The 72,089-nt window shown below is 42.7% G+C and overlaps 2 protein-coding genes across 2 annotated transcripts; both read right to left on the reverse strand.

Moving 5' to 3' along the window:
- Positions 1-8,566: 8,566 nt before the first annotated feature.
- Positions 8,567-33,074, reverse strand: trarg1a (trafficking regulator of GLUT4 (SLC2A4) 1a). Its single transcript, XM_041198329.1, has 3 exons — positions 32,652-33,074; positions 25,960-26,092; positions 8,567-8,689 (listed from the first exon to the last, which is right to left on the reverse strand). The coding sequence occupies exons 1-3, from the start codon at positions 33,072-33,074 to the stop codon at positions 8,679-8,681; spliced, it is 567 nt and encodes a 188-aa protein (XP_041054263.1). The 3' UTR covers positions 8,567-8,678.
- Positions 33,075-52,905: 19,831 nt separating this feature from the next.
- LOC121282908 (class A basic helix-loop-helix protein 9-like) lies at positions 52,906-53,715 on the reverse strand. Its single transcript, XM_041196718.1, has one exon. The coding sequence runs from the start codon at positions 53,713-53,715 to the stop codon at positions 52,906-52,908; it is 810 nt and encodes a 269-aa protein (XP_041052652.1).
- Positions 53,716-72,089: the final 18,374 nt, after the last annotated feature.

A 72,089-nucleotide genomic window follows, 5' to 3' on the forward strand; every position in this document is an offset into this window, starting at 1 on the left:
GCCCGAGGCTTGGCACCAATTGCTGGTTTCCCCAGGATGCAGGGAGCCATTGATTGCACCCATGTGACCATCAAGGCTCCTGGGGGGGTGGGGGGCAGCCCTGTGCATTCATCGATAGAAAGGGCTTCCACTCAATCAATGTTCAGCTTGTGTGTGACCACAAACAGCGAGCCATGCAGGTGTGCACATGGTTTCCAGGCAGCAGCTATGATGCGTACATCCTTAGGAACTTGTACTGGCTCTTTTCACTGGGCCCAATGCATTGGTGGGTTGGCTTCTGGGAAATAAGGATTATACTTTGCAGAGATGGCTCATGAGGCCTGTGTAGGCCCCAGGCACTAAGAGAGAGAGAGATGGTTTAATGACAGTCACTTCAGCATCAGGGCCATTGTGGAGCGGATCACTGGCTTCCTGAAAATGCGTTTCAGATGCCTTGACAGGTCAGGAGGTGCTTTGCAGTACTCCCCCTCAGGGGTCTCCCTGATGCTTGTGGTCTGCTCTGTCCCCCGACAACATAGCTACTCAAAGAGGAGACACTTTAGTGGATGATGAGAGGCCAGAACTGGAGCAGTCGTCTGAGGACGAAGGAGTGGGTGAGGCAGGGGAACAGAGCAATGCCGCACTGCATGTGCCTGGCCTCGAGTGCGCAGTTGACTGCGAGACTAAGGAAGCCTTAATACAGCAACGGTTTGCCGAGAGCCCTGCAGAACACCAACATAACATAAGTGAGAAGAAAGATAACCCCCATCTCATGTTTACAATGAGAAACTCCTGTGGCCCTCATAAACCGCACTTCTCCAATACCCCACAGGAATATACATGTTCTTCAGCCCTCCCTCAAATTTGGAAATCCTACCATCACCCACAGAAACCAGTCAGACATCTCCCAGCTATGAAAAAGAACACACGGATGAGGCACTATGACTTTACAGTTTAACGCGAACAATTAACAAACAAGAAACCTTGACAATGAGAGATCTCACCCCTGTGCCCCTCGTTGTGAGTGATTGATGTGAATAATGAAAGAAACGTTTACAGTTGCTCGGTGCAGTGTGCCCCCCTCGCTTGCGACTGCACTGGACAGAGGTGTCTGATCTGCCACATCCCTTGCGCTGGATGACTTTGCCGGGCGTCCTCTGTGTGGCTTAGGCCTCGAGGTGCCGGCCATTTCCGGAGACTCTTGCACAGATGCATTGAGTCTTCAGTCACCACTGCACTGGTCTGTGTCAATGGCTGCTGGACAGAGGAGATGCTGCACCCCCCTCACAGGTGCCAGGAGAGGAGGTTGCAGCTGCTCATCCCCTGCTATTCGATCCAGTTGGTCCTCCCTGCCAGCTGGTGAGGTTCCAGGAGCTGGATGGGGGTCCAGGCTCCCAGATTCCCTGAGCCCCTGAGCTCAGAGCCAAGGCAATGGTGTGCAGGTCAGAGCTCATCCCGACAATCGCATCTGCAACGGGCTTGGTTTGCTTCTCCAGGACAGTCACCGCTCTGGCTATGGTGGAGGCTTGGCGCTCTGAAGAGCGGGTGATCGCAGTGAACATGGCCTGGATATGCACCTCCACAGTCTGGGCCAGAGCACACAATGACTCTGGTAAACCAGCCATATCTTCATGGACCTTGTGCTGAACATCTAGCATCTGCCACCTTATGGGCGACTCCAGAGGCTCACCATCTGACTCGGATTCAGACTCTAGTTCACCACAGGGACTCCGAGGAATTCTCCCCCACGCTCTCTGGGAGCCGCACTTGCAGCTGTGAAGCGCCCTCGCCAGTGTATGTGTTACCCCCTGGCTGATGTGCTGACCCCTGCCGAAGTGCCAGTATCTTCAATAGTGCACCCTCCGAGGGTTGTTCCTCAGAGGAGGGTGGAGGTTCTTCAGTATTATCCGATGGAGGCAGTGCTGAAGAGGCTTCTCCTGTAAGGAACAGAATTAATTCAGGGGGGGTCATCGGTTATCCCATCACTAAAAGCGTCACATCTAAGTCTTAACTCAGATACGCTTTCACTCGGACAAACATGCATTAATTAACTCCACGGAAACTATGATCCCATGAACGAAGACTTGTACCCTCTAATGACACTTGCCAATGGTCAAGGATGTGCAACCCCAGCACCAAATACTGTGCATTTCGCTAATACACCTTCAAGTCACAGTGATCATTTCATCCTATCATCCAGTATGATGCCCCAGTCATCTCTCCAGAACCAGGTTGCTGCCCCACCCCCCCCCAATCTTGCCAATGCCTATAAGCCTTGACCTCTGCGTGTCAATGAGGGACAGCACTTGTACCTAAAATGTGCTAAGGATCTCAAGCCTCACAACTCCGCCGACGGTGCAGGAGTGCCCGCTGGCGTCCTTAGCTTGCTTCTCCCAAAATCATTAGACATAGAGTTGGCGTTAACACTCTCAAGTACTCAAATGTCTCGGCAACATTATCAGGTGAGTGCTTGGCCAGCTGGAGACTGTTCTTCGCAATGAATGACATTGTGCCAACCAACCATCTTCCAAAATAGAGGAAAAGATTTACACACTGGGAATGCTGGTAGGTGTCATCAGGTCTGGCATCTTCCGTGGAGAGAGGGAGGCCGAGTGAAACTTTCCAGTAAGCATGTGTACTCTTCAGAGCTTGGGAGGAATTGATTATCACTGCAAGCGGCCCCCTACGTTTTCCTCTTCACACATGATGCCAGACCTGTTGACCTCTACCAACATTCTCTGCTTTTTGTTCCGGCTTTGCAGCTTGCGCAGTTTTTGGCCTGCCTGATTCATCACTGCTTGGAATGATCCATGGCCTGGTTAAAGAGAGCTGTTGCCTGTGCAGATATGGAACTGCGGATGAGCTGGTTTTCCTGGTACACCTGCTGGATTTGCTTTGTACGCGTGGCCCACACCGGAAATATCCTGTCCCATACTGATGCCATGCTCATCCTTGCCGACCTCACAAGGCCACTGAATCTCTTCTGGCACTGACTCCGGCTCCGCCTGACTGCGTCTACACTCGGGACATGCTCGGCCTCCTCCTCCCACACAACTTGTGTCTGCCTGAGTTCCCTCCTCTTGCCCCCTCTAGGGATGGGGTGATCAGCTCGAGCCTCTACTGCAAGGAGGAGTGCTCCAAGCGCTCTCTCTGTGAACTTGGGGGCAGCTTTGCTCTTTCTGGAGCGGTTCTCCCCTTGCTCCGATGGGGCAGACATCTACGAATGGAAGGGTAACATAAATGCCCAAATCCTCAATGTCTGCAGCTGATTGACTTGCCGAAATATTCAAATATAGCTCATTGTGAGGCTGCAGACGGACATAAGCAATCGTTAACATGAACTTGCCTTCATACATTGCAAAGGAGTATGATGCTCTCTGGTCTACGCTCTCTTTCCCTTCAGGATCCCTTTAGGGCTCACCTGACACTTTCCTCTGACCCGGGTCCCTTATAAGATCTGATCTGATTTGGTTCCGGGTCATGGCAGAGAATTTCAGGGCTTAGCTCTGGCCACCGGGACCGCATTGGGCGGGATGACTGCCCGTCACCCGCCTTTGTCGCTAATTGGTGGCAATTGGCGCATCGTCATGCAAGAGCGCTTGCACAGCAAACCCGAACTTCCGGATGCGGGACCCACTGTTGGCACACGGCCGTAAAATCCAGCCCTAGATCTCCACTCTGGAGGTACTTTCCAATGGTGGGGCCTGGAGAGGGAAGTGGCCCGACAGCAGAGAAGATGGCAATGTGCTGGCTGGAAACACTGCTACTCCTCCTGGTCCACATGCAGTGCTGTAAAGGCACCTTTTCCCTGAAGCTGTCTTCGCTTTCCTGGGGCCGTTGTGTTCCCCAAAATCCAGGAAACCCAGCCAGCCAGGGTTAAATCTATAAAACAGGTTTCAGCCTGAGGCTCCCAGTCTCGTAATTATATTTAAATGAAGAGCCTGCTTCAGGGGCTGCCTGGCTTAAACCCGACAGTAAGCAGTTTGTGGTCAGGCTTGAGATAATTAAAACTTTTTTCATCTCAACTGACTCCAACCCACCTGTTTTGCAGATTAAAATTATCCCTACGGTGTCTAAACCAAGAAGTGTAAAACAGGAAACGTGAATTAGATTTAATCCTTATACAGAATGTCAAACAAAGACTGGGAAAGGTAGATGGATTAAGAGAGAGAGATTAAAAAAGACAGAGAAAAAGTAAAAGGAAAATCTGCAACACAAATTCATTTCTGAAGCAAATCTAATGAATTTCTGAATCAATGACACCCCACACTTGTAAAATTAAATTTCAGAGCCAGAGAGGTTGTTTGACCATAAATTCACTTAGCCCACTATTAAATATTCACTTATACCTAAATGTAGTAGCCCTAACCTTTTCTGATATCTTTGGTGGGGAACTAGTGGGTGAATACCTTAGCTTCACTCCATTCCATTGATTTCAGTGTCCTGTCCATCTGCAAGCACTGTTGCAGCACAGAGAAGAAGGTAGTGCGCTGGCTTTCTCTGGCAGGATTTCTCTCACAGCAACATCAGGATTTCTGCATTTAACTGCGCATGTGTGGACACCAGAGGTTGCTGTCAGATTTGCCCCATTATAACAGTGAGTTTTGATAGCTTCATTGCAGGTCCTATTGCAAAATCTGGGCCCTAATTAGTGATGTAAATGGTTCTGGAATGGTGTCATTATCAGTCAGCTAAGAATGCTTGTAATGTTTTGATAAAGGGCTGGCACCCAACAAAGTTAAATTCCTCTGTTTTTGTTGTAGATTTCCAGCATTTGCAGTGTTTTTTTTTGGTTTTTGTTAATCACTTTTTAAGCACTGATGCTGTGTCTGAAATTTTATTAGTGTATAGGTGGGACACATTATCAAAGTTTTTACACTTTTTGTTAATGTAAGTCAATTGTAATTCACAAATAGTGACCATGCATGTTACATTTTAATTCACCCATGCAAAGTTATACAAAATAAGCATATTTACATCGTTTCCCTTTTCAACTTGCAAGAAAATATTCAACAGACATATCAAAGTATCAGGTCAAAGATACCAGCGGATTCATGCTTAAGCAGAACTGTTGTGTGAATTCAGTCATTCACTGAAGATTTGGTCATACAACCTTATACAATAGAAAATTTTCATGCTTATACATTGATTGCGATAAAGCATCAATCATGGTGTAATGTAATAAAACCAACACTGAAGTTAAACTATTCCTACAGCATATGTGAAGTCTAAAGATATTCCTATAAATGAAAGAAAACATTTCAATACAATGTGGATTAACATTTTTATGAATTATGGATGGTGTTTCATAGTGGCAGTTAACAAGCCAGCAGTAGTGCATAGTTATGGGCAAATAACCTATCGGATCATAATTCCCAAAATGGTGGCCTTTAACTTAGAAGACTCAATGCACTTGATTATTTTTGTGCCTCTTGGTTTACTATGATATGTTAAACATTCACTGTATAAACGATTTGTTGGAATGGTTGAGGAACTATCATTCTCATGTACCTTTTATCAACTAGTCCCAATCCCTAAGATTTTGAATGTCTAGAAATGAACCATGATCAGTTCTATTATGTGTTTACTGAATGATGATATTCGGCTGGATGAGGAATGCAGTATATACTTTCAATAAAGGGAGCAGGAAGAACCTCACAATCGTCAAAGTCACTCCAGTTTTATCTAACACTGATTTAGGATGACACAGCAAGACCAAACACTGGAAAATCACAATCGGTGCATAAAGCTCTCATGATTTGGAGCACATCCTTCGTTTATTGAAGAACCAAAATCTATATTGCAGTGCATCATCGAGGTTGAAAATAAGAAAGATGAGGAAGTTCAAAAGATAGTACTTGGTTGCTGCCCACCTAGAGTTTTAAGATCTTTTAGATCATTGGAGAGAAGGAAAGTCTGAGGATAGTTTCTCAGCCCTGGAAAAGAATGAATCAGAAGAGAGGACAGGGCAACAGGACTTGATTTTAATGTGAGGCTAGGGAGGAGGAAGAAATTTAGGCCAATAGCATTGATATAAGGAAGGTTTCAGTGAACAGTGAGGTTGGAGGTTAGGAGTATGGGAGAGGCCTCCCATCTCTTCGTCATCAGTGAGTGATTAAGAGTCTCCCTAGATATGTTTCGAGTCAATATGAAATTCACTCTAATGTGATATTGCTACTTATTAGTTTGTTCAAATGTGTTTAGTGAATCTTTGAGAAACAGGATATTAAAAATAAAGTGACTGACTTGCCAGGAAATAATGTTTGTGAGTCATGTTTATTTAATACTTTAGTAGTGCTGCCTGCAATACATCCTGTATGCAGTTTAATATATGCAGAGAGTCGACTCAAGGGAAGCAGCCATTAAGGCTTAAAGTGTATTTTATATCTGGATTCTCAAGGAAATATATGGAGGTTAATGGATCTCTGAGTTACATCAAAAACAATAGATGGATGAAGTAGATGTTAAACATATGAAATGAGTGTCAAATACAATAAATGGCTTGTTTGGCTCTCTATAAGATACTGAATAAATTCAAAACATATACCTAGGAAACCTGCATTAGATACAAACCTCGTGAGGCATTGATGAACTCAAAGCAGTCTGATTAATCTGTTTTAAAGGGAGAAGGATGGTTGCGACCTCTGTACAGTGACTAAACCTTTGTAAATACCAAAACACTTAATGGCTTCTACAATCTTTTTTGGGATTTTGGGTCAAAATCCTGGAACTCCCTCCCTAACTGCAATGTGGGTGTACCTATGCCAATGAACTGCGGCGGTTCAAGAAGGCAGCTCAACACCACTTTCTCAAATGCAACTAGGGATGGGCAATAAATGCTGGCCAAGCCAGCGACGCCCACATCCCATGAATGAATTTTAAAAATCCTGCTGTGGAATTACAAATTACTATCTTTGTTACAGTCTCCTGTGCAGTGGTGGATATCAGTTGCACTGATGATATCAATGAGTTTCTTATAGTTTCAGTGCTGCCTGAGTCTTGTATGTTATCCACAAACGCCACAGGGACAAATTTAAAAATAACTTCTTTAGCATTTGTTTTCATGAATGTATTACAAAAGAAGTTTGGTGGCTTAAACTGCCATCTGAGAGCCTAGAGTAAATGAAACTTTCAGCCACCCATAACTCTGTGCTGAATGCCCAATGGTAATGATGGAGGTGGACGTTTATATACAGTACATATATAGTACCAATGAGTGCATTGCCAGTCTGACAAAAGAAGCATTCCCACCCTAGCTGTTGAGCCATGATGCATGCTGAGATTTTGAGATGTGCACAGTTGCAACAGTACAGCAAATACTCACTTAAATTCTTTGGGTGGGGAGGGGGATAACAATTCATGGGGGTGGAGGAATTAATCCTCCCAACTTTGGGAGTGGCTTTAACAAATTGTTAAAATTAAGTCACTTCCAAAGGTCGCTTAATTAGGTAAGTAGGTGATTCAGTAAAGAAATAAACTCAGATTTAACTCCATGTGAAATCTTTTGCGTACACAATTTACTTAACTTGACATATTTGTCTTACTAATGGTGTGTTTATGTGGATTTTATAGAAACTTTTCATTCAATCAGAATGCATTTAATTCTAATCACACCAAAAAATCTATTCTTCACCCCTATTCCAAATATTATATTTTCAGATCTGTCATTTTGGCCAGTCCCTAACTCAAAATAAATTGGGTGGAAAGACTGTAGGCCAATTTTCAGCTTCCAAAAAAAACCTTCCTTTTAAAATGACATACAGTTAGTTTTAATCAATAAGTCCCTTGATTTGCACTTTCGAGTTTAATCATCCCCCAATAACTTGCCAAGCAATGTTCTGTGGCCAAGAGATTACTTCTCAAGGTACAATCAATCATTTTGTGAAAATGAGAAAACAAATCAGAAAAAAACTAAAATATTTGGATAACACTAGTTTTTTTGGCAAATACGGCTACAAAACCAAGCATAATACAACAGCGAATTATAAGACCATTAAATCTGCACCCACAGATACCTCAATCACATAATTCAATCAAATACATCCATATTCTGCATGCAAGTGATAGCTTTTTCATAAAAAGTACAAAACCTTGCTATTTACCAAAACGAGCGTCACAATACCCAATAACCAATGATATAAATGTTGGTTCCATTCTCCATTCCAATATCTTCAATTCTTGGCTTCTTTTCTCCATTTCATTCACTGTATGATTTATACTTTGCCACTGGCAGGTTTTAGCTCTGTAGACAACACTGTCCTTTACTTCTGTACAAAAGAGGACAAAAATCACAGTGCGCACTTGCAAGTTTTTGTGCAATAACATGGAAAGGGATTTGTAATCACATTATCTAAAACGGTTAGAAGTTTCTCTGCTTTCAGGCGCATGCACTTGTGCCATTCCTAACAAGGAGGATTCTGCAGAGCTGTCCTATTTTCAGGTATCTCATTGGAGTTGGCTTTGAATAGCTTTGAAATCAGTTGTAAGATGTCAACTGAAAGGAATGTTGTTTCCAGCACTCATTACGCTGAGTTGCAAGTGATTCACATTGAACTAAATTGGAATGGCTACGTAGCCCTTCATGAAGACCCTCTTGATCTGGTGTAGATAAACTGCATTTTCCATAAAGAGACAGACTTCATCTAGTTATGTCCCACGGAAGATCTAATCCAAAACCCTCTTATTGTGTGGCATGTTTTCTACGCAGAAACTGAAAGAAACATAAAGAAGACATTAGAAATTACTCAACAAAACATGTTCTAACTCATTGATTCATATTTGTTTTGAAGCGCTTGCTGTTGGTTACATTGCGATGAATGGAGAAATGATAAAATGGCCAGAGGGCCTCAGATGAGATTAAGTTTCTAAAAGGCTGCAATTTGTTGGGACCAGGGGAGATAGGGTAAAAGTCTCACTTGGGCTGTTAAAATCATGATGCGAGGTTTCATCACACAAGACCCTCACTAGTGCCACTCGGATCTTCAGATACAGATCTTGTGGTCGGCAGCTGAATGTACAACTGTCTGGAGCAGCTGGACTTTTAGCGAGCATTCAGGCACCAATTTTGATGTGTTTCAGCAGCTTTTAATTCAGATTTCAGGGTGCACAAGACCCAGGACAAGGGAAGTCCCTTTCAAGGAATGGACATGGAAAAGAACCACAGTGTACTGAGTGACATGCTCACGTGATGAAATGGCCTCAAGCAGACCATGCTTTTAAGCAGCAATTGCTTCACATTTCTTGGTGGTAAAATTGGAACACTATCTGCATGTGAATCTGGAATGTCATGACACCGAGCCATCCTGTCACGGCCAACAATGTTAGGGTAGGCACATTAGTGGCTGCATGAAGACCCAATTAGAAATGGGCCCTCTGGCCACTGGGCCCCAAGAAAACTCAGGGCAGAATTTTACGCCGGTGGGATTTTACAGTCCCGCCGAAGTCAATGGGCTTTCGAACAGCTCACAGCGTTTTACAGCCCAACCCTGCACCACGACAGGCCCGTGAAATTCCTCCCTCAGTTTAGCTTTCTGACACAGCTCCATTGACAAAAGGTCATCATACAAACAGATGTTTCTCTTAGCCATTTAAACCCCGCCAAAAGATCAGTCCTTTTAATCACATGCTATATAACTTTTTTTTTGAGAAACTTGGTTCGTGACATGCAGTACATACAAAAAATGGTTTCCTCTGTTTGTAGTGAAATCACGGACAAGAATACTAAAAACATGCCTATGTCAAATAGCGAACACCAAGAATCTTTTGTATACATTGTTAAGTTGGGTAGGAGGTGTTATTCAGTTTTGGATCTATTTTTGTAGTATCAGCTCCATGGTTTTGATGTGCACAATGCAGCATGAGCTATTGAGATGCTGTTGCTTCAAATTTAATTAAGAAATTTTCCTGAGTGCAAAATGTACTCTGTTATATTAGAGTTAATGGGCGAAAGTGCTTTAAAAATGCACAGTAGTTCCCTCTTAAATGCTATGATAAAAATCACGATGTCTCTTTCATGAGATATATCATTCTTCATCTGCTGTACAAGCAATGTCATGGAGACTTGCCATGTTGCCTCTCTGGGATAAAACGAGCTGAGGTTATTTATTTCACAAGTCTGTTTCTGGCTAGATCCCACTGATCTGAGCCAAAAGTCAGCATCCATCCCACTCCCGCCTGCTGATCTTAGTGCTCCGATGTAAATGTAACATTTAGTGTCAATTGGATGTGCCAGCAGTGCAGGTTGAACTTTACCTGACAACACATGCTAGCTTTTAAATAAAAAACAATTCAGTCAGCCTCATTCAATTGCCATAAACAGCACAAGCTCTTACCATCACGTCTTCCTTTCTGCCCACTCCCACAACTCTGTGACTAATGAAACTGCCTGAAGATGACCTCCTACGGTACCTGCCTGCAACCTCCCCAGCATGGTGCATGTCCAACATTTTCCTGTTGACTGATCAAATCACAACCCTAAAATTGTTCACAGTTCAAAATCAGATCAATCTTGGTCCACAAAATGTTTGCAACCGCACGGCAAGCAATGGCAAGTAAAAAACAAAATTAAATGAAACAATTTGCTTCAGCGCTAAAATGATAAGCAGACCGAATGCAAATCTTCGGAAAGGTATTATAATGCAGTGGAGTCTTGCTCTGTTTTCTCTCTGTTGCTAGAGGCCAGTGAACCAACATCGTGTGCCACTCATTAGAATTCCCTTGCCCATTTCATTTGCGTGGGACGTTTGCTGCAGGTTGCTGCAAGTGTGAGGAAAAGGCTTGAAGCCCTCTACAGGGCACCAGGACCTGTGCAAACAGAGCAGAGAACAGTATATCTCCCTAACCAATCAGTTGAAGATTGAAGAATGAACAGTGTAGAGTCTGAACCAGGAAGCCTAAATTAGAATAGATTCAACTGTCAAACTGGAAACAGAGAGCAAAACATAAAGATGGAAGGAAAGTTTGGATTAAGAGATAATAATCCGTACAGGTTCTTGGGCTTTATAGTGCTCCGTGTACTAGCTGGGAAGTTGTAGTTCTGCCCCAGCAATAGTATTCTGTTCAATTTTGGGTAGCACACTTTAGGAAGGACTTAAAGGCTCTGGAGAGGATAGAGGAGACATTTACTAGAATGATTTCAAGGATGAGTGATTGCGGATTGCTCGCTGTAGTGCAGAGAAGGCTAAGAGGAGATTTAATAGAGGGGTTTAAAATCATGACGTGTTTAGGTACAGTGAATAAAGAGATACTGGGCTGAATAATATGGTCAGGTGTGGTTGGCGGGACCCGCACCAGAAGTGAGCAGCCTCCTGACTCCCACTGTCCAAGAACGCTGGATAAAACAGCAATTATGCAAATTCGAAGCACGGGTTTCCCAGTCTTGAGGCCTGATACTAAATCCAGTTAAATAATGCTGCAGATCTGTGTAAAAATGCACACAACCGCTGGGAATGTTTTTAATAGTTCTCTGAAATGTCCATAGTCAAAGTTGTTTCTTGCCACAGGTGGCATTCAATTTGAACATGAATATGTTTTCAAGATCTTAACATGGAGGAGCTGCCTAGTTATAGCATGTTTTCCACCAGAGATGGCCAAGGCAAGGGCGTGAAGGCAGAGGCAGAGAAGAATGAACAAAGCAGCCCCGAGATTCAGTGACGAATCTCCGTGCCCTCCTCTGGGGTGTGTCCACCGGATGTGAGCAACTAATGCCAGCCGGGGGGAAAGAGGATAGCTCCCTCAGCCAGATGTGTAGCCTGGAAGGAGGAGGCAGCGGAGGTCAGCAGCGTAGAGGGCTTGTGCGTCGCACTTGGACACAATGCCAGAAGAGGCTCAATGACCTCTTGAGGTCAGCCAGGGTGAGTAAATCCTCAGTAATTATGTGTATTCTTGTGCCAGGAAGATACAGGGTAGCATCATGAATCCTGGAGGCTTGTGAGGTGTTTGGAGGTCCAAGGCAGCAAGATGTAACAAAGGCATTGGTCTTAGCGCTGATGTCTGTGTGCACTTTTCATTTTGGGCCAGTGGGAGGGGAGTGTGGGGAGCCTGTACAGATGAGGGAAGTGGACAGTGTCTTGTTTTGTGCGATCATGTGTAGGCCAGATAACATCAATTAACCCAACTGTGTTAGTCATTGCAATTTTACACCTACTTTCTAAAGAAGTGTGCACACAATGTCTGGGAGACAGGCAGAACTGAAGGCGTCATCCCTGGGCTTGTGAGGAGGAGGGTCTCCTGCTCTCCTCAGCTGAATCCTCTAGGTCGATTGGCAGAGACGAGATTAGAGGAATGGGATAGGGCAAGTGGGAGGTGTCCTGATGCTTGGCACATTCAACAAATGTTAAAATTCTCATCCTGGGGCTAAAAGCCTAGTGGAGTGTTCTGATGTTGTTGCAAGTGTGTATAGTATTTGCATTGTGTCATATCTCATATTGCACATGACTCTAATGGTGCTGTGCATTGTGACCTCGCACAGCTGTTGAAAGGTTTGGAAAGCTAACTAACGATCTTTTTTCTGTTTTTCTCTTGCACAGGTGAGGCCTCTTTCGTGGGCCAAGATATCGATGCCAGCCCATCATTTCCCTCCGAGGATGAGGATGAACCCTCGGAGGAAGCACCTTCACATCCTCTCTCTGCCCCAAGCGCCGGCGCAGATACTAGCCCCTCAGCAGGGGTTAGCGTGTTAGGACAAGGGCAGGCCCAGCTGATGAGGGCATTTCACATCTGCAGACACAGCTGCCAGAGAGTGTGGAGGAGCAGGCCTCAGGCAGCCGGAGGAGAATTTAAGGTGATCAAGAGACTGAGCCCGAGTTGGATGATGAGTCTCTGGAGTCGTCTGTGAGACAGCAGATGCTGGATGTCCAGCATAAGGCGTGTGGAAATTTGGTGGATACGCCAAAAGGGTTGCACGCTCTGCCCTGGACTGTGGAGGCGTCCATCCAGGCCATGTACACTGTGATCACCCACTCTTCAGGGTGCCAGGCTTCGTCCATGGTCAGACTGGCGACTGTACTGGAGGGCCAAACCAAACACCATTGTGGATATTCGCTCCAACCTGCACATCTGGCTGGGTGCTCAGGGCTCCAGAGCCTGGGTGGCAGGGGGACTGGGAGCCTGGACACGGAGCCAGCTCCTGGAACTTCAGGGGAAAGGCAGAGAGGACCAATCAGTCCTAGTGGCTGAGGATGAGCAGCTGCCTCTGCCATCTGGAAGAACCTCTCAGAGCACTTCTGATGGGGGGGGGGAGCGGGGGCAGCCCCTCCTCTGTCCACCCGCTGGTGACACAGTCCTTGTCCAGTGCCGCGGCAACAGAAGCTCCTCCTGCCACTCAGCAGGAGCCTTCTAACATGGTGGGGCCCTCAAGGCCTCAGCTGCACAGAAGACGGCTGCCGAATTCATCCAGGGCAAGGGGAGTAGCAGATCAGGTGCCTCTCTCCAGTGTAGCAGCAAGCGAGGGAGGAGCACTGCGCCAGAGCATTAAGAAACTCCTTAAGAAAACTCCGGAATAGTCACCTAGTGGATCACATGGGTGCATTTGGTCTGGTTGTTAATGAATTGTATCATCAGGCTTATGTGAATAAACCCTGACTTCACTGTAAAACAAAAACAGAATTACCTGGAAAAACTCAGCAGGTCTGGCAGCATCGGCGGAGAAGAAAAGAGTTGACGTTTCGAGTCCTCATGACCCTTCGACAGAACTTGCGTTCGAGTCCAAGAAAGAGTTGAAATGTCAACTCTTTTCTTCTCCGCCGATGCTGCCAGACCTGCTGAGTTTTTCCAGGTAATTCTGTTTTTGTTTTGGATTTCCAGCATCTGCAGTTTTTTTGTTTTTATCTCTGACTTCACTGTCCCTCACGCAGAAATTATTTCAATATACAAGTGCCATTGAACTTATTTTGGGACATAACCATGAGCTTTAATAATTGGAGGCAGGGCAGGATGTATCGAGTATCGAATATGAAGGACTGAACATGGTGAGTGTGCTGACAGGACAGTTACTGAATCTCACATTCCACATGGAATGACATTGAGACATGCAGTGCTCGCATCTCTGAGGCTGGGGCCTCATAACCTATTGGAACCTCTACCTTATCAAGACATCCTCTGTGTCATAGCCATCCATGTGATCACATCCAGGGTCTTGTACCTGTACATTGGGGTGTTCCCTCCCCTCGTCTTTGACCTCATCTTCAGATGAATGGCTGTTATCTGGCATCCCCTCTTCCTCAAGGGCAGCCCCTCTCTGAATGGTGAGTTTATGGAGGATGCAGCATACTACGACCATGAGGGACATGTGTAATGGAGCGCACTGCAATGTCCCTCCTGATCTGTCAAGGCATCTGAACCTCAATTTCAGTAGACAAATTGTCTGCTCTATGACAGCCCTGGTGCTTCTGTGGCTGTCATTGTAGCTCCTCTCTGCTTCTGTTCTGGGGGGCCCTCATCTTTTGTCGTGAGTCATCCCTTATCACCCAGAAGCCAACCATCCAGAGCTGCTGAATAGGTCTGGCACCTGTGAGTTACGCAGAATTTACAGGTTGTGGCTGCTGCCTGGGTACCTCGCACATACTGCATTACCCTGGTCACAGACTCTGGATATTCAACGAGTCAAATCCCTTCTCATTAGTAAAGATGCAGGGCCAGACTGCGGAAGCCTTTATTGTGACATGTGCGCAGTGAATGTCTTCCTGGACCCTGGGGAAACCTGTGACAGCCACAAAGCCTCTGGCTCTTTCGAATTGACTCTGCAGTCCATTATGAAAGAACTGTAATTACCTGCCCTTCTGAGCATGGCATAGTGAAGGCCTTGATGCAGTGGTGTGCAGCAAGTTGCATATTGCCACTGAGGTCTCCACATGCAGCCTGAAAGGATCCTGTTGCAAAGAAGTTAAGTGCAACAATGACCTTTAGTGCTACAGGCATTGGGTGATCCCTGAAGCAGTTGGAAGAGATCTCCCTTACCATCATGTCACAAAGAGATGTGACCTTGGCCTGAGACTCCTTTGGTATTACGTCTCAGACATCTGAAGATAGCTCAGTCTCTGCCAATATACTCAAGGGGCTGTATAAGTCCTTCTGCGCCTCTGTTGAGGATTCATGATGGCTTCATCACGCTTGTGGTCTGGCACAGCTCTGGGACACTCATGCACCACCAGACCATCCTGGACCTCTCAATGTGCCCTTCTTCCTCTGACTCTTCTCCTCCTCATCAAAATGGACCTCCGCAGGAGGGATGAGACCTCTAAATAGCAGACGTTTGAAATGGAAACTTTGCTTCTTGCATAAAGCACAGCCAGCAGCCTGAACTGCTAAGTTGAAATTCAGGGCTCAGCTGGAGACTTTAAACCTGCCCTAACAAGCTGCCTGATCAAAAAATGAGAAACCTGCCTGGCATGAAACACGCTCTGCAAGCGTTTTATTGCCCACACCACATAATATTGCAGCCAATTGGGAGACTAATGAGCTTAATTACACAATTTAATAAAATTTGAATAATGTGGGCGGGCTCCTGATTTTTAGCCTGCCCACCTAACATATTATCCAGATTGGGTGTGATGACATCAGGAATGCAACCCAATGTCATGTCAGGAATATATAATAATTTCCATAATGTTATTGGAATTTATTGTAAAATAGAAAAATAGTGGGATGTGTGTGTGTGTGTGTGTGTGAGCGAGAGAGAGACTTATTGAATTAGGGGCAGCTAGTTTGGGTGCTTTGAAGTAAGAAGTTAGGTTTGAAATGTTAATTAGGTAAACATGGGGAAGTTTTAGAATATGAAGTGTAAAGGGAACATTTGCATTTTTAAACAAACTGTAGTGGCTTGAATTCAAAGGAGGGGGTGTAATGTAAACCTAGCCAGCAGAAGTAGCAAGAAATATTGTTTATCTATTTTTTCCAAAGATTGCTGGTGGAATTGGTACAATTATAGAATTTTTATTAGTAGGGAGGTAAAGTTCAAAAGGTATAGTGAAACAATGGGAAGTTGCATTCAAAGGCGAAAATATGTATAAAGGAGAGAAGGCTGTTTATAAAAGAGGCAGTTTAAAATCCAACAAGTGTGAAAAGCTTGCAGCCTGTATGCACCAATGGGTGCCTTCAGGGACTGAAATTAAGAAAACTCACTTTGAATTCGACTTGTTCAGAGTATCATGTTCCTTTGCCTGGGTCTTTTAAAATCTATGTGTCTTACTGTTGCCTTAATGAAAGTGTAACTGGGAGTTAGATTGATATGGGGATTTAGAAGTTATCATAGTAGTAATTTGTAGGTCTATGTATGTATTTAACATTATTTCTCTTAATAAATGTTTAATTTAGTTTTATAAAAACATTTTAAGATTTGTGGTGTTATTACTGAATTCAAAGCCTGCATCTTGAAACATACAAATTGAAAATTAGTTGTGACAGTTGTTTCACGTTTCCCTCTGGGATTTGAACAACTCAGCATTTACCATCTGCTGTGTCATAACAGCCATTGCGTCTGGTAATACGTTGGTTTGGACGTGTAATGCTCCTGTTTTCACATTTTATTCAGCCCACTGTTTCCAGTGGTTGAAAAACGGATTTAAGATGATTGACAAAAGAACCAAAGGTGAAATGAGGCTAAGTTTTGTTACACAAAGAGCAGTTAGGTTTTGGAATGTACTGCCTATAGGGTGATGGATGCAAATTCAATAATAAACTTCAAAATTGGAAAAGTTCTTGAAGGAGAAAAAAATTCCAAGGGTACAAGGAAAAAGTGGGGGTCCTGCTGTTTGGATTGCTCTTTAAAAGATATAGCACAGAGTCAATGGGCTGAATGGCCTCCTTCTGTGGTGTAATATTTAATTATTCTAAGAGAAATATATATACAATATATACATATTTAAAAATCTCCAGCAATTAAAAGTGGAAGAAATAAAACTTAACACATAAAAGTTGACCTTCAGTGCCAGAGAGGCTGTTTGGCAGTAATGAAGACTTATCATGTGGTTTAAAAAGGCACTTGGACTGAAATGGACAAGCCCCACCTTTCTGTGGCGAGTTTATTCCATATCTACGGTGCAAATACAGGAACTTCACATTGCTGAATACATTTGAATAGGGAGTCAGTCAGTGAAGTGCAGTCCTTGGGAAGCTCACAGTGGAACGATGAACCTTTACCAGTAACTTCTAGATCTTTGACTTTCGCCATGTATGCACCTTCGCCCAAAGTTACTGTGTGATCTGTGCAAGAATAATGGTGAACACCATTATTTTGACAATAAATTCTGATCTAATGTCTTTTGATTTACTGTCGAACTTGGGAAAACTGACAACTGGGAAGCAGAGACATCTTAAATCTGTATTGTGATGTCAACCATGACAATGCAATTGTTATTCCAACTTAATTGTCCCCACAGATCAAACAGTGCTCAGATAAAAAGCCTTTGTTCAAAACAACACATAAACGAGTGAGTAGCAGTTACTACAGACCAATGACAGATGCAATTAAGTCACAAACCAATCTCGGCGCTCAGAAAAAGAGCCATTGTTCAAAAGACAACAGGCAATTTAAAAACATTTTCTATGGTGTTACTCATGATAAGGTGTCAGTAAATTTTTTTGTCATCCATATGAGGGTATAGATGTTTCTAGTGTTGCTCCTTTTGCTTATCTTTCTTCTTTATCATGAACTAATACAGGTTTAAGAAATAATTTGCGCTGTGAAGTCCCGCATAATATGGTATCAATAATGTCGAGGACTACTTCCAGTTATATGGTTGCCACGTGATTTGAAGAAATTACCAGGATCCCTGAAATCCTTATTGTTTTGTGTTCATAAGTATATCTACTTTAAGAAAAGAGGGAAAACCTCTCTCTTCTAGTTGTTTCCAATGTAACTATCCTTCTTGAAGTACTGGAGTTGAAACTTCTATTTATTCTAAATATTCCGCTGGAAACATGGCATTAAAATAATCCTGCAAAGCTCCTTGCTTTGCAGGGAACATCAAGGATATCAATGAATGGTCTAGATGCCGCAAGAGGCAGCAGGGAGGAGGAGGGGGAGATCATAATGCAGCAAATTGAAGAGTGGGTTAAGAAGGACATTGCTAATACAGAGTAACGGTGAGGCAGAGATGAGGAGGGGGGTAACATTCAGATGTGGTGAAGACCAAATGAACAATCAAATGTGGGAGGTCAACAAAGAGCCAGCCAGCAAACTGACTCATACTACAGCACCGCCACTGGCGGGAGGTCTGAAAGGTAATGAAAGGCAAGTATAATGGTACTTTTAACAAGCATTGCAACATTACTCAGTAAAAGCAGACGTTACCTAATGTTGCAAGGCATAAATAAATCATGATACAGGGAGCTGCACAGGAGGCAGGGGAAGGCGAGTGAAAGAGTAATACTGGTAGGAGATTTGATATTGATGGGAATAGGCAGGCACTTCTGTGGCCGCAGATATTACTCAAGGATGTTGCCTCCCCAATGCCAGGGCCAAGGATATCCCAGAGCAGCTACAGAATATTCTGAGGTAGAAGGATGAACAGCCCGAGGGCATGGTTCATACTGGCACCAATGACATAGGCAGAAAGAGGGAAGAGGACCTGTAGGCAGAGTTTGGGGAGAGAGATTGAAGGTAGAAATTTCTGGATTACACCTGGTGCCACATGCAAGTGAATACAGAAATAGGAAGATAGAGCTGATGAATACATGGCTGGAGAGGTAGTGCAGGAGGCAGGGCTTTAGATCCTTGAGGCATTGGGACCACTTCTGTGGGAGGTGGGACCTGTACAAGCCAGAGGACTTGCACCTCACTAGGGCTGGGACCAACATATTTGCAAGGGTTTTTATCTACTGCTGTTAGGGAGGGTTTAAACTAGCTTAGCAGAGAGATGGGAACCCAAGAGTAGGCTCAAAAGGGACAGAAGGAAAGTTGGAAATGCAAGGCAGAAAATTAGTAAGCGTGTTTGAAAGATAGAGGAAATGAACGCTAGAAAATAAACAACTAGGGCGTTTGGCAATGCTAAACGGTTTATACTTCAATGCAAGAAGTGTCGGGACTAAGGCAGATGAGCTGAGAGCACAGATTGACATGTGGGAGTATGGTATAGTTATTACTGAGACATGACTGAAAGGGCAGGAATGCAGCTCAACATTCCTGGTTACTGGGTTTTCAGATGAGACAGAAAAAGGGTAAAAAAGGAAGGGGGGTCACAATATTGACAAAAGAAACAATTACAGCTGTGAGGGTGAATTATATGGTAGAAGGATCGTTAAATGAGATCATCTGGGTTGAACTGAAGAACAATAAAGGGACAATCACACTACTGGAAATGTACTATAGACCCGCAAACAGTCAGAGGGAGATAAAGTGCAAAAGCAAAAGAGCAGTAATAGTTGGGGATTTCATCTATCCTAATAATAACTAGAATAAAATTAGTGTGAAAGGCACAGAGCAGGCATAATTTTTAAAATGCATTCGGGAGAACATTTTAGCCAATATGTAGCAATCCCAACAAAAGAGGGGGTGGTCTGGACTTAATTTTAAGGAATGGAGCTGGACAGGTGGAAGGGGTATGTGCTGGACAGGTGGAAGGGGTATCAGCTGGGGAGCACTTTGGTAGAAGTGATCAAAATTCAGTTAAATTTAGGCTAGTTATGGAAGAGGACAAAGACACGCCAGGGATAAAAGTTTTCAATTGGGAGAAAAGCTAATTTTACTCTGCTGAAATGTGAGTTTGCTAAAGTGGACTGGAGACAGCTACTTTGAAAGAGCAGATCAACGGGAGACAGTCAAGGAAGAGGTAGTTAGAGTTCAGAGCAAGTCCCTTAAAGAAAAAGGGTGGTACTAACAAATCCAGAGCCCCTTGGATGTCAAGGGGCTTGAAGGAGGGACTAAAGGATAAAAGGGAAATTTATGACAGATACCAAGGGATTAACGCTGCAGAAAACACAGAGGGGTCTAAAAAAGTGTAGGGTCGAAAGTAAAAAGAAAATTAAGAAAGTAAGGAGAGGGAATGAAAAAATATTGCTAAGTAAAATCAAGGGAAGTCCAAACAATTTATTTATAAATACATGAAGAGCAAGAGGATAACTAAAGAAAGATAAAAGCAAAATACTGAAGAAGCTGGAAATCTGAAATTAAAACAGAAAATTCTGGGAAAACTCAGCAGGTCTGGCAGCATCTCTGGAGAGAGAAACGGGGTTAATGTTTTGGTCTGATATGAATCTCCTTCAGAAATGGAGGGAGGTAGAAATACAATGGGTTTTATGCTGCTGAAAAAGTGGGAGAGGGGCAGGTGGTGCAGGTGCTGTGATTTTTCAGGGTTTTCTGTTTATTATAACTAAAGGAAAAGCCAGGCCAATTAGGAACCAAAAGGGTAACTTGTGAGTGGAGGCGCAGGATATTGGTATGGTTCTTAATGAATACTTTACCTCTGTTTTCACAAAAAAGAGGAATGATACTGATATTACAATCAGGGAGTAGGGGTGTGCAATATTCGATGAACTTAATATCCTGGGAGAAGAAGGATTAAGTAGTTTAACATCTTTGAAAGTGGATAAGTCGCCAGGCCCAAATGAAATGTATCCTGGACTATTAACGGAAGCAAGAGAAGAAATGGTGGAGCCTCTGACCATCATCTTTCAATCCTCTGTGGCTACAGGTATGGTGCCAGAAGGCTGGAGGATACCATACTTTAAAAAGAGATAAAGGGATAATCCAAGTAATTACAGGTCAATCAGCCTAACCAAGGCGTTGGGAAAAATATTGGGAAAAAGTTCTGAGGGACAACCCAAATCTTCATTTAGAAAGCCATGGATTAATCAAAGACAGTCGGCAGGATTTGTTAAGGGAAAGTTGTGTGTGACTAGCATAACTGGATTTTTTGAGGTGGTAACAAGGTGGGTCAGTGCCTGTAGTGCAGTTGATGTAGTCTATATGGACTTTAACAAGGATTTTGATAAAGTTCCACATGGCAGACCAGTCCCGAAAATAAAATTCCATTGGATTCAAGGCAAAGTGGCAAGTAGATCCCAAATTAGCTCAGGGGCAGGAATTGAAGGGTTATGGTCAATGGCTGTAGTCACCAATTTTCTATGACTGGTAGGCTGTTTCCAGCAGGGTTCCACAGGGTTCTGTACCAGGTCGTTCGCTTTTTGTGGGATATATAAATGATTTGGACTTGAATGTAGGGGCTATGATTAAGAAACTTGCAGACAATACAAAAATTGGCCATGCATTTGATAATGATGAGGAAAGCTGTGGACTGCAGGAATATATCAATGGACTAGTCCAGTGTATGGAAGAGTGGAAAATGAAGTTCAATCCAGAGATGTGTGAGGTAATGCAATTGGGGAAGGCTCACAGGGCAAGGAATACATAATGGTAGAATATTGAGAAATGTAGAGAAACAGAGGGGCCTTGGAGTGCATGTCCACAGATCCCTGAAGGTGGCTGGACAGGTAGGTAAGGTAGTAAAGGAGGCACATGGAATACTTATCTTTATTAGCCAAGGGGTCTGTTTTGTGGATTATGGATAAGATTTTGACTGTGTGAACTAGCAAAAGCTGTTGCAAGTGCTGGAGGCAATCAGAGTTGACTGGAGATAAGAACGATTGTACCTCCGTACATGTGACAGACTGATACAATCTGGATATTAATTGGTGAAATTGAACCTGTAATCGGCTGCGAGGTAAGTCAGGGCTGTCTACTATCACCAATGTTCTTTACCATTGTGAAAGCCATGATGAAAGAAGCACGAGGTGAAGTACGAGGCGAAGGTGTCAAAGTGGGAGGTCAATTGGTGAATGTAGTGAGATTTGCAGATAACTATGGCCAAGTGGCTAGCATAGCAGCTCTATAGATACTAATGGATAAAATGAATGAAGTGGTCAAAGATTACAGAATGAAAAGGAATTTTATAAAAGTTCTGAAAATTATGAAGATTGGAAGAAATAATGGCAGGGAAGCAGATATCAAGATAAATGATCAACAGTTGGAACAGGTATCACAATACAAGTACCTGGAAAGCATCTTGTCAGAAGATGGTTACTGCCATCAAGAAATCAAAGTTAGAGTAATAATGGCAAAGAGGGCATTCTCCAAACATAAAGTATTACTCAGCACAGGAATGAATAAAAATCTTTAGAAAAGAATTGTCAAGACTGATTTGGAGCATCTTGTTGTACGGGGCTGAAACATGGACCTTGAGAAAAACGGACATTGAAAGATTAGAAAGTTGTGAAATGTGACTCTGGAGAAGGATGGAGTTGGTCAGTGGAGAGAACACAAGAGCAATGAAGAAACTCTCAGGCTGGAGGAGCAGAAAAGATCATTAGTGAACATCAAGGAAAGGCAAACAGGTTGGACTGGCCAAATTCTAAGGCATGAGAACTGACTGAAGGAGGTAATTGAAGGAAGATTAGAGGAATGTAAACCAAGAGGGAAAAGAGAGTGATGATGTTGGACAACTAGAAATTGAGAATGGGAGGCTCCTGAAGAGGAAAGCGGCAAACCATGAGGCATGGAGAAGTGAGCAATGGACTTGCCTTTAGGCAGACCGCTACTACTATAGAATATAAGAGCTGGAGGGGTTATGCTGAAACAGCATCAAATGCTAGTTAGGCCACAGTTGGAGTACTGTGTGCAGGTCTGGTCACTGCACCATTGGAAAGATGGGATTACATTCAAGGGTGTTCAGAGGATATTTATGAGGATGCTGCCTGTACTGGAGAATTTTAGTTATGAGGAAAGATTGGATAGGCTGGGGTTGTTTTCTTCAGAACAGAAGAGGCTGAGGACAGACCTAATTGAAGTATATTAAATTACAAGGTGTTTAGATTGAGTGGATAGAAAGGCCCTTTTACCCTTGCTTCAGGGGTTCATAACCAGGGGACATAGATTTAGTTTAAGAGGTGGGAGGTATAGAAGGGATTCTAGGGGAAATGTTTTCACCCAGAGCCTAGTGGGAATCTGGAACTCACTGCTTAAAAAGGTAGAGGCAGAAACCTTCAGAACATTTAAAAAGTACTCGGATATACACTTGAAGTGCCGTAACCTATAATGTTATGGACCAGAACCGGAAAGTGGGATTAGGCTGAATGGCTCCTTGTTGGCTGGAGCAGGCATTATGGGCCGAATGACCTCTTTCTGGGCTGTAAATTTCTATGACCCTATCACTGTAAGAAAGTGTGACAACATGAAATTTGTGCTGTTGAAAGAATTTTAATATATTACTGCTGATGACGTAAGGGAAACATATAATTTCATTATTGAAACATACCACTTCTGTCAGATCTGACCCCACTTAAGAGTCAAATATATTCTACTGAATTTCCGCATTATTCGAAAGGTTACAAGAAGAGACATCTACTATCTTGGATCAGTTGTAACAGTATTACATTCTTTAGGCAGGCAATTTGTACAAAAGGAAGATTAGAGGCATGTAAACGAAAAGGGAAAAAGAGTATGATGTTAGATCATTTAAAACTGAAAATGGGAGGCTCCTACGGGCAACTGAAGAGGAAAGTGTAAAACCGTGAAGCATGGAGAAATGAGCAGAGACCTGCCCTTAGGCAGATCATTCCTACTGTAGAGTATAGCAGTGATCTTGTGCGATAGCAGAAGGGAAACACTGGACCGACAGCATACTCCCAATTAGACTAGAGGGGAACTTCATGACATTAGATCTGGGTCATTGGCTCTCTGACTGCTTTTAGTCAGCAGTTCAATCCAGTAAGATGATGCCAATACGTGCACAGATACCTAACTCCCTTACAACACTGACTATAGAACAATCTTGTAAGAGCAGGAATGCCCAATCTCTTGCCTTAAGGTCGCATGTAGCTTCCAGCAAGCTGGTCCCCAAAGCCGAGAGACCTCAGTCCTATTGCATTATATTCCTTACTCGCTAGCTTGTCTAATTTGAATTATGTTAGCCAGGGGGCTTGGCAATGGCGATTTTTCATGCTCTTGTCTTATTGGTGGGTTAAACTTAATCAGAATATCAAGTTCTGGCAATATCAGCAACTCAAGACATAATGAAAATTAACAGAAATGTTACCACTAAGGCCATGTCTTATACACCTACTTGATCTACAAAGATAAAAGTCTGGACATGTTTATTGTAGAATATAATTCTACTTAAATAACATTGCTATTCAGAACTCAATAGGTTGGTTCACCAACGGGAGCAATTTGGATTTGCTAATTCATTCACACAATATGGATGATGCTGATGAGGACCAGCATTGATCGTCTATTCCTAGTTGCCCTTAACTGAGTGGCTTGCTAGGTCATTTCAGAAGACAATTAAGAGTCAGTGACACTGCTTGGGTCTGGAGTCACATGTAGGCCAGACCAGGTGAGGACAGCATATATCCTTCCCTAAAGGACATTAGTGAACCTGGTGGGATTTTGCAACAATCTGGTGGTTACATGGTCACCTTTTTATTTTAATTCAAGATTTAAGTTCCCCAACTGCTGTGGTGTGATTTGAACTCATTTCTCTGTATCATTAGTCCAGGCCTCTGGATTACTAGTCTAGTAAGATAACCACTATGCTACCACTTCCACAACCCTTTGTTAATTTAATCTCAGGTTGTGAGCAACACTAGTAAGACCACATTTATTGTTATCACTAGTTGCCTTTATGTGCAATGGGCCTTCTCTTAGAACCACCGAGTACTTGTTGTAATGGTGCTTCCACATTGGCGATATATAGGATATTCCAGCATTTTGACCAGTAGTGTGTAACTAAGAGAGCGCTTTGCAGGTGATGGTGTTGTTGCCTTCATCCTTTGTGATGGCGGAGGTCACAGTGCTGCATTGCATCCTGTAGACCGTACATGTTACAATCACACTGATGGTGAAAAGGATGGATATTAAGTTCAGTAGCAAGATGCTGATCAAACAGACTTCTTCACTCTAGATGGTAGCAGGGTTCTTGAGTGTTGCTGTACCCATCCATTGAGCATTCCCTCACATTCCTAATTTGAGCTTTGTGGAAGGTGGAGTGGCATCCAGAGATCAGAAAGGGAGTTAATCATCTTAGAATATCCAGCCTCTGCCCTGCTTTTTTTAGCCACATTGTTGATATGGCTTGCCCAGTCAATAATCACCCCTGGGACATTGCTGCTGCAGGATTCAGCAATGCTGGTATTATTGAATCTCAGGGGGTGGGTGTTTAGACCTTTTGTTGAACATGATCATTATCTGACACTTATGTGGCACTAAGGTTACCTGCCACTTGCAACCCAGGTCTGGATATTGTCCAGGTCCAGCTGTAAGCAGGCAGGGGGATCCCTTATTAGAGAAATTGTGAATCAAGTTGAATATTAGATGGCTTTATCTTAATTAATTCAAAACCCTGTTTTTATTTTTTAATTTGCATCATTTCACCCTTTGACAGTGTTTTAAGCTGGACATGGCATTATAATCACATGTGGTAAATGGCAAACCTGGAAATACTTTCTAAACTATAATATCTTTAAATGGTCTATTGGTTTTCAGTATTCAGTATCTGCTTTTGATATGAAAGAAATAAGAAAAAAAAATAAATACAAGTAAAGTTCAGCAAGTGGGAACAATAAAATACCCAGTGGCTCCCTGTGAAGCAAGTTTCCCATTCCATTTGCAAGTCAGCCTCAGTCAAGCAAATCAAAACCCTATTCTATTCATGGTGAGTATCTTCTATAGATACATTTCCAGTTGCAAATGGTGAACAATTAATCAATGACTTGTTTAAATACAGTGCAATTATAATGATAAACATTCTGGAAATAAAAGCCTTTGCATGTGAAATGTATATTACTGAAATTGCTATAGAGTTACCAAGTACCATGCCTGATTTATCGTTTAATTATTTTTAACTCGTGGTCCTAGCTTTACAACAATGCATATTAATTCTACAAAATTATTTGAAATTAACCCGATAGATGTTTTATTCCTTTTATTAAACATAAGGCTGTTCAAATACACAGTGCCTCAGATGTGCCCTATTTCCTAACCTCTGTTACCTGCAAAGTTGACAACACAGGAGGTGATTATGATGAGTGCCCCCAGGACTATTGCTACAATACTCAGTAATCTGGCGAGCCGTCCCAGTCTCCTGGCTCCATCCGTGTCACCTTGTTGTAAACTGTTTCTGGACTATGGGGTGAATAAATAAAAACAAATGTTAGATTTTTAAAAATACATTCAAAATTATGAGCAACTCTTTCATTAGGTAGCTAAATGTGGATTAAAGTTATCTCAATATTTTTGAACATTTGCAAGTAAAACCATTTAGATACAGTTAGAGTAGAAAGACCCAATATTTGAGTATGTTTTTGCTACAGCACAAATCCACCATCTATAAAGAAAAACAAAATGAGGAAGGAATGAGTTGTAAAGCTGTCTGGTTGGTCTTGAATTATTTTTGCAGCCACTTATATATTTTTTAAAATGCTAATTCATTTATTTTACACTTGAGTCCATAAATATTAATATTACAGAGGCTCCTTAATAATTACAGGCTTCGGAATGTACTTTAAAGCATTATAAATGGGCCAATGATCATCCTACGCTGGACTTGATTTTACTAAATGGATGGGCGTAATGTAATTGAAAAATGAAACCTTCAAAGTAAATGGAAATTATATGATTACAGAACCTCAAAGAAGGATCCTTACAATTGTATTTTCTCTCAAATGTCATTATTGTACAACTTATAAAGAAATAACAGGCTAAAAAAAAAATCAACATTTATTACGTTACAATTTTCCAAGCAAACTGCAAGGCAGCTAGTTAATTGATTTCTGAGAATTTTTGCAATACAACATAAAGAATGGATTTGCCTCTAAGAAACTACAAAGCCCTACTGGAGGTGCAAAAAGCTCTCCAACCTTTTTCCTGGATTTGTAATGGTATTGACACAGTATCTCATTCATTAAAAAGAAGATTCTAATATAAACGTTTTAAAATTCCCCTATAACAAGGTTGGCCCTGTGATCTGAGCTGTCATTCTCCTGGTGATTCCCTGCTTCTAGGGATAGCAGAGGCACTGAGCTATAACACTTTTATGCCTGGCTGAATCTTCCTGCTGTTCAGCCTGCTGTCTGTACTGTTTATGCGGCATTCCATAGACAGAACAAAGACATGCGTTCAAATCATCAAGCCACTTTTATTTTATGATTAGACTTGAAGAATTTTTATGGGATCACTGGATGGATTCAATCTTTACAGAAGGTGTTTTTACATGCTGCAGAATCTACTCATGTTCAACTCTGTAGACTGAAGTCTCAAAAATCTTAAAATTACTAATAGGTATCAAAGTATGCGAAAATGATTCCTGAGCTGGTTGGTCTGCGGGTCCTCTCTCTCGCTTAGAAATGCTATAAATGTTACTGAAGAAGACTGGGCAGCCTGGACAGGCACTGATGTTATGACTCAGTGCTTCAGTCTCCCTAATAGAAGAGAAATTATGGCTCCGCCCATCAGGGCTGACACAGGGTATGGAAATTTTAATATGTTCACTTTAATCTCATTGATCAGAATTTAAAGATATCTGAGCTTCATTATTATTAAAATAGCTCTCAGATAAAGCCATTAAGGAGGCTTACTATCGAGTATTTCTTTAAAAGAACATACCTATCATCTTGAGATAGAGGTTCTTAACAATGAGGTGGCTCAGTGGGTTATAACATGCACTGTTCCTTCACCTCCGGGTCCTGAATTTCAATCCAGCTCAGACCAATTGGATGAAAGTCTCGAATAGCAAAAGATCTTAAGTAAAATGAGTTTATCCATTCTGAAACCATTGCCTAATGGGTACAAATTTATGAAATGTGCTCAGCACTATTGTGATCTCAAACAAGCCAATGGGATATTTGATGCGGGTAACCCAAGTACCATTCTTTAGTGGAATATTTTTGCAACATAAGAAAGCATTATCCTAGCTCTAACCCATATTGTACTGAACTTGGCAATGTTTGATATTGCTAAAAGTTGGAAATGTTCATTTTCATTCCCAACCCTGACATCTTTCACCTTGATTTAATCAAAGTTTCACCACCTCCCAGTTTTTTGTTGTCAAAAATAAATTCTTAAAACCACATGGTTTCATACTGACATACTGCCAATGCAATATAATTGGCATATCAATGTGGGGTGCCAAACATTAGGAGGATAAAACTATGACTCAGCAGATGGTGGGTGCCCATTTTCAACCAAATGGCCACATTCCTGTAGGTCAAACTTAGAATTGGTCAGAAAGAACCCTATACTGCTTGTAGCCTAGGTGTAGGTTAAGTCCCCGAACTCTCAATCTGGAATGGTGTTTGTTGTAAGTGGGTTTCTAAAAGAACAAGGAGGCAAAAGAAACAAAATGGAGTTCTTTTAAACAGACTGATTTTATAAGGAAAACTGTTAACCGGGGATTTGTGTGATTTTCTTGTACATGAAGTGAAATATTGATTTATTAATGTCAAGTTCAAAATGTATGATTGCAGCTGATGATGAGAAAGGGTGTGGTACGTTTGGCAGAGACACAAAACACTGCATTAGAGATTAAGTCAGGACTGCTTAATGCAGTTGGTTATTACAGTAAATCAATACACTCATTACTTTAACATCACTTCAACCTAGTAGTCTGGATTCACAGTTTTACATTCCCTTGCAAATTCTTAGAGATCAGACAAGTGCCGCAGCTCTTCATTAACTATTCTGTTTCTGAGAGCATGCTACAGGTTGGCAAGAGCTTAAATAATGACCACTGTATTAAATTGCAGGTGGTCTTAAAGGAGTTTGCCTGCCTAGCTGACAAGTATTAAAGAAGCTCCTGTGAGTAGAACTTCGTCCAGTCTGAACATTAGTAAAGTATAAGAACTGTGCAGTCAGAATTATCAACAAAGCACTTTTTTTAAAAAAAGCAGTGAACATAAATAGTTAATTCTAAAGGTAACATTGGGCTTGAAGCTGTGTTGTTTATTGAGGATTTGGCACATTGGGGCTAACTGCAGCTCTTAACTTCACAACAGAATCCCTGGTGTGCTAAAATCCCCAATGAACCCGGGGGTATCTCCTTTCTTATTACCGCTGCACAGATTAGAATAAAATTAAATATTAATCAAGATGTAATTAAACAGAAGCATATATTTGTTTTTAATTATATACAAGAATATGTTTCATTCTGCAAACAAATTTTACATTGTAGAACTCAACGGAAGTTTCCCACCCAACTTTTCCTCCTCTTCCGGAGATACTTGACTCCTTAATAGACCACAAACATTCGCCAGCCAGCATCTGGTATCCTACATCTTACTAAATGAAGAGACTTGGCAGGTATCAAGCTATTTAACCATGAGGACATCACAGCAAAGTTTCAAGTGCACATTTCAGCAGGGGCTACGCGATATCAATTAGGAGCAGAAGCCTTGGCCAAGTTTCCTCCCCCCTAACCAAGGACACTCAGGGTAATTGTAGTGCTTCTAACTTTCCAAGCCTGAAAACGGGCAATCCCATCTGTCAGAAACACTCCATACGTTTTCTGATAGCTGAGGAATATTTAGCATTGTTGCTTTGTCACTGGAGTGATACATATTTAATTAACTTTTAATTTAACTTGTATGTTCAAATTAATCACCCATAAAAAGCTAAGGAAAGAGTAACATCTGAGCAATTGGCTCATCTATGGATCAATCCTTAAAAAGGTTCATAACTGTGGTCAGATGTCAATTTACAAACATGAGATTACGTTACTTATTAAATGGTACATCTTTACTTCAATAGGAAGCTGTCAGCCTTTATTGTGCACCTGCCTGTGGGCAAAGTAAACAGAAGCTATAACATGCTTCATCTGTCATGTACATTGTAACTGTAAGCCAGTAATATCTCTTATCCTGTTGTCCCTTTGAAATGGGTAATACATTGTTTCAGAACCAGAAAATTACATATACTGTCTTTGTATGCAACCATCACTGAGTTATAGGCAAATCAATGAAGGGCATATCAATTAACAATTATTCCAAGCACATCTTTCCAATTTTCCAAATTGATCCTCATTCAATCCTGCTAAACAGAACTGCTAAGTTACATAGTTTTTTTCACTGAAATGTTTCATAAAGAGCTGCACATTTTAGATGCCTGCTCATATTTGTGTCAAGTATCTAAGTTCTTTGTTAAAGGAAGGTCAAGTAAGCACTTTCTATCCTGCAATCTAGTCTCTTTAAACTAATAGACAGTATCTACTAGCCTTTAGTTAATATCTCAATGTTTAATCACATAATCTTACTGCTGTGAAGAACTGCTATTTTGAGTCTCTGTTGTGTTCATTAGTCACTCTTGGAATGTAGCAACTAAAAGTCTGCAGAGAAAGATGATGGGTAGGGAGTGGGGTGCGGTTATTCTAAAACCACCTGTACTGGGAAAATAATTAACTGGATACACAGCCAGTATTAATTTTTTGGTCAGATTGGGTGGCTTCTGATCATAATTTGAGCTGAACACTGATTGCTGCTAAAATGGTTGATGTGCCCTGGAACCCAGAAAACTTGTATGATCCAGAGAATTAGAAGAATTTTGGCAGGGGTGTAGTGGAAACTTGCAACAAAGGGTCTCTACAAGGCAGTGATATGTTAACGTTTAGAAAACAAATGGATGGACATTTTGTACAGATCTTTGCATCTCCTTTTAAGTGGTGTTTTCTTAGTTCCAATTGTAGAATGGGTAATTAAACTGAAGAGGGAGGAGCAAAACAACAAAGGATTTAAAAAAAAATCACCTCAACCTAGTTAAGTTTAAAAACATCAGAATTGTGCCCTTTCCCTAGTTTTCGTAAGGTGCTGATGCATGTTAGCATAAGGTTCCATGGGCTACACCTCATGGAGAGGTGATGGTGTAGTGGCATTGTCGCTGGACTAGAAATCCAGGGGGTCCTAGGTTCAAAATCCCACCACAGCAGCGTAATGATAACTATGAAAGCATTGTTGTAAAAACTCATCTGGTTGACTAATGGGTAAAATCTGCTGTCCTGGCCTAGCCTACATATAACTCCGGACCCCTGGTTGGATCTTCAAAAAGAATGTCCCCTGAGAGCAAGGGGCAAATAGGGATGGGCAGCGACGCTCACATCCCCCCCATAAATGAATTTTTAAAAACTCCCCAATACGAGTGAAGAGCTCAATCCTTCCTTTCCCTACACACATCGTTCACGCCGGCCAATCTCCCAGGGTAGGAATGACGACTTTTAGCAACCTTCGTTGCTGACACTACCTATTCCCATCCAGTCGGTTTCACAGACACCGGGCAGACCAGATTCTGCCTGTTTCTGCCGCCAAACCTCTCCCGGCGGCAGAATTGGAGACCCAGTTTAGACAAATGAAAGAAAGGCAAAGGGTTGCGAGCAGGTGTGGGGGGACTCCCCGAAACGTGGGGAAACTGGAAACAAGAGCCAGCGTGGAGAGAACTGGAGAATTGCGGGATGGAGGGAGATTCCTGGCCAACAGCCCCACCCTCCCCGCCTGAATCATCCCTCATTTGGAAAACGGCAATATCAGAAGGAGGAGTGGGGGGGGGGGGGGGGGGGGGTGGTGGTGGTGGTGGTCAGCCTTCCAGTTAGAATTTACATTTACACGCTGGAACTGTAGCACTCAAAACATCACAACTCCCGCCGTCTGATTTCATTTCCAATGCTGCAGTGGCAGTGATGGGGGGGGGGGGGGGGGACCAGCAGCAGATTTAATCCGCATCCCCTCTGGCTCGCACACCATACATTAACATAACCTGGGACTGACCCGAGTTCGGGATACCGGAGACTCACTCGGTGCAGCTCCAACGCGGCTGCTGCTCCTCCTACACCCTCAGCCGAGAACCGGCTTTTATGTTGCTAATTAATGTCAAAAATAAACATAAAAGACCGCTACAACTCCAGCCTGGCCACATTCTCCTTTAACCCACACACCAGGCAGCCAACGTTAAAATCACCTGGGCACAATTTCCCTTCCGGCTTTTGTTGACAAAGAGATACTATTGCAGGAAATAAATATCAGGTTTTTTTTTGTCGAACAAGGTCGGATTTTATTTCAAAGGGAAAAAAAGTGCCACCTTTGGAGAAGTGCAATTTCCAATCTGGGGCTTATTCTTCTCGACGTCCAATGGAAAGTTTACCCCCGGGTACGAAAGGTATGATCAGCCACACTGCCGAGCTCCGTCAACAGCAGCTTACAAGCAGAGTGCCCAAACATTTCATTCCCTTGCCCTCCCATTCTCTCCCCCACCTCTTCGGGCACATTGGTAAAAACGGTTCTGCCTCACGCATTTTAAGACTCCGGTTGCTTTCTCCCTCTGGGATTTTCTCAGGTGGGTGCAGACCCGAGCAAATCACCCATCACCTGCTGGACAAAACTTAAGGGGACCGCACAGGACAAAGGGTGGGGATGGGGGTGGGGAGAACAAGATGCCGAGAAGCTGGGGTGAGAATGTGGAGGTCGCTCTGATAAGGGAGTGGCTAGGGTGGATTGGGGGTGGGTGGGGGGGGGGGGTGTGAAAGGAATAGGAGAGTTTACAGTGAATGAGATGGAGCAGGTGCCAGCAGGGACTGGTTAGGCCGAATGGCCTTGTTTTGCTGCCGTATATTTTATCCTTTTTAAAAAAAAAAACCACACTGATTTAAGATGCAACTTTTATTCCGCTGGCAAATGCGGAAAGTTACAGATCTCGCTTGCCCACCTACCATGATAGAATAGACGAGGGCCACGATATTGATGGGCCATATCGGGCAGAAGCAGGAGACGATGGCCAGAACCAGGTAATCTCTGGGCGGGGGCTGGTCCTGGGCGCTGGTTGTCACCGTGGACGATGCTCTCCCCACGCTGAGGCGGGACGGGGACGTGGGGGCGACGCCGATTTTGGACATGGACTCCGAGGAGAAACTCCGCAGGTTGGGGCCGTTGACCTCCCCGTCCCCGTCCCCGTCCCCTTCCTTCCCGCCCGGCAGGCTGGCGGAGAACGACTTGGAATTTTTGATCCCATTCTCCAGGTTCCCCTCAGAGGCGTGGAGGAGCTTCTCGGTCTCCTGGTGGTGCCCCTTGGCCGACGCCGCTTCCCCAGGCCCGTCCGAACTCTTCTCAAACGCGGTGTCCGTGTTCAGTGCCATCTCCACTCTCTCAGGGAGTGCCGAGTGTGTAGAAAAGTGTTACGATTTCATCCTTGGAGGAGGGGGGGGGGGGGTGGGGGTTGCAGGGTGGGTGGGGGGAGGAGGGGTAGGAGGAGGAGGAGGGGAGGGGGAAGAGGGAGGGGGGAAAAAAGTAAAAATATATATATATATCTAAATATATATAAATAAGATTTTTTTTAAAAAAAAACTTGCCTGAAAAGTTAAGGGTGGTCAAAAGAAAATTGCCAGGATAAAGGTTGGGGATTCCCACTGTCCAAGAAAGAAATGCCGCAGCTTTGAGGCAGTACCACGCCGTGTGTATGTATGTGTGTGTGTGTGTGTGTGTGTGGAGACACTGGGGTCCCTCTCGCACTAGACCAACCCAAGGAGGTTGCTGTGGACCAGTCCATTCATATTCGTCAGGATGAATAACATAGCGCGCTCTGGAACGTCATCTCCCTGAAGATGGACACTCGAGTGCTTTGCCCCTCCCTGGTCACCCAGAAAGGAACCACTTTCTAACCGGATCCGGCGTGGGAAAGCATCATCATTCACTTTAGGTGGCCCTCGCCTCCTTACCTACCTGCGAATGCCTTTGCCCAGGAGCTGTGGAAGCGGCAGCCAGTGAGTTGATGCGGTTTGCCTGCCTGTCTGCTCCTTCACTTACCGTCCCGTGGGGAATACACGCATCTATCTATCTCTCTCTCTCTCTCTCTCTCACATGCATCTCCAAGCTCTCACCAACACCCACCCCATCCCCATCCCAACACTCTCTCAACACTTTTATTGCTCTGTGCATAATTCATACAATTGTATTTGCAGGGATGCGGAACATCCATTAAGATTCAAATCGATATCGCAAATAATTTCCGCTTAATGCATCGGGGCGGCTGGAATCCGTTTTTAAACCCCCGATCGTTTGAAGCGAACAACGAGAAGCAACATTGCCCTGAACTTTCCTTCTTAAAGTCAGTTTTAATTCGAGGTAGGTAATCGTTTGCCGGAGAGAGTGCTGAGTGCCCTGTTGTGAAGAGGCGCTTCTCAAACGCACGAGTTCAATTTGGCCAGACTGACCACTGTTCTGGATTAAAGTCGTGTCATCGATTGAAAATAGAATAAGGTTGCGACACCTATCGGAATGATTTGAATTCAAAAGAAACCACTCGTCCGCCCTAAGTTTTCCTTCCTCTCGGTAGGGACTCGAATAAATGATTGTCCCCTTGGTTTAATTGTTGGCATTGAAAGTACATTCAATTCAATTGACAGTTTAATCCGGGAAGTGTTATGTCTTCTTTCCCTTCGCCACCCTGCAGATGATCAATCGCACCATCCTCTCTCACTGTGTTTCCACTTTGGCTCCCCTCCATGGTGGGCAGCTCCCCACCTGGTCCTTGTGCCCATCCCCGCCAAAGCAGCCGGCAAGGGATTCTCCCACTCTGCTGGCACAACCACCTCCACTGTGCCCCATCCCTTCACCCCTTCCCCCCCACCCCCGTGCCTGATTTTCACTTATTCGATGCCATTTGCCCCCTGTACGCGCAGGCTTGGCATATGTTGAATGTGCCAACTGCACTCAGGCCTCTGACAGCAATCTTGATTCCGGAACTGTTGCTAAGCTGCCCAACCTAAAGTCATCGGTGAATAAGAGCTTTCTGCAGCTGGACACAGACAAGAATGAAGCCCCCAGCTCCATGTCTTAGCCCCTGACCTCACACCTTGCTACTTGATGCTCGCTTAAGCTGAACCCAGTGGTGCACAATCTTGAACTGGCTTTCAAACACCACAAAATCCTTCACCATGGCTGCTAATTTTCACCTCGGTTCTGATGTCTGTCTTTAAGTATATCTGATTCCACTGTTGCTGAAACCCTCATTCATACTTTTGTATACAGGAGATCCTTTCTTTTGCTTTTGAAACAATGTTACTTTCATTTAATTGCAGGCTACCAATGTCATGTGTAGCAATTCTGAGCAACTCAGGTAGAGTCACAGGTCTACAGCACAGAGAAAGGCCTTTCAGTCCATCAAGTCTGCGCTGGTCAAACAATGTGCCCATTGCCTTGTATGTCATGGCATCACAAGTGCATATCCAAATATTCCTTAAATGTTATGAGAGTTTCTGACTCTACCACCCTTTCAGGCAGTGAGTTCCAGATTTCCACCACCCTCTGGGTGAAACATTCCTCCTCACATCCCCTCTAAACCTCCTGCTCCTCACCTTAAATCCCTGGTTATTGATCCCTCCACCAAGAGGAAAAGTTCCTTCCTGTCTACCCCATCTATGCTCCTCATAATGGCCCTTGCATGGTCATGATAAATACCTTCCTCTGGCTGACTCCAGACTCCGAGTGGTGTTTGTCCCACAACACCCCTCATCAGGATAATACGCCAGCTGCTGGTATAATGGCTAGATGGGAGATAACAATCTGCCATGATCCAATTGAAAGTTGGAACAGGCTCAAGGGGCTGAATGGCCTACTCCTGCTGTTCGTATGTTCCCGGGTTTCTCTGAATATGCTCCTACTATACTAGGTATTGCCCAAATAGAAGACAAGTGGATGTAGCTTCTGTTAAATGGAGCTAAGCTAAGGAAATGTGATTCACATACTCTGCGGCTGGAATTGAGCTGCTTAATTATATTACTGTACCTTCGGGATGATGGATATACCCCAACACCCAATTCTCCCTTCCCACTACATCACCCCCCCACCCCCGTCCACCCATTGCCAACCCTTCTATGTTTTGGTTCTTGCTGATAGGCTGGGCTAAAACTTCAACCATCATATGAAACTTGTGTACATCTTTCAGGATCACACAGTTGTGGAAAATGCCACAGTTACTGGTCATTTTTTAAATCAGCCATGCACATTGATTCCATTATCTCGAGACGGTGAAGCTGTTGAAAGGCAGGATCCTATTGGGATGGGTGGAGTGTCCTTGTTAAGATGCTGGGGAGAGCAAGAGAGACAACTTGGTGAGCATTAGTTGGAAGGGTTGTCAGGGGTGGGGTGGGGGAGGGTGGATGGTGGGGGGCAGGGGGGAGTTAAATGGAGATTCTCAGGCTCTGATGGGGAAAGGCGAAGAATTGGTGCTTACCAGATCCACATTACAAAATAACACACCCTCTGTTTTACAGTAATCAATGTCACAAGTGAATCATCAAAAATGAGAATTACTTTTGTAACTGAAATCTTCAACTATGACTAAGAAGCTGGTAGAAGTGTCCTGTATAAACAGACCATCATCAGCTTTGTGTGGTGAGCAGATATAAAGGAACTAGGAGGCACAATTGTTCATGGTCTCATCTGTGAAAACCCCCTCCCTCCATCAGGTAACAACACCTCTTTAATATCTTCTGCATTTTGATCATTATAATTACTTTTGCATTAGTTCAACATTGTTATCCTCTTATTTAAATCAAAATAACTTAGGCCCTCAGGGCTCAGCACATTGTAAAGTTGAGCCATTAAAACCAGGAGGGCCCCATGTCTGGTCTATGGTTTGTGTTGACCAGAGCACTGGTCACTATGTTGTTCAACATTGTAGGACTCAGGAAGGGAAGAGTTAGCCAAGCATCCTGCTGCCTATTTGGAAGTATGGATGCAGGACAAGGACAGAATTCAGTCTGACATGATAGACTCCATGATTAACAACCTGTTGATATTTAACCTCACTCCCTGTCCAAAGAGAACAGTAGAGTATATATGGCACACAGTTGGTTTAGCAAGCCTTCTCCAGATCTAATTGTGTCAAGTGGTGTCAAATTTCATACTATTTTACCAAAATCATCCATTTCTTCAGGATCATCATGACAAACTCACATGGCCCTCTGGGCTTCTTTTCTCTACTCAAAATCCTTTTCCACACCCCCTTCGTCTTCACTTCCAATGAGTGTGAGGAGCTCATGGATATTTTTGTCCTTTGGATTGAAACCACCTGCTCAGCCCCCTCTACTGTTTCCTCCCTTTCTCTTGCCAGCAAAGCCAAGCCAAGCCATTCCCTAGTGCCCCGCCCAAGCATTGAATTCACATCTTTCTCTAAATTCTCTCCTATCTTCGTTAGTGCCATCTCTCCCATGAAATCCTTCTTGTGTTCCCTTGACCCCCATTCCTGTTAAATTATTAACCACCCAACTTCCCTTCCTGACGATCAAATGATTTAATATTGTTAACGGTTCCCTCTCCTTAGGTACTGTTCCCTTCCTTTTCAAAACCACTAGCATCATCCCCCTCCCTTCAAAAAACAAAATCACCCTCAACTCCTCTGTCCTTGCAAACTACCACCCCATGAACCATCCTCCCATCTTCTCCAAATCATCTCCCAAATCGATGCATATCTTCTGTAACTCCATGTTTAAATCTCTCCAATCAGGTTACTTTCCCAGTTACAGAACCAAAACAACCACAGTCAGTTATCAGTGAAATCCTGTATGGCTGTCATCATGATTCATTATCTCTCCTTGGCTTCCTCTACCTCCCTGTAGGCTTTGGCATGGCCAGTCACACTATCCTTCTCCAACTACTCTTCTTCTTAGCTTTGCTCAGTGGATGTTCTCTTGCTTAGTTTCACTCTTACTTATCTGACCTTAGCAATGGTAATGGCTTTTCTTCCTGACCCTGCATTATTATGTCTGGAGATCCAAGGAATCTATCCTCATCTTTACTTTTTCTACTGAGTTATGCTAAATCTTGACAATGTCACCCTCAGACATGGAGTTAGTTTCGTCATTCACATTGATGCCACCCAGCTAACTCTTCATCACCTCTCTTGAACACTCCACTGCCTCTGCGTTATCAACTGCATTCCCAACATCTGATTCTGGATAAACTGCAATTTTATCCAGTTAAGCATAGGAAGACAAAACTATTGTCTTCAGCCCCCAACATACCTCTGGCACCAATTCCATACCTCTCCCTGGAGTCTATCTCAGCTTTAATTAGACAGTTCACAATCTTGGCATCTGATTCAACCTTGAAAGGAGTTTCAAAACACATGTCCTCTGAATTCCATTTCCACCTGCTTCTGCCCTTCCCTCTGCCCATCTGCTGATGAAACCCTCATCCATGCCTTTGTCACCTGCAGACTAGACTGTTCCAATGCTTTTCTGGCCTTCTAATTTCCACCTTGCATAAACTGCATTTCATCCAAAACTCTGCTGCCCATATCCTATCCTACACCAAGTCTCACACACCCATCACCATTTTCTTTGCATCCAAGTACCGTAATGTAGCAAGTTTAAAATTCTCATTTTCCTGTTTAAATCCATTCATGGTCATGCCCCTCCCTACCTGTGCAACCTCTTAAATCCCAACAAACCTGAAATCTCTGTTCCTCCAGCCTTTGCCTCTTGCACATCCCCTTCCCTTCACAACACCAATGGCAGTCTTGCTCTTAGAGACTTAGGTCTCCTGCTTTGGAATTTCCTCCCTAAATTCTTCTACCATCCCACCCTCTTTTTTATGACCCTCCATCCCTTTGACCAATCTTTTGGTCATCCCTTCTAATAGCTTTAATTTTTTCAACATCCTTTGTTTTATGATTATGTCTCTAGGACATTTTTCTATGTTAACGTGACTATATAACTGTAATTTGCTGTTGTGGTTTTGTGTATACTGGTTAAGGGCTGGATACTTCTAAAGAATGCATTATGTGGATTTATTGTTCTTCTTAAGGTCTATGTCCTCTGCATCAGCTATTAAAATCCTGCACCTGTGGTAATGCAAGCAAAAGAATTGGCACCTTTTCATGTTTTCCAAAAAAGGAAATTACTTAGTGCTATTAGAAAATTGATAGAATCCTGCTCAAATCTGCCTTATGCCATCTACACCCTTCCATTTTCAATTCCAATTGATTTCTAAAGGGCTTCACTGTTTAATTATAAGAAAAAGAATTTCTCTTTTAAAAATTGATGAATGTGGTGAATTTATAAATGTTCAATGCTTCATTATCTATCTGTCATATTGCTTTATTCTATTTAGAATAAAAACAATCTGAGAAATTAATTCCCTTGGGTATTAAATGGCAAAGAAAAGACCATAATTTTGAATGTTGTGAAAACCTTGCACCATCCAGACACTCCCATCCTGGACTATGATAACTCCCATTTTGATGGTATAAGGTTTTTGCTACTGTCCAGCTAGCAATAATAGATGGGGCTGAACATTGTTTATACAATGTGAGATATCTATTAATGTCACAGAACAGATGGTCTTTTTAACCCACATGCTTTGCATCAACCAAACAATTTCCATTCAACAAAATTGCATATCGTGGTATCACGCAGTTTAATGCACCTTTCAACTAGAGAACCAAATTTATATGATTTCTGAGCTCTTCTACCGCTGTTTTTCAAGGCAAGTCCTTTAGTTCTTTGGTGATTCCCTCTGTGTGCATTTCCTGAAACATTACAGTCATTATGTTATGAGCTGTTGCAGATAGACAGATTGCATTTCTAAGTCAATTGAGTTTGTGTAGGATACCCTACTTTGGAACTCAGCCAGCCCTCTGCAGATCTTCCTTCACTTTAAACCAGGAACTAAAATCAGTTGAATTAGTTAATCAATCTTCACTATTGTCATGATTTTTCAATGCAATGCTGAATTTTGGATAAACTGAACAATGAAGCAAAGCTTTGTGATACAGTTCCAGTGTTACCTTATGGAAACCCAGTAATCCTTTGGGGACCTGGGTTCAAATCCCACCACGGCAGATGGTGGAATTTGAATCCAACAAAAATCTGGAATTAAAAAAGTCTAATGATAACTGTGAAACCATTGCTGATTGTCATAAAAACCCACTTGGTTCATTAATGCCCATTAGGGAAATCTGCTGTCCTTACCTGGTCTGGCCTACATGTGACTCCAGACCCACAGCAATGTGGTTGACTCTTCAAATGCCCTCTGAACAAGGGCAATTGGGGATGAGCAATTGACACCTACATCCCATGAACAAATAAAACAAAATACATTTAATGGTTTTAAACATTAACGTGATTTGCTACATATATTCACAAATATTGGTGGGGACAGGTTTTAGAGGCTCTGTTTTACAGGTTAAGGGTCACAGTAGCAAAATTGATAGCACATGACATGAGTCAGAACTGTGGATTTGGAAGGTTTGAAAAGTACAGTTATGAAGAAAGAGTAAATGAAGACATAACGGATGCTCTTACTGCAATACAGTTCCACAGATGGTAACTGTTCTCCTGTACCTTCAAGTTTAATATTCTAGTTAATTCAGAAAGTGATAGAAATGTTCAGCTGGTTGGGGCTGGAGAAAGGAAGGTGGGATTAGGGCTTCAGGTTTATAACCTATGGTCAGGGGTTCAGAACAATTGCTAGAAGACCTGAAACTCTAACCCATTCTTCTTTCTTCCAGAGATGTGCATGACGTGATCAGTGTTTCCAGCATTTTCTATATTCATTTCAGGTTTCCAGCATCTATCTGTACTGGTTAATTTCCCTGGTGTTATTAGTGCAATACACAACTTATGTCACTAGATGCCGCCATTTTGCTGTGAAAGCACTGTTGCCATCTAATGGCATAAATCAAGTATTGTACTGCCATCATCCAGTCTTCTCCACATCTCTTCAATGCGAAGACAAACTGCAATGATTTAATTTTCCACGTCGTTATATTTTATACCTTGTCTTGCAATGCTCATTAGTCTGCCATTTAATTTCTAAGCAATAAGATGGATTCTTGAGAACAACTTAATGAGTTCTTTTTCTGAAGGTCAATTTCTCCCCCTATTGCTTTCTGTTTCTATTGAGTTTTTTTTTTATTTTACTTGTTCCTAAAATGTTAGGAGTCACTGATAAGGCATTATTTATTGCCCAGGGTTAGCAAGTTCCCTTCACAAAAGGCATTAGAGAACCGGTTGGATTTTTGTGACAGTCTAGCAGTTTCACGGCCTTTTTATGGTGTAATTTGCCACATTTTACTGAATTCAATTTCACAACTTCCAGGAGTGGGATTTGAAATCAGGAGTTTTGGGTTGTCAGTCCATTATCGTAACCATTTAAAAAATGTGTTATTGGATTTACTCAACATTAAGCACATTTACAACATTGTGATTTTTTTTTTCCCCTTTGTGCCGTACAGTCATTCCTTTGCTAATTGTTAGCTACAGAAATTCATGTCATTATTAAAGACATTAACACTGGACACTTTACCATTTACTGGCTTCAGAAATTAAACTTCAATTTGTTGCCTATGACAAACTAATCAATTGAACTTCAAAAACTGGCCAAAAAATTCTATTCCTAAATTCTTTCCCAAATAATAAACTCACAAAGCCATATGAAGCTCTTTTGGTCTATATTCGAAATGCTTTTTCAGGATTGACCTTTTCTCCTTATAAAGCAGAGCATTCTTTCTTTGAACGGTCTTGAATCTTGACCGTATTACACACTTAGTTAAATGGTGCTCCATCAAACTAGGCAGATTCTCCTGCTATCCCCATCTCAAAATAGAGTTCCATAGGATTCCCATTCCTATGCTATTCAGCCTCACCCAGTAAAAACATTTCACACAACTATCAAATATTAAGCTGCCAATATAGACTGTTAAATAGAAGATTTTTACATTAGTTGTATTGTCTTATCCATTCTTCCCCACACTATTCTCAGTACTGTAGAGACTTATTTTATTGTACTAATGGACATTGTACTGCAAAGCGCCTCCAAACTCCCGACTTCTACCACCAAGACAAGGGCAGCAGATGCATGGGAACACCACCATCTACAAGTTCCCCTCTAAATCACTCACCATCCTGCCTTGGAAATATATCACTGTTCCTTCACTGTTGCTGGGTCAAAATCCTGGAACTCCCTTCCTAAGAACACTGTAGGTGTACCTACACCGCATGGACGGCAGTGGTTCAAGAAGGTGGCACACCACCACCTTCTCAAGGGCAATCAGGAATGGGCAATAAAAAGGCTGCCCTAGCCAGCGATGCCCACGACCCATGAAAGATTAAGAAAAAAACCAACTTGAAACTTAAATTCCAACCTTAAAAATCTTGGGATCTGGGTGTCTAGCCAACATTTATTGCACACCTTTAGTTGCTGTTGAGAATGTGGGGGAGGAGGTCCTGGGTGGCTTTCTTTACCAAGCATTGCAGTCTTTGTGGTAAAGGCACCCCCGAAGTGTTGTTAGTGTAATGAATTTTGTGTTTCAACAGCACTGCAATTTTTAAGTAATTTGTAATTTGTTTTAAATATACAAGGGTGAAGTGTGATCTCTATTTTTGTTCATACAAAGACTTAACCAACTGGAAAAGCAGGACTCTTTGGAGAGTAAATTTTAGAAAGTCTATTTAAAGCAAAGGTATACTTAACTTAGGACAATGAATCTTGGTTGTGCAATCCGTTGAAGTTTACATCATGTTCACTCTCTCAGATCTCGGGTCTCAATTACAAATACACTTGTAGAGATTGACACATGGTTCATAGTCTCTACAGTCTTTAAAATTGGCTAGCAATAACACGTTTATGGAATCCCTTTCTTATCCTTTAGATGACCATCACGCTATGACAGAGTCAAGCTATTGTTGACCTATGATTGGCTCTAACTGTTGTTAGGTAAGTTTAATTGGTTCTTAATTACATCTTCTGGTTGATAACACCTGATTCAAAAGGACAGCAATTTATCATCCATGAGGATCAATGGCTTATTTGCTATACCAGTTACCAGTTTTAATCTGATTGTAAACAACTTCTCTATTCATTAAGGCCGACCCAATAAGGCGTGGTGTACTGTCTAATCGAGGTTCCAGAAAGATACCTTTGTCTATGCAATTCCTGCTGGAACTACATTTTACAGAGACTTTCAACTTATACAGTAATTATATATTTTAATTAGAACCCAGTCTTCCTAAAAAAACACATTAATTACATTGATTCATTAATTATAACCTAATCAATGTTCATTACTTTTACAATCATCTGTTTTATGATTGGCCAGTACTTAATACAGTAATCTAATGAATGCTTATAGTTACTGCAGAATACAAAACTACTTCAGCCACATGTTAGTGTTAAATGGCTTCCTTGATCTTGTTAGTTAGTACAGTAAATACAGTATAAAAATGGTCAAGTTGAACTAAAATATAATTTTCTCATGCCTATCTACATGAGGTGGAAAGTCCCAGGATTTTGACTCAGTGACAAATTGTCATGATGACACAGGGATAAGCAGGGGGTCAGTGTACCCAAAATCGATCTGTTGGCGTATATATATGTCTCAAGGAACTAAAGTACATGGGGAGATTGGTTTGGGCTGAAAAAATGTCAGATTGTGAATATAAGAACAGTTTTAGTTGAAGGCTTTGGGAGCACCTTGCTGAATGATTAGCATTCATCATACCCACTGAAAGTAACTGTAAGTAGCACACAGACTGCATGTATTACATTCCACTACCCAGGCTGACCTGAAAAGGCCATTATATTCCTTCCAGCACTGCTTTCATGCATGGTGTTTGGTGGAGAGGCCATCATAGTACCACTACCCCCTCCTCCCAGTCAGGCTTGGCCTAAGACCTGATGATCATCACTGCTGTAAAGAACCACCTTCTTTGCATCACCCCCACCAGTTAGCAATACATTCCCCAAGAAGATATAAGAAAAGCAATTCCCATTATCATTATACAACATAGCTTATTGACTTCATTATACCAAAAATCACAGTTATGACTAACTCAACATATAAACTCAATGATTTTAATGTTTTGATTGTGGTCAAAATGAAGGTTTGAACTGCCTCACTTCTCCAATACACCAAGATACCCTGTATGCAACTTTTTAGGTGATTGTTTAATTTATGAAGCAATAAGTGCATATACAAGGCTGATCACAAAATCTCAATCTTCTTGCATATTGAATGCACAACCTGGCTTTGCCTGATAATTATCAAAACAGTCCTAATTGATATGTTACGGAGATTAGGCCACATTGCTTGGGCTGGAAGTAACTGATGGATTTCCATTTTAACCACATGAAGGACAGTCCCTGAATGTTTAAATCAATCAAGATGTATGGAACAGGCTCCATACTCCAGTATCATGGCAACTAAGTGCTTCAGTGGAGAATTTGTTTTTCTCCAGCTTTGTCTGCTGGTTTCTCACGTGCTGACATCTGCTTTATAATTAGGTGAGGCACCCATCATTTTCACGCCAGCACTCTCTTCCATAATTGTTTACTTTCTGTTCCCCTAATTCAATGTGCTGACAAGCAGGCTTTTTTTTTAATCACAAAACCCCAACAGAAAGGGAGCTCCTTGAAAACGCTGTGGCTAAATTAGTGCCCTATGTACAATGTTGTCATGTAGGAAGGAACAAGGCTCCATCCCTTGTGTATTGTACGTTAGCTGATTCCAGCTAAAACTGCAGCTGGGGTGTTATAATTGGTCTTTGTTTCACTGGGTTAAAAATGTGTCGGGTCAGCCAAGTAAGGATCACTATCCAGTGACCACTGTTCAAAAGTGTGTTGTGTGGATATTGGAAGAGTTGCTCAAGAGTTGTTACCTATCAGTACTTATCCCCTGGTTTTACATAGGTGAGATAGCAGAGGGCAATTGGCATGGTGACACAACATGAGGCAACTCGTCTGGGAAAGGGGAAGAGAGCATTGGAAACAAAACCTTTCAGAAAGATTGTAGTTGAGAGAAACTGGAATGTTGTATTAAATTCTCCATAAACAAATGAAGCAAGTTATGTGCATTCAACTTTCTATTTGACCAATTTGTTTCTTTAGGAATGTTCCGTAATTATTGCCCAAAATGTAAAAGCAAACTTCTTGTTGGTTTATTGAGTGATTTTTTTGATGGTTTCTTATGTTAACTCATCACAAGACCTCTAAAGCTGGTAGGAAGACTGTGCTTGATGGATTCCTGCCCACAGTGCAAGCAGAAACTCCCAATCGGGCAGGCCTTCGGACAGGAGAACCTATCCAAGACAGGAGGTAGCTTCATGCCTAAGCCCAAGTCCAACTTCAGAGACCTGAGCACATAATCTAGGCTGACGTTTCAGTGCAATACTAAGGGAATACTGAACTGTCAGGGGGGGATGTCTGAAACATTAAACCAAGGCCCTATCTGCCTTCTCAGGTGGATGTCAAAGATTCCACTGTACTATTCAAACAAGAGCAGAAGCATTCCATCCTAAATTAATCTCTCAACCAATGCCTGAAACAGATAATCTGGTCATTTACTTCATTGTTGCTTGTGGGAGCTTGCTATGTGCAAATTGACTGTCATGTCTACTACATTACAACAGTGTCTATAGTTCAGAATTACTTAATTGGCTGTAAAGGGCTTTTGACATCCTGAGGTCAAGGCAGCTTCTTTCTTCCTCCCTCCCTCCCTCCCTTCCTATGAGGACACACAATATTTCCCATGTTTCAGTCCATTGAAAGGATGTTCCTTTATCATGCATGTATAAAGATGAGCATTGCGAGTTTCTCTCCTGAAAGCAGTGAAGATTTAAAACTGCACTGACTCTTTTGAACCTCACCTGACTGGAGAGCAAAACAGTGACTTGGGGCTTGTTTTTCATATTTTTCTGTGAACTCAATTTGATCACATTTTATACTATGGGGGCTACCCATTGTGGGGACTATGCAAAAGCAATTTACAATCTGCCTGACAGTGACTATTCACCCCATCAAAGATCAATTGCCCTCTGATATGTGTATTAAATACCACCCAGAAGGAAATCTCTTTAAGCTCGTATGACTCTTCTTCAGAACTTCTTCAGTTCTGAAGAAGAGTCAAACGGACTCGAAATGTTAACCCTGTCTTTCTCTCCACAGATGCTGTCAGACCTGCTGAGTTTTCCAGCAATTTTTGTTTTTGTTTCAGATTTCCAGCATCCGTAGTATTTTGCTTTTATCTCTTTAAGCTCAGTTGTTTCCGTGCCAAAACTTAACTGACCACCATCAACATACATGACCTTTTGGTTGCAGGTGACTGAAGTGTTCTTGCCCACTGTGCATCAGATTTTCAAGCCAATCTCGATCTCTTCAATCCTGTGTACAAGAGACTCAACTTGTCCTTGAATGTTGCCAAAACAAAAGTCATATACCAACCTACGCCTGGTCAGTCAAATATTCCACCTCCCATATTTGTTGAAGGAGAGGCTCTGAAATATGTTGAGCACTTCAGATACCTTGGCTCTCTCAAAGGGCCACCACTGACCAGGAGATTCAAGACCAGATCAACTGCGACAGCTCATCCTTCTACAAACTACAACAGTGAGTGCTCAACAACAAAGGTCTCCGCAAGTAAACAAAAGTCCCTGTTTACAGGACAGTTGTTGTAAACAGTCCTATGCTGCAGGGAGACCTGGACTGTATATCAGTGACACATAAGAGTACTTGTGCAATTCCACCAGTAATGCTTCCGCCGCATTCTCCATATTCAATGGGAAGACTGTCGAACAAACGCTAGTGTCCTTCTTGAAGCCAGCTTCAGAAGAATTCAGGCAAAGTTCCAGCAAAGTCAACTTCGATGGACTGGACACTGTGTCTGGATGGCTGAAAAGCATCTCCCTGGGCAATGACAAATGGCCAGTGTTCTGGGGAAGGACAAAAAAAAAACTTCAAAGACACTCTGAAGCTCACCTTGAAGTGGAGCAGCATTGACATTAATGACAGGGAGGAGCTTGCTACCAATCGTTCAGATTGGCGACAACTTGTCCATCAAGCTGCATCATGCTTTGAGTCCAAAGGTCTTAATGAAGAGGCAGAGCAGCAACAGAGAAGGAACGAAACGAAGCAAACCCTGCACTCCGGATCCCACTACCTCATGGTATGTCCTGCCCCATGTACCCAAAGATCTGTGGGTCAAGAATTGATCGGTTCAGTCACATGGAGATCCATGGCAGAAGCTCACATCCTAAGTCGATGTCATTCTCAAATCGAGGGGCAGCCGAGTCTGACATTTTATGCTGCCTATTTAAGCAGCTGCATTTTCTTCACTATAACGCATTTAAATGTAATTGGAGCGGAAGTAGATCCTCAGCGATATTGCACAAGGGGAGTCAAAACCAAATGTAGTCCTCAGATGAAGTCGAGTTAAAGGGTTGGAGATTATTGGACTAGGCTGCACGAATGCGATTCAGTCCATTCCTTAATGTCAAGCATTGCGCCGTAATATTTATATTTCCATTAAAAACCCTATATCAAGTTTATAATGTAAACTGTTTGTACAAACTTGTTACGCTATAATTGCGCTCTTCTTCCAAATGATACAACTGTAAAAAGCCCAAAATATTGTTGGCACTTTTATGATTTTATCTAATTGCACTTTCTAAGTATGCTGTATTAAAGCCGCCAGGTACCTTTATTGATCCACGCCATTCAGTGTATTTACATTACGTGTATACTTTAATCATTTTTCTCCCCAGAATATATTACCTCACACTCCTCTGCATTAAATTTCACTGTGCCACCTGTCTGCCCATTCATCATCTCTTTATATCTTTCCAAGGTTATTTCCAATTCTTTGTTATTTTCCAAATCTCCTACTTCAGTTACATCTTTACATTTCATGATTGTGTTGCTTCAACCTAAATCCAACATATTGCACCCAGCACTGACCACAGGTACACAATTCTCGTGCTTCTTTTATTCAAGCATCACCCATTCACCCTACCACTTATGCTTCCTGTCCACAGCCAACTTTTTACCCATACAGTTACATTTCTGATTCCAATGTACCGCTGCTTTTTTTTTAACGAACCTCCTGTCAGACAATTTATTGAACATCTTCTGAAGATGCCATGCTAACTACATCCAGTCCATTCTCTTTAGTTATCTAATCAGTCACTTCTTCGTGAGAAAAAAAACCAAGGAAGCTGGTCAAACACCAATTGCCTTTAACCAATCTGTGTCGGTATTCTTGATATTCCTATAAATCTCCAAATTCTAACAAAGTTGAATGAAAATTATAGATGAATAAAGTCTGATTGTCATCCAAGCCAGGTTTATTATTTCTTGTGGCCTTGAAGAGTTCTGTGAGAATTTAAACCATGGTTATGAGAGTTTTTAAAGAATTTTAACATTTTGAAAATAATCCCTGACAGGACAGGGAGGAAAAAAAATGAAGAGCAAAAATGACTAAAGTCGTTGACCAGAGCTTTATTCAAAATTATTACCAGAATTAAAATATGCCTAAAATTTGTTTATAAGAGAACTAGATTGAGATTTTGCAGCCCCACTAGGGCATGCGGCGGCCAATCAAAAGTCCACTGAATTTTGGCGGGACCAGATCCCGGCTGGGGGTTGGGGGAAGAGGTGGGGGTGCGCCGGAAAATCCCGCCCCTGTGCTATGTTCAGTTCAAAATTGGATCAAACGAATTCAAATAGGATTGAAAAACTAAACTTTGAACTATTTCTATATTTGTAAACTTGCGTTGAGTGGATGTTTTCACTTTCTGTGTTTGTAAAACTAAATATATTCTTCGGTTGCTTTCAAAAATAACAGTATTCTTGTCTGGACTTGTGAGAACCTCATCATTTTAGTGCTTTATTTCTTCGAAGTCTATAAAGTGACATTCACTGCCATTTGCTTTCAACACACGCGGTAGATTTTTGACAAATTATAACCGAGCGCGTTTGCAACTTTAAGAAAATAGAAGAAAGTAGGATAGAAAAATCAAATCAAAGGAAGTGGTGTTGAGTTAATTTGAAACAGTATTGACACAATAAACTATAAATCAGCCGAAAGTACATCCAATTAGATTGTGAGCGTGATGGAATATTAATTCCTCCCCTTGCTTATGGAGTCCAGCTTGCTTTTTCTGCATTATTTATTGGAACCACCTCTGCAGTGCTAACTTTAGGAATTTTAGTTTTATGGGAAATGTACCAATGAACCATTCGATATTTTTACTTCTGCATCAAAAATGTATAAAGAGGATAATTCTTCAGCAGTAAGTTATAGAAATTCCGACATTAAACTAAGATACAAAACCATCGTTCTATTTCACAAGATCACAAGAGAATGGATGAGGAAAGCCTTTTGACCATCTTAACTCACTCGTTCATAAAGACACCCATTGCTGCAGCTAATTATTTCTTAAATGCAGTTCGGGATTCTGCTTCCATCATTCTTTCTGGAAGTCCTTTCCAAGTGTTATCACTCAGCGTGAACTAGACCTTTCCGGTATCAGTGCTAAAGTTATATTTTACTGGTTTGACCCTTATTCCCCTTGATCTACTCTAATTTAAGATAGTATTCTGCATTTATCTTTTCTGTTCCCTTTTTTTATTTAATCTTCGTAAGGTCATTTCTCTGATGCCTGTTTTGCAGGCTGAAGAGTCTCGCCAGATGTCCTTCATAACTCAGAGCCCTGACCCTGGATATCAGTCTTATAGCTTTTTTCTACACTGCCGCCAGTGCTGCTATTTCCCTTCTATAAAAGCAAAATACTGCGGATGCTAGAAATATGACATAAAAACAGAGAAAACTGGAAAAACTCAGCAGGCCTGACAGCATCTGTGGAGAGAGATAATGAATTAACGCTTTGAGTCCGCAAGAAGAGTCGTGCGGAACAAGGGTAGTGCAGGTGTCAGCTCGCCAGAGGGTGAGGTTGCACATGGTTTCTGCTGCAGAGGACTTAAATGGGGCAGCCTACAGAAGAACACTGTTGGGTGTACACGATGAAATGCTTGGTGCTTTGGGAAGCCTGCCGGGAACCAGCAGTCAATGTCACAGAGCATGGAGGAGTCCAGCACCAACTTGGCACAGGGCTTTGCACAGAGCTTGGAGCCCATCCTTTCTAGCATGGGAGTGGTCATCAACCCCAGTCGCACGCTTGTGGACTCATCTGATAGCCGGTCTCGCAGCTTCCATTGTAGCATAAGCAGCAGCCAACTAATACCTGAGTGGAAAGCGCAGACCTGGGTCCCGCAAGGTCAGCTTGTTGCCATGCAAGTTCAGACTGCTACGATCATGACTGTGAGTGACGCTGTGCCAAGGGGCTTGCAGGATTGCACAGCAGTCCAGCAATCAGCCCTCCTTGCCTGGAGTGATGAGACATCGTCCTGCTGTAGTGACAGTGGCTTCACAATGCATGACCCTGCTGTCCTCTCTCATTCATGCTCCCATTCCTGCCGCTCTGCCAGTGTCCCAGCAGCCTCCACCAGTTAAGCTGCAGCCACTATATAGTAGTAGCTATATATATGTAGTAGCAGTAGGGCAGGCGAAGTCACACAGAAGACAGACACTAAGGGGACGATCAAGGGTAATTAGCTGACTATTGTATTAAGTGTGGCTTGATTTCATTTATAATTGTGGTTTGAAATGTTATCTTTTACTTTTTGCATTGTGGTCTAACAGTGACTGACAGAGTCAAGCTAAGGTACAGGTCTGTAGCTAAATGGGGAATTGGGGTTACGTTTACCAGATGAGTTCTCCATGACAGTCTCTTCCTTGTTCTCCTGCCCATCAGCTGCTCACCACATAGCTGGTGGCATGTGCTATATCCTCATGAGGGCAAGGTTGTGCAGCATGTAGCAGATCACATGAGTCTTGACACCTGCACTGCCAAGTTCTACTGAGTCCCTCCAGATTGGTCCAAGTATTGGAAGTGTGGTCTGCTCTGTCACATTTTGTGTGGCAGCATGGTTTCCATTGTATGTGTGCCCATGCACCTGGGCTGCAAAATTGCAATCATCAGCCACACCGTCAGTGGATTGCCTTTGTTGCCCAGTGGCCATCCTTTGGTTTGGCATGTTGCTCAAATGCAGCTGGCACAGTTGACTGTGGCAGAATGAAAGGTAATCATGACTGCTGCCAGGGTCCTGGGCATTGACCTGCATGATTTGTTGCCTATGGTCACACACTCGTTGGGAGTTGAGGGTTAAAGCTTCTTGGTGAGAACAGAGTTGACATGCAGAACTTACAAAGTAATGTGTGCATGCAATCAATTTCACGCTGTATCATGGGGAATCATACAATTCAAGCAAAGTTTGCCTCATTTGCTTGCCTCTGATGAGAGAATGAAATGCAATTTGTTCTCTTTGAACAGAGTGTCTTGGTGACCTCCCTTACTCAACAGTGGACAGAAAACTGCAAGATGTTGCAAAAGTCTCCAGGTGCAGCCTGGAAGATGCCAGCTTAAATGTCCCTTGCCATTGCCACCTTCACAACGACTGATAGTGCCATTCTTGCCCTGCTCTGAGGTTGCAGTTGCAGCTGCAGCATTGCAGATTTCAGATTCAGTAACAATGCTCTTACTGAAGCATAGATGCCTCATACATTGTTCTTCCCTGAGGTTCAGGTGTGAGAATAGCTCCTCGAACACCCTGGGCATATATAGCCTCCAGCTGGGAACCCTTGTCCCCCACCGTAAAACCCCTCTTCCAGCTGTCTGCCTGTGTCACCTCTGTTCATTCTCTAAGTTGTGCTACATTCCAAGGGGAATGACTACTAGTGTACTCATGTCTTGGAGCAACTAGTTTGTGCAGAAGTCAGCAATAAGTCCCTCAGTACCCACCACACCACTCCCTGTAGATTTTTGCAACTTGATACAACTATGGAAAGCAGCAACCGCTTGCGGAATGGAAGCAACAGCCAGAAGCAATCAACCTGCAACTAAACTGCGAGTAATTAATCATCCTTTTAAGCAGGTCCTTCCTGTTGCTTGGTGTGTACAGCTGTGCAAGGTTAAGAGAGGTTTTAACTGAAGTGTTGAGTTTTAAAATGGTGGCACTGGTGTCAAACCAGCATCACAAGCAGCTCTGTAAAACTTCACTGCCTTGGCTACTACACCTGCATCAATATGACATCCGGCACAATTCACCCCACAAGAGTAGGCATGGACCTTGGATGCCAGTTTGGAGTTCCAAGGGCACTCGTCGTGTCCAAACCTTGGGCAGAATGAGCCCAATTTCTCTCCATGCTGCCTTTTGCATGAGGGATTCGGTTTCAGAAGTGCTTTTTGTATTTTTAACATATTTCATTTTGAAACAAGAGAAACTACAAGGCCGTTCAGCGAGTCTCATTTTCAAAAAACGGTTTTTATTCGTCATATTCAAGATTGTGGAGCAGGGGGAACATCAACACGTTAAATACTATGTAAAGATACTTCAAATATTGTAGCTATAATATGGCACAGCGTTTAGAGCCAAAGTACTTATACAGATTTCAGCTCGCATTGGTACGACTACAACTGAAGAATGTTTGCAGTTTCACCAATAGCACACCACCAACACCAAGTAGCCTCGCCAACTGCCTTTAAAGGCGCTATACAAATGTATGTCGTTGTTTGCGGTTTGTCCAAGCCTGGTTTACGTAGAAACGCTGTCGGCTCATATCACTGAGCGGCTATGATAATGTCTGTAGATGGAGAGCACCTTCATTCAAACAAGTTTCGAAGCGCCACACTTAAGTTATTCACTTTTTGTAGTGTACCGGCTGAAAATGATGTGAACAAATACGGCTCACCCTCATGCTGCCCAATTTTTTTTTTGGGGGGGTGGGGAACGATCTGTTTAGCATGGTGTGCCTTTCGCTATTTCCATAGACAGAGATGAACCGCCGGGAATCGCTGCGAATTTAGATAATTTATAGAGCAGGACGGCCAAACTCTCGCTTTTTACAGTTACAACTGAACAGGTAATACGGGTGCAGTCAGGACTCAAGGCGCCGTGTTGAGATCTGAAAAGAATCCCCGGTAAGGTTTCATAACTTTCAAACACAACCTCTCATCATTTGCCGCTGGGAATCTGAGGGAGGTGGTTTTTATCTGAGAAGGATCCCTGAACATAACATCTGAACACCGACAATACAGTTGAATAAAAGAATACCTTTTAGAAAAACACATTAGCTCAATGCATTGGGAGGGTCTGTTGGTAGTTAGTTCCTGGGAAATAATTGAATTGCCAAGTTAATGGAACCGGAGAGGAGTCTACAAAGGTCTCCACATGATGCTGGTGACAAGATGTCCTGACTCCAAACTGGTAGTTCCCATTTGAATAGTACTGTGGACTGGGCATTAAACCCTCATCCTTTGGGCTGGCACTCGGAGGCTGGTGGAAGTAGAAGGGACTTTCAGGTGCGCACTTGGGATAGTCAGGCGATGAACAGGTGGGGAGATGGCTAAGGTCGCCATAAGATGTCTCTGGGGGTAGGGAACAGCTCGCTACTGGGATCTGGTAGGCTTGGAGGCAAGAGTCCCTCAGGCCGGGCTCCTGGGCTAGGCTCTGACACTCGGCGTGACTGCAGGGCCACCTTTGAGCAGGAGCAGAGCGCAGGAACATGGACAGGGCGGCGATCTTGCTGATGGCCCTTCTGAGGGTGGCGATCTTGGACAACCGTTTGCCGTTGAGGTCGTGCCTCAGGCTGAGCCGCAGCGCGTTGAATGCCTGGTTGTAGTCCAGTATCCGCTTCCTCTCCCTGACGTTGGCAGCGATCCTCCTGGCTTTGGACCGCACGGGCCTGGAGCGCTTCCTCGCCTTGACCTCTTCAGTCCCCCGTGGGCAGGGGTCCGCCACCTTGCCCCTGAAGGGCTTCGGTCGGCTCCTCGGCTCCTTCGCTGATTCGCTGCCCTCTGGCGGGTTGCAAGTGTGATCCAACCCATCGGGGGCGCAGCAGGCGGCGGCCAGGGGGGCCCTGCTCTTGCTTCCTGACCTGGGCATTGTACTTTGAGGCAAGGCTGACCAGGACCGATGTGGCCACGGGTAGTCCGACCATCTGACGATCCAGCAGCCAACCTGGCAGATGCAGGAGTTCAGAGCAACACAGGTCCCTTTTAAAAAAAAAGAGTGTCAGAGTGTACCACGTGGTGAGGCACACCTTTCAACACCAGAGGGTTAAATTCTTCCCCCCCCCCCCACCCCTGCTCATTTTCAGTCTCTCGCTTCCCATTAGCTCAGCCTTTAACTCGTTCAAACAACTGTGGCTGGATCCTTCATTTAACAAAAAGTGGCTCATCCCCCACCCCCCACCCTCTACCCCCCACACACACACACCCCCAAGGACACTTGCTCATCCCCCACACCCACACCCCCAACACACACACACACACACACACCCCCAAGGACACTTGCTCATCCCCCACACACCCCCCCAACACACACACACACACACACACACCCCCAAGGACACTTGCTCATCCCCCACACCCACACCCCCAACACACACACACACACACACACCCCCAAGGACACTTGCTCATCCCCCACACACCCCCCCCAACACACACACACACACACACACACCCCCAAGGACACTTGCTCATCCCCCACACCCCCCCCCCCCCAACACACACACACACACACACACCCCCAAGGACACTTGCTCGTCCCCCACACCCCCCAAACACACACACACCCCCAAGGAAGTTTACAACTGTCCCAACACAGTGCGCCAAGCGAAATGCCAAAAATCGCCGTTCCTGCAGGAATTTACAGCGGCTCCGTTCACCCAAATTGATTGAAAACAGTAAAAAAAAAAATGTGTGCACATGACAATACATTTGTTACAATGGGAAAAATCGGAAATGCCACTAACTGGATGGGCAATGTTGCTTCATCTGAGCATTGGGGATGGTTCTGCGGAGCCGCGGCTGTCCATTTAAACGACCTAAAAACAAAAACAAAAAAACTGCGGATGCTGGAAATCCAAAACAAAAACAGAATTACCTGGAAAAACTCAGCAGGTCTGGCAGCATCGGCGGAGAAGAAAAGAGTTGACGTTTCGAGTCCTCATGACCCTTCGACAGAACTTGAGTTCGAGTCCAAGAAAGAGTTGAAATATCAGCTGGTTTAAGGTGTGTTGAGGGGGGTGGGGGGGGGGAAGAGAGAGAGAGAGAGAGAGAGAAGTGGAGGGGGATGTTTGTCCCTACTGCTTGTTTGTCCCTACAACCACACCAACCCCCTCCACTTCTCTCTCTCTCTCTCTTTCCCCCCCCCCCCCCCACCCCACACACACACACCTTAAACCAGCTTATATTTCAGCTCTTTCTTGGACTCGAACTCAAGTTCTGTCGAAGGGTCATGAGGACTCGAAACGTCAACTCTTTTCTTCTCCGCCGATGCTGCCAGACCTGCTGAGTTTTTCCAGGTAATTCTGTTTTCATTTAAACGACCTGCCGGCTCATGGGGAAGGAGGAAGGTTAGGGGGGGGGGGGGGCTGGTGGTGAGAGGGAGGGGGTGGGGGTGATTTGAAAACATTGCACCTCGAGATGTCGACAGCTTTCCATTAATAAGTAATATTAATTTCGACACATAATTGGGAATTATTTTAATTAGCTGCACACCCAGGACAGACCCGGTGGAATTCCATGCAATTTGGCACTTGTAACGCTGCGGAGCCCAAATAGCATAAAAGCACAAAAAAAAAGCTGCGGATGCTGGAAATCCAAAACAAAAATAAAAATACCTGGAAAATCTCAGCAGGTCTGACAGCATCTGCCAGGATAGAGGAACAGCCATGGCTCGAAGGGCCGAATGAACTACTCCTGCTCCTATTCTCTGTGTTTCTCATAGATTGCAGCTTGAAATTAATTGTAATGCACCGCAAGATTTTGCCAGGTGCTTCTAATAGTATCTGGTGGAGTCTGGGATGAGGCAACTAGAAATCAAACCTCCGCAAATAGTGACCTGGCACAGGATTTTCTAATATCAAGGATCTAATTGTCTTTGAATCAAACGCACTGGTGTTTATATTGCACTAAATTTGTATAACGTCCATGTGAATTTACTTCATGTATATGGTAGTCAGTCGCACTGCGTTTGGTATTATGGGAGAATATTTCGCGGTTTATCTTGCAATGGTAACTCGACATTTAAAGTTGGCTTGGGAGCGGGCAGATATTCAGAGGGTGCATTCATACTACAGGACTAACATGGACGTGTAGTTTCAGCGTCATTCTAACTGGCGCAGTGCAAACTGTGTTCATGCCCTGAACTGATTCCGGAGTGAAGTGAGACAAAAGATGTGAGACTCCTTCCTCCAGGAACCTTACTCCAGTGTCAGGTGAGGTCCTGCCTCTGGGTTTGGGCTCCATTTATACTATCGCAGCAGCATCAGTCGGAACACAGAGAATGCAGTTTACTCTATGCTTTGGCAGTCTTGGAGATTCTCCAGGAAGGGCCTCTATATCTGGCCCTTCGAGTTGTACCATACTATTAAATCCAACAGTGGCTCTCTCTTTCCAGGGATCATGCAACACTCCCATCATAAGTAACATTAAAAACAAAAACAGAATTACCTGGAAAAACTCAGCAGGTCTGGCAGCATCGACGGAGAAGATAAGAGTTGACGTTTCGAGTCCTCATGACCCTTCGACAGAACTAATAAGTAACATTAACACTGCTTCCTGGGTGAGTTTGACTTTATTCACTATAACATTCTGTATTAATGACTCAGACTTGGGCGTAGAGGGCACAATTTCAAAATTTGTGGATCACAAAATAATTGGAATTATTGTCAACTGTAAGGAGGATAGTAATAAACTTCAAGAGGCCTTGGATAGGTCGCTGGAATCAGTTGACAAATGGCAGATGAAATTCTATGCAGATAAATGTGAGGTGATTCATTTTGGTGGGATGAATGAGGAGAGACAATATAAAATAAAGGGTGCAATTCTGAAAGAGCTGAAGGAACAGAGGGACCTGGGTGTATATGTGAATTAATCACTGAAAGTGGCAGGACAGATTGAGAGCTAGGTAAATAAAGCATACAGGATCCTGGGCTTTATCAATACAGTAGGGGCAGAGAGTACAAAAGCAAGCAAATGATGATGAAACTATATAAAGCTGTTGTTTAGCCTCAAATGGAGTAATGTGTCCAATTCCAGACACCATTCTCTAGGAAGGTTGTGAAGGGATTACAGAGGGTGCAGAAAAGGCTCATGTGAATGGTCCCAGAGATGAGCAACTTCAGTTAGGTAGATAGATTGGAGAATCTGATGTTGTCCTCCACAGAGAAGAGGAGATTTGAAAGAAGTTTTCAAAATCATGGGTCTGGACAGAGTACACTGTTCCTGTTTTTTGGGAGAACCGAGGGCCAGAGGACACTGATTTAAGGTGATTGGCCATAGAAGCTACAATAACACAAGGAAAAACATCTTTACGCAGAGAGTGATTAAGATCTGCAATGCTCTGCCTGATAGGCTGGTGGAGCAGATTCAATCACGGCCTTCAAAAGAGCACTGGCTAATTACTGAAGCCAACAAATTTGCAAGATTACAGGAAAAGGCAGGGAAGTGAATCTAGGTGGATTGCTGTTCCAGAGAACCAGCAAGGAAGCAATGGGCTGAATGGCCTCCTTTTGTGCTGTAACCATCTTATGATTCATCAATGTGGTTTTGTTCATCTTCCTGACTCCCATTCTAGCCAAGTGATGGCTGAAGTGAAGCCTGTAAGAGAAACTAAGGAGCTTAATGCTCCAAAAAGGTGGAGTATTTGAGAGTGTGCTATACTTTCTAAAGTCAAAGACATTCCTGTTTCTATTTTGTTTGGAAGGGTGCAGAAAATGCAGCACATGTTTGTTTTCTAATAAATTGGAAATCTAATTTCATATTTTTAAAAGAGAAGCTTAGAATTTCTGCTCCCCATAACAATCGCTACACTGGAAAGAAATTACTTGGCAAAATACTTTGGAGAATGTTTTGAAGTGCTATAGGAAACCATATAAATGGAAGTATTTTGTTCCTTGCAGACGCCCATGGATGTTCCATCAAGTCTGAAGCCACACTGGAAAAATCCCCACACTGCAATTAAGCTTGAATCTGGAGTCAACGCCTAAGGTGACACTCCAGCCAAGAGGAGTGGACCTCCCTGGAGGGGATGAGCCACTGCATTTATTTTTTGAGGTCAGGCCTGGTCTTGAGAGCCCTTGATTTGCTGTCAGTGTCAGTTGAAACCGTTCCTCGTCTACTCCATGTTTTTAGTTTGACTGCACTGCAACACTTCTCGTTATAGAGGCTCCACCAACTTCAGTGGAATTGCATGCTTTTGCCAATCAATGCTAACATGCCCCTTGTAACTACACTAAAGCTATAAATGGAAAACAGCAACAACTAAAAGTATTTCCTTCTTATTTCTTCCCATTATCCACATATAGTTTCTATTGTCTTATCACCAAATTTGAGTTCATTGGAATGCCTAAACTATGCCAAACTAATGGGCAAATCTAAGCAATGTCAATTCTTCTGTCCCGTTATGGCACAACGATTTCTGTATCCTGTACCCTCATCTGGTCGTCTGTCTGAGAGTAAAATGAGTAGATTACACCTAGAAGCCAAAGTGGAGATCACTAGTGTAATGAATGTGTTACCAAATACCCAATTTTTGATTAAGATCATCACTGGAATAAAGTATTCAGGATTCAGAATAAGAATGGAGAGACAGACTGAAGTGTATCTAACAATTAGTACTGTACAAGATTTGCCCTCAGTAAACTCTCCACGCTTCAATGTCATTTGAAAGGACCTTCATCATTTGATCAGTAAACAAGTGAAGGGACACCCACTGGAGGAGAGCCACTCTAAAATGGTGCAACTATCTTGGTGAAGACCTATTACTTACTTCCCTTTTCAACTGATTTGCCACCAAAAGGAATACAGTCATGTCCAGTAGCTCTTTGCTAAAACACAAGGGGTACTTAACCTGGCAGCAAAAGAGAATCTCAAGTAAAACTCTTAAGCCAACCATAGTGAATCATGCAACCCAGATACAGGGCCCTTGGGAAGCTATCATCCTGTCCAAGACTAATAGAGGCATGAGAACTAAATCATCTCCTATTATTCTAGGCCGCTTTATCAATCTGTAATGGGGAAAATGAGTAACAGAATATTGGGCTGGAATTAATTTTATTTGACTTATGGTTTCGGGATGTTTGAGGTTAATGGGAATACGGAGTCTGTAGGGAAACTTGAGGAATTATATAAATTTAATGGCTTTGGAATGTAATACATTGCTGAATAAACCTTCCCATTAAACCTTGGAATAAAACCAGTAGATGACAATAATTTTGATTGAACTGGGTAACATTTAACGGCATTGTTCTTTTAATTGAGTAACATTTTGGAAAATAATATCTTTATTGTAAATAAGGAAACAGCAGTGTTGCCATGTTTAAGGTGTAGTTTCCCATCAGAGACCTGTGATAAAGGTTCCAGCAAGGAAATAGCCAATTTGAATTGCCAGCTTGGCTGCAACTCTGTTTCTCGTGATCGGTACAGCTATAGTCCCTGGGCCCTGAGACCGGATGTATAATGCAACTCTAACACATACACGACACCAAATTTGTGGTTGTAAATGCACCCTTAAGGAGTTTCGGCTTGAAAAGAAGTTTTAAAAACTAGTATCATAATTTCTCTACAATTAATATGCAGGTTATTGTAGGAAAAGTAAAAGGAAGTTAAACTATTTTAAGGGAACGCATCAGTGAAGGAATTTGTTGGCATCCTTTCATCTAGGAAAGATGATGGATACGCAGAAGATAATCCATTTCAGCTGGGATGTCTTCAAAGGACACACCTTTGCTGATGGCTGAAGAGGCCAATCCTTGAGAGGCAGGTTCTGCCACAAGTGCCCCACATGAAGCTGCCAGGTGTTGTTGTGGATTGTTGTTTTCGGCATTGGCATCTGTTGACAAGGTGCTACAGCCAATGCTTCAATGCTCAGTTTGGCGGTGCACACAAACCCACAGGACATGTCACCATTTTCCACTGTCATCAGCTAGTAACCCCAAGTGTTCAGGGCCTTCATTTAATGCTTGCAAGCATCCTTGAAGTGGAGCTTTGGGTGTCCTTCTGGAAGGAGTGTTGCTCCACATAAGGACTTGGTGCAAGTATGGCAGCCTGTGTCCCTGAAGAGGGATTAGCTGGTTGTGCTCTATAAATAGCCCTGGCCATAGGGCAGGGTGGCAGTGCAATATTGTTTTAACTTCACTGCTACTGATACTCTCCAGGAATAGGATAAATTTTCCCCATTGCCCTTTTAAGTGTATCCCAGGTTAATTTAAGTGCTGAGAGAGTGTAATTGCTACAGAAATATTTACATTTAAACCCTGGAAGAGGGGCATTTCATATGCACCTTAATATTTATACACAGGGCACTTTCTTGGTTGGGAGGGTAGCAGTTGGGTTCAGGCAATATACATCGGCTACTGTCTGACTGGAAAAAGTGCAATAGTTACCAACCTTAGATCAATGCCAACTGTTGCGCATGGATCTTGGTGATTGCTTAAGCTTTGAGTAACTGGGAGGAATCAGACTAGAATGGAATCAAACAACCAATATATTTCCCATAGTTTAGCCCTCACTCCCACAACCGCAGTTCAGCAAATAATGGTTAAGTAGGCATTTGAAATATTTGCTGAGAATGGCTTGGGATTTAAGAGACAACAATGGGAAACTGCTCTGCAGACAGGAGAAATGGTGTATTAAGATGCATGCCAATATTCTATGAATTGTTTAGACAGAACATTGAAGTGTTGCTGTTGTACTCTTGGCATAAATACAGAGCTATGCTCTCAACAATTCTTCCACTACAGGAACATCTTGCCAACAGAAGTGATATCACTTACTGGTTTTTGTGTGGGATGCATTGTTTAGGTTATCATAGAATCATAGGAGGAGGCTATTCGACCCATCGTACCTATGGTAGAGCGATCCAATAAATCCCCTTCTCTTTTCTTATAGCCCTGCAATTTTTCTCCTTCAATTATTTATCCAATTCTCTTTTGAATGTTACTGCTCAATCTGCTTCCATCACCCTTTCAGGCAGTTATGAGGTTGTATTTTCATTTTAACCTATTAATAGGTACATAAATCAGTGTTCACTTGATATCCACATATGCTACTTAAGGTTCTCATACGTTTTTGTTCCCTTTTTTTTATAAACTCCTGTGTTTTCAAAACCTGATCATATTTCTATTTCAATGATATTGAACTTATTGTTTTGAGTGAAATATCGGAGCCATTTACTTTATTGGTATATTGTACAGAATATGCTAATTAAAGCAGAAAGACCGCAGTTTCTCCTTAAACATACTGGCTCCTTATTATTAAAGACGTCAACACTTTGAATAATTTGCATTTAAATTATTGAAATATTTCATCGAACCAAGATCTTTTGCTGATATTAACTTGTCACATTGTAATTACACTGTTTAGTGATGAGATGTCCTGGTTTTGGCAGGACAGTCCTGGTTTTTCACTAAGCATGCCTTTAGTCCCGACAGCTTTCTCCAAATTTCTTAAATGTCCCGGTTTTCCACTCCCCTGAATCCCTTTCCCTTTAACCCGCCTCTCGCATTCCATGTACTGTTGGCAAACCCAAAAAGTCTTGCTCTGTGCTACACCTTGGGAATCGGAATGCCACCCACTCACCGGCCATTAAATGGTTGCGCCAGGATGGTCCAGCATACACAGAAATCCTTCTCACCGGCACCCGGAGCCGAAAGAAGATCGTCAGTGATGTCCACCAACTGCAAGCCACACTTGACCAGGTGAGTGGTTTAGAGGGGGTCTTGCAGGTGGTGGTGTTCCCATGTACCTGTTGCCCTTGTCCTTCTAGATGGTAGAGGTCGCAGGTTTGGAAGGTGCTGTCGAAGGAACCTTAGTGAATTGCTGCAGTGCATTTTGTATACAGTACACACTGCTGCTACTGAGCATTGGTGGTGGAGGGAATGAATGTTTAAGGTGGTGGATGGCAGCCAATCAAGTGGGCTGCTTTGACCTGGATGATGTTGAGCTTCTTGAGTGTTGTGGGAGCTGTACTCATCCAGGCAGGTGTAGAGTGTTCCATCACACTCCTGACTTGTACCTTGTAGATGGTGGACAGGCTTTGGGGAATCAGAAAGTGAGTTACTCGCTGCAGAATTCCCAGCCGCTGCTCTTGGAGACACAGTATTTATATGGCTGGTCTTGTTCCATTTCCGCTGAATGGTAACCCCAAAGATGTTGATAGTTGGGGATTCAGCAATGGTAATGCCTTTGAACATCAGGGGGCGATGGTTAGATTCTCTCTTGTTGATGATGGTCATTTCCTGGTATCTGTGTGGCATGAATGTTACTTGCCGCTTGTCAGCCCAATGTGCTTATATGAAATGGGTTGTAAACTGTACGCAAAGCAGCAGTAAATATGTGGGGAACAGGAAACATTGGTGTTCAGAAATAATTGTCTTCTGTTCCGGCCACATATTTCCTAAAAAATATAAAGCAGAGATCGCGTATTAACCAGAACTGAGCTCAGTTTATTGGATGATAAGCTGTGTATGATAAATATGTGCTGCACTAACGATGTTATGTTGCTAGATCGCTCGAACCGTTAACATAGGACACGCCTCGCCCGCACCTCACGCCTCGTCCGTTCACATTTCAATGGGCAAATGGTAACTTTGCTCAGAAAAAAAAGAATGAAAAATTCTCCTTTCGGGATCATTCTTAGAAAATTGGTGTTGAATCAGCCTCCTTGTTTGATAAAATTTCTGGCACTACTGGGGTCATTCTTCGCATCCCCTCCTCCCTTAAGCCTCTTTGAACCACCAAATCTTACTTGGAATATCCCCCCGCCAATTCTGTGCATTCATCTCCCCGCTATTGTCCAATTTAACATTCGTGACAACACGCGGAGGCTACTTGGTATCATAGGGAAACGCAAGCAATTATATGAAAAGGATATTGTGTGTCGCGGTTATATTAGTTTGTCAGTCGTTAGGAACGGGATTCTGTTTTTAAAATGATCAGGGTCTGAGTTACTCTCGATGAACTAAGTAACGGGAATAAAGTTGTTTCATGGAAAGTTACGTCGCGAAAAATGATTCCTCAAGACAACCAGCAACGCTGCACTTGGACTCTTTAACACTTGGGACCAGTCACTGCATTTCCAACTGAGAATATTGTGCAAGCGGCTTCTGGGGTGGGTGGGTGGGTTGGGGAGAATGAGAAAGGGCACAGTGCCAGTGCTTTCGAACAAAAATCTGATCCCGTTTCTATTTTATTGGCGTTGAAGCTATTGATTTTAGTGAAATATGGGAGTCGTTCGCTTCATTGTGTATCTTGTATAGAATATGCTCATCCAAACAGAGGGGCCGCAGATTCTCGTTAAACATTCCGGCTCTTTACGGCTGCACACGACGGCAGCTTGAACGTTTTGCCTTGGAATTATTGAAGGATTTCATTGAACGCAGGTCTTTCAAGTCCTCGCATAACGGCTGAAGCGTCTATATTTGACAAATTGCCCTCTTATCTAATCAGCTCTAGTCTAATGGCGGTTTAAGTCCATATATAAAAAAAAACCCTTTATCTGTTTATCTGAAGCGTAGATTTCTCCGTAAGTACAATTAGCATCAGCCTATTTGTCTATTACCCCAGCCTTTCGTAACTCCTTTGAACTTTGCCCATTGACGTGCCTGTGGTATTTACATGCCAATAACTCACAGGAAGGCGCTCCGGGCTAGGGAAGACAGTGGACAGCACTTCAAAGGTTAGAAAAATTCTCCAGCCAAAAAATATTTTACAATTAGCACCTGCGATGACTGTTGACTTTAGCCGTCACCTTTGAATTACATTGCTGGTTTGTCACTTGTCTTTAAACGGAACCGTTTGCCTAAATTAATAGATTAGTAACGCGGGCAAATAAAAGGCAAGTTTGGTGTGATTTACTGTAAGGTGGATTCCTGGCAAAAGGTGCCACTTATCTCTTTATGAGCTATCATTTTGTTTTTGAGTCTGCAATTTTTCTCTCTTTCAGATTTCCCCCCCCCACCCCTCTTCCATGTACTGTACATGTAATTTGCACGGTGCTTATCTACAACTGGGAAACAAAATTGGAGATAAAAACAAAAAAACTGCGGATGCTGGAAATCCAAAACAAAAACAAAATTGGAGGTTGAGTTTAACCCTGTGTAAGAACCCTGACAACAGTCAGCCTTCATAAAGCAAGGGACGCGTGCAGTGACTATTAGCCGGACAGTGTGGGAATGACCCATGTTTCCGACGTTTAACCTTGAATATTGAAAATTCGTATTTTACTGTTCACTTTTTTATAGAATTTTTTTTTTGGCGTTTGCAGTAGAATTTCTGCCTCGGAATCCAGTGCAATTTACACGTGTCTTTCACACTTAAGGCAGTTGATGAACCAAACGTGGGGACTCGTCTGTTGCAGATAACATTGTGAAATTGGGCGAGGCCCACAGTTCAGCCCCTGTCCTTAGTCAAGGTTTGCCCTGCACTTCTGAGCTACAGCCTGAAATACAGAACAAATGTAGCAGTTTGTTGTTCTGAGGGAGCTTTGAATGTACTAAAATACACACCTGCAGAGTACATCCAATGGGGGAACACCACCACCTCTGCAAGTTCCCCTCCAAGCCACTCACCATCCTGACTTGGAAACATATCGCTGTTCCTTCACTGTCGCTGGGTCAAACTCCTGGAACTCCCTTCCGAACAGCACAGTGGGGGTACCTACACCACATGGACTGCAGCGGTTCAAGAAGGCAGCTCACCCACCACCTTCTCAAGGGCAATTAGGGATGGGCAATAAATGCCGGCCCAGCCAGCAACACCCATGTCACATCCCATGAATGAATTTTTAAGAAATTATTTTATCTACTTACCGCAGAGATGTTTCCACTTGTAGGGGAGCCCCAAACTTGGGGATACAAATTCCAACTAATAAATGCTGCAGGGAATAAAAGCACAGCTGTTTTGCTACAATTGTACAGGGGGTTGATGAGACCACATCTAGAGTACTGTGTACAGTTTTGGTCTCCCTTTTTAAGAAAGGATATAAATGTGTTAGAAACAGTTCAGAGAAGGTTTACTTGACTGATGCCTGGGATAGCGGGGGTGGGGGGTTATCTTATGAAGAAAGATTGGGCAGGCTGGGCCTGTATCCATTGGAGTTTAGAAGAATGAGAGGTGATCTTATTGAAATATGTAAGATCCTGAGGGGACTTGACAGGGTGGATGCTGAAAGGATGTTTCCACTTGTGGGGGAGACTAGGACTAGGGGACAGAGTTTAGAAATAAGGGGTCTCCCATTTAAGACGGAGATAAGAAGTTTTTTTCTCTCAGAGGTTTGTAAATCTTTGGAACTCCCTCCTCCAGAGAGCAATGGAGGCAGGGTCAATGAATATTTTTAAGACAGAGTTGGATAGATTCTTGACCAACAGGGGAGTCAAAGGTTATCGGGGGTAGGCGGAATGTGGAGTTGAGGCTGCAGTTAGATCAGCCATGATCTTATTGAATTGCAGAGCAGGCTTGAGGGGCCAAATGGCCTACTGCTCCTCCTAATTCATACATTCATATGCTCAGGAGAACAACCATTAACCAAAGGCTGGTGAGAATGTGGAACTTGCTACCACAAGGTTAGTTGAGGCAAATAGCACAGATCCATTTATGCGAAAGTTGGATAAACAAGAGGAAGAAAGGAATAGAAGGATATGCTAATATAGATTTTTTTTTACTTATTCTTCCATAGGATCTGGGCATTACTGGCAAGGCCAGCACTTCAGTTAGATAAATAGCGACAAGAGGAAGGTCTTATGCAGCATAAACACCACATGGACCAGTTGGGCTGAATGGCCTGTTCTTGGACCATGCATTTCATGTAATTCAATGTTATATGTGATGTTGTTCAGAGAGGAATGTTGTCAAGACAATAGGAGAACTCAATGCTCTTCTTTCAACAGAGACATTGGAGCTATAATGATTACCAGTGAAAAAGGCAGACCGTACAGTAGTTTAACATTGTGCCTCAGCCAAATTATGCCATCTCTGACAATACTGCTCCTCCTCAGTACTGCACTCAAGTGAAATTAAGATTATGTAATCCTGACTGGGCCTTGAATTCACAACCTACTGCCTCAGAGGTAAGACTGCCTCTAGGTAAGCCAAGCTGATGCCTTATATGAAGAAGTTCGACCAGTGTCTTTGGGGGTTAAGAAGATTTCCTTACCTAGATTTTCCAATTAATGTTACTCTTATAGATATAATAACACATTTGCTTTCAGTGCAAACAAAACGAGTGACTACCTGAATAACAGTATTGCAGATCGAAAAGTTACAGGTCCAGAAGTTGCTAAAATTAAAAAAATACAGAAAAAAAAGTACTAATAACAGTTGACAATGGGAATTGTCCAGAATGTTACATGTCAGGCAAATATATTCCAATATAAATAGTCAAGAAATAGATTCTGCTAATCTCCATTTCCCTATTGTTAGCAAGAGAATGAGGGACAATCAATTGGGTGTATGCATGCAGGTAGTTCTTTTAAGTAAAAACAACTTTTATATATCATTCAGGATGCATTGTTTTGTACATGAAAGTATCTATATTTGAGTCACCTTATGCGGTGTTTAGTACTTGTCCTACCCTCCAACATCAAAGAATTTGTAGAGATATGAAAATTTGATACGCAAAGGGAGTTAAAAGTTAAAGAGCCTAAATTCTATTTTCCTTAATTCTGTATGATACCAATATCTCTAATATTTAACATATAATTCTCTAAGATCAAGAACAAACCATGCACAAGGCAGTATCTCCACCTCTTTACTGCACTTCTTCTGAAGAGGAGAATTGCCATTACCAATAACTTACATAATAGTGGGAAGGAAGCCACATCTGACAGCTCCATGTAGTCACATCCCATCTGTCATTTTGTGGGTTATATCATTGATCCTAGTCTATGACTAATTACACATGCAAGGGAAATAGAAAATATGTTTGTAAAAAAGGAAACATGCCAACATATGTCAAACATAACATATCCTGTGCTGAGTTAGCTAACTTCATTTGAGGTTGCTGTTGAGACATGAAAATTAACGCTTAGAATTCCTTGATGAGGGAAGGAAATGTTACCCAGTGGTTCTGGTCCAGATCACTATCTACTGACTCCTGCTAAAAGGTGTGAGCATCGCTGGCTAGGCCAACATTTATTGCCCATCCCTAATTACCCTTTAGAAGGTGGTGGCAAGCTGCCTGCTTGAACTGCTGCAGTCCATGTGGTTCAAACACAGTGCTGTAAGAAAGGAAGTTCCAGGATCTTGACCCAGCAACAGCGAAGGGACGGCGATGTATTTCCAAATCACGGTGGTGTGTCGCTTGGGGGAGGGAGGGTGGGCGGTGGGGGAGGCGTGGGGGTGGGGGGGGTGAGAGTGGCAGGGAGCATGCAGGTGGTGATGTTCCTATGCACCTATTACCCTTGTCTTTCTGAGTGGTAGCGGTCATGGATTAGGAATGTGCTGTTGAAGGAGCCTTGGTGAGTTGCTGCAGTGCATCTTGTAGATAGTAGACACAGCTGCCACTGTGTATTAGTGATGGAGGGAGCAGACGCTGAAGGTGGTGGATGGGGTGCCAATCAATTAGTTGCTTTGTCCTGGATGGTGTCAAGCTTCTTGAGTGTTGGTGGAGTTCCACTTATCCTGATAATTGTAGAGTATTCCATCACACTCCTTACATGTGCCTTGTAGATGATGGACAGGCTTTGGCAAGTCAAAAAATGAGTTATTCACCATGAAATCCCCAGCCTTTGACTGGCTCTTGTAGCCAAAGTATTTATATGGCTTTTCGCCAGCTTCATCACAAATGGCCTTTCTCTCCCGCTCAAATCCTGGCCTTCAGGTAACCCAGTTACAAGAAAGCAGCCAAAAATCACCAGGGTAGGAATGCGTGTAAAACCCCTCCTGCTGCAGCTCCATGAATGGCACTCTCTACATCACCAGTCATTACAGAAGGAAGACATGACAAGCAGTAAATGATAATATAGTGACTGAAATTTGTGAAAGACAATTGTGGATTCTATATGATGTGCATTTTCCCTTTTTTATCTTCTATAATGGGACAGGACAGCTCTCAATACAGGGTAATTCATGCAAAGTAAAATTTAGATATTTGCAAATGCACCCAAACTAGCCCACATTAGGAAGAACATAGGAATGGGGGTACGTCACTCAGCACCTTGAGCCACTTGCATCATTTAATTAGTTCATTCTGATCAGCATGTTAGATTCATCTACCTGCCTTGATTTCATAACCATAAAAGCAAAATACTGCGGATGCTGGAAATCTAGAACAAAAATACCTGGAAAAAGTCAGCAGGTCTGACAGCATCTGCGGAGAGGGATACAGTTGACCTTTCGAGTCCGTATGATCCTTCATCAGAACAGATTGTTCCAAAAAACACCACTGTTCAATATTCTGTTTTGATAACACTCATGGTTTCATTAACAATCTACTGATTTTTCACCATTGGGCTAAGGTTTACTCTGGATGCTACTCATCAACAAAACCGTAAGCACAATAAATTAGTAAACATGTTACACTGAAGTGTATTTTATAGTGTTTCTTTGCCCTAATAGAGGTCTGCTTTCAAAAGTTCAGTGTCAAAATGCCCCCAGTACATAACAAGTATCAGATAGGCATAAAACTCTCCTTGATACCATTTCTATGTCCACTCTTCAGCAGTATGTGGATGTGGGCACCATGTAATCTTGAGGTTCTCCATCAAAAGAAACGTTCTCTCTTCTTTTTCCACTATATTTTCCACCAATTTCCACTTTTTCTTCTCAAGGCACTGAATCTTCACTGGGGTACAGTTCCAAATAGCCACTAGTACCTTACTCAAATGGCTGTATTTTGTGTGTGAACTTAATATAAGTTCACAAGTTGACTGCAGGAGACATCAAAGACAAGCATGCTTCTGTCCTCAAATCAACATCCTAGGGGTTACCATTGACCAGAAAGATCTGCAGACAACTTAAAACAAAAACAGAATTACCTGGAAAAACTCAGCAGGTCTGGCAGCATCGGTGGAGAAGAAAAGAGTTGACGTTTCGAGTCCTCATGACCCTTCGACAGAACTTGCGTTTTTGTTTTGGATTTCCAGCATCCGCAGTTTTTTTGTTTTTATCTCTGCAGACAACTTATTGTTCCATTACAATGATAGAACGTGACATCCTTTCACTTGTGAGTTGCATCAGCACTTGGAGACTAATAGTTACATGATGAGAGTTACTAAACTAATCTTAAAGGTGAGAAAGATAATGAAGTTTTTCCAGCAGCATGTGTTATAGGAGATACAAGGTTTTTTTATATGATGTTTAACTACCAGCTGTCCAATAAACATAGTTTAAACGTAAAATGACCCTTAGTGTTTTCCAGTTACCACTCTTAACAACCCGTGCCTAAGGACAAAATCTACCCCAGCAGAACAACATTTATTGTTGGTCTCCATATCGGAAGATGAATTCCACACCAGAAAAGAGAATCTTAGTTTCTTCTTTCTTTTAAATGGAAGACATCACATCTGTATCTAAACCATGAGCTTGACTCCTGATAGAAATACTACTTTGGCCATACACAAGTGGAGCCCAGTGCAAGGTTTGTCCTTCTTACCCACTTTCATTGACATCGTTAGAAAAAAAAGACATTCATTTATGTAGCGCCATTCACAACCTCAGGAAGCCTCAAATTGCTTTAATTCAATGAAATACTTTTGAAATGTATCCACTGTTGTAATGTCGGAATCGTTGCAGCCAACTTGTGCACAGCAAGATCCCACAAACAGCAACGTGATAATGACCTGATAATCTGATTTTTTGAAGTTGGTCGAGAGAAACCAAGTGAACTCCCCTGCTCTACTTCAAAATAGCCCAGGGATCTATTACGTCTACCTGGCGGGGTAGATGGATCCTAAGTTTAACCTCTCATCTGAAAGTTGTCTCTCCTTCAGTACTGTAGTGGAGTGTTAACTGAGGTAATGTGCTCAAATCTCTGGGCCACAACTTCTGACTCTGAGGCGAGAGTTTCACTGACTGGACCATGCTGACCCTTTCCTAACATTTTCTGAGGTGGAGCAAAATTAACAATGAAAAGGATGTTTACAATTTAAGAAAATGTTTTTGCGACGATGCAGGAATTTTGCATTTGCTGCTTAGTTATGTTTAATGATTTTAAGAGTGTGCCACTTTGCACAGAAGGTACTTACTTTCTTGGATAAATGTTGGTATTAACCCGCATTACCTTAATCTGTTTTCACCTGTCTAATTTTATATCCTGTGTAGATATGCGTCAGTATTTTTGCCTCTGAGTCACAAGGTTGTGAGTTCAAACCCCACCCAGGACTGCAGCGTGCACTGATATATCAACTCATACAGTACTTCAGGACAGTTGCGAAAGAGTGCTACATTTTTGGAGATGCAATATCTTACATGAGACATTAAGTCAAGGCCCTGTCTGTTCTCTCGGGTTAGTTTAAAAGATCCCTTGACACTATACGGAAAGACAAAGCAACAGAATTCTTCTAATGTCCTGGCCATCAATTATCTAACACCATTAAGAACAGATTATCTGGCCATTTATCTCATTGCAGTATTCAAACAGTTCTCACATTTCCATGTATTACCACAGTACATCAAAAGTACTTCAATGACTGAAACACTTTAGGATATCCTGAGGTCTTACAAGATTCTATATAAATACAAGCTCTTTCTTTTCTGGGCACAAATAAAAACAGTACACTGTTGCCTTGAAGGTATTACAGGGTTTTGTGCTTCGTTGCATATTTATCTGAGCAAATCAGGTTTGCACACTTATCACAATCTGCTCAGGAACTTAATATGTGAATGTTGATTATAATTTAAAACCCACCACATGCCAGTTAATATGCAAAAAAGCAATACCTTTTCAGATAAACTTCCTGAAATCTTTACAGCATAATAAAACATAAATTATAGGAGCCAAAGTTTAATAACAGGCTACTCCTGTGCTTCTGTCTAAAATTAATAAGACTCCCTTTGGTGGATCTGCCTTTGTTCCAAAAACCACATTCTACATTGTAAGCCATTGTTTGACAGTAGGCAAAAGAATTATTGCTATTGTCTTTTAATCTGAAATATATGGGGACACAAATTACATGACAATAGAACATGAAGTGGCTGGGAGCTATCAGCCCACCAGATCTAGATGACACCAGTGTCGATAAGTAAGGCAGCAGTAACCACAGTAATCGTAAGACTTCTTTAAAATGCCTTGACCTGCAGCTATATGGCTGATCTCGTTTCCTGAGTAGACTTGTTTTATTTAATTGTATAGTGCATCATGCACTATAATTACAGCAGTTAAGTGACTATGGAATGAAGGGAGTCTAGAGTAGTGGAAATATAGAGGGTTAGGCTTTTTTGTGGTGTTGTGGGTGGAGGTTAGAAGTTGAGAGTAAAAAGATGTGACCATCTCAGTACCTCTACAGAAGTGTGTCCGTTGTTCTGAATTTACAGTAATTCCAAATGAGAGTATACTTAATAAAAGTATATACCAACACATATTCTGTTGCATTCAAAACAACTTGCTTTGAACCAGAGGTCCTGTTTCAACTTTAGCTGCAGCTCCCACATTATCGTATAAATGTAATAAAAACAAAAAAACTGGGGATGCTGGAAATCCAAAACAAAAACAGAATTACCTGGAAAAACTCAGCAGGTCTGGCAGCATCGGGGGAGAAGAAAAGAGTTGACGTTTCGAGTCCTCATGACCCTTCGACAGAACTTGAGTGAGTCCAAGAAAGGGGTGAAATATAAGCTGGTTTAAGGTGTGTGTGGGGTTTGGGGGGGTGGGGGGGCGGGGGGGGGGGGGTGGTGGGGGTTTGTTTGTGGGGAGAGAGAGAGAGAAGTGGAGGGGGTTGGTGTGGTTGTAGGGACAAACAAGCAGTGATAGAAGCAGATCATCAAAAGATGTCACAAACAACATCATAAATCGTATAAATGTACATTGTTGTCTATTTGTCGCAAACTTTGAGTAGCTACTATTATTTGTTAAAGAGTGACCTGGATTGTAGAAAAGACATTGGACCATACTTTCCCCTTTCTCGAAAAAAATGGCTGCAAAGATCATTTATCATAAATTACAATGTAAATAAAATGACAGGGGCATGTACTTTTGGGATGCGTGCTTTCTGTATTGGAGTACTTTTTGCATAAGAAAAACTAAAAAGCAATCATAAGAAGGCACCGGTAACATTGATACTTTGCAATCAGTTAATGAGCCATGTAAGTGGT

This window comes from Carcharodon carcharias, chromosome 10, assembly GCF_017639515.1.
Source record: "Carcharodon carcharias isolate sCarCar2 chromosome 10, sCarCar2.pri, whole genome shotgun sequence".
Taxonomy (NCBI): Eukaryota; Metazoa; Chordata; class Chondrichthyes; order Lamniformes; family Lamnidae; genus Carcharodon; species Carcharodon carcharias.

Excerpts from the sequence above, each read along its gene's own strand:
- trarg1a (XM_041198329.1), bottom strand. The coding sequence starts at position 33,074 with ATGGCACTGAACACGGACACCGCGTTTGAGAAGAGTTCGGACGGGCCT. Across the intron at positions 26,093-32,651 it reads CCCTCGTCTATTCTATCATG|TCCAGAAACAGTTTACAACA; the intron begins GTAGGTGGGCAA and ends TTCACCCCATAG.
- LOC121282908 (XM_041196718.1), bottom strand. The coding sequence starts at position 53,715 with ATGCCCAGGTCAGGAAGCAAGAGCAGGGCCCCCCTGGCCGCCGCCTGC.